The 72,089-nt window shown below is 33.3% G+C and overlaps 4 protein-coding genes across 5 annotated transcripts in view; 1 reads left to right on the forward strand and 3 right to left on the reverse strand.

Moving 5' to 3' along the window:
• LOC108908990 (synaptojanin-1) overlaps positions 1–4,885 on the reverse strand; it is a 6,990-nt gene extending 2,105 nt beyond the window's left edge. Inside the window, exons 1-11 of the mRNA XM_018713198.1 lie at positions 4,624–4,885; positions 4,345–4,571; positions 4,059–4,192; positions 3,842–4,006; positions 3,646–3,790; positions 1,257–1,430; positions 1,039–1,205; positions 842–923; positions 634–786; positions 370–526; positions 1–260 (exon numbers count right to left, since the gene is read on the reverse strand). The exon at positions 1–260 is cut by the window's left edge and continues 1,059 nt beyond it. Coding sequence (XP_018568714.1) covers positions 1–260; positions 370–526; positions 634–786; positions 842–923; positions 1,039–1,205; positions 1,257–1,430; positions 3,646–3,790; positions 3,842–4,006; positions 4,059–4,192; positions 4,345–4,571; positions 4,624–4,750 — 1,791 coding nt within the window. The 5' untranslated portion in view covers positions 4,751–4,885. The remainder of the gene's footprint in view (positions 261–369; positions 527–633; positions 787–841; positions 924–1,038; positions 1,206–1,256; positions 1,431–3,645; positions 3,791–3,841; positions 4,007–4,058; positions 4,193–4,344; positions 4,572–4,623) is intronic.
• Positions 4,886–7,474: 2,589 nt separating this feature from the next.
• LOC108908962 lies at positions 7,475–35,801 on the reverse strand. Of its 2 annotated transcripts, none has more exons than XM_018713176.1 (10): positions 35,506–35,801; positions 18,488–18,668; positions 14,884–15,068; positions 13,924–14,106; positions 13,755–13,864; positions 13,382–13,698; positions 13,144–13,295; positions 11,371–11,772; positions 11,215–11,316; positions 7,475–8,287 (listed from the first exon to the last, which is right to left on the reverse strand). In XM_018713176.1, exons 1-10 carry the CDS (start codon positions 35,564–35,566, stop codon positions 8,184–8,186), a joined length of 1,797 nt encoding a protein of 598 aa, XP_018568692.1. In that variant the 5' UTR covers positions 35,567–35,801; the 3' UTR covers positions 7,475–8,183. The 2 variants fall into 2 exon arrangements, with proteins under 2 accessions (XP_018568692.1, XP_018568685.1); XM_018713169.1 differs by having other exon boundaries at positions 13,755–13,879.
• A 4,628-nt stretch (positions 35,802–40,429) lies between these two features.
• Positions 40,430–50,966, reverse strand: LOC108909545 (delta(24)-sterol reductase). The gene is made up of 6 exons (XM_018713924.2): positions 50,625–50,966; positions 50,384–50,539; positions 46,381–46,869; positions 45,017–45,160; positions 44,436–44,812; positions 40,430–40,774 (listed from the first exon to the last, which is right to left on the reverse strand). Exons 1-6 carry the CDS (start codon positions 50,811–50,813, stop codon positions 40,621–40,623), a joined length of 1,509 nt encoding a protein of 502 aa, XP_018569440.1. The 5' UTR covers positions 50,814–50,966; the 3' UTR covers positions 40,430–40,620.
• A 10,071-nt stretch (positions 50,967–61,037) lies between these two features.
• The window catches only part of LOC108908907 (actin cytoskeleton-regulatory complex protein PAN1), a 31,759-nt gene continuing 20,707 nt past the window's right edge, over positions 61,038–72,089 (forward strand). Inside the window, exons 1-3 of the mRNA XM_018713091.1 lie at positions 61,038–61,237; positions 63,080–63,236; positions 63,338–63,459. Of these exons, the coding sequence (XP_018568607.1) occupies positions 61,181–61,237; positions 63,080–63,236; positions 63,338–63,459 (336 nt within the window). The 5' untranslated portion in view covers positions 61,038–61,180. The remainder of the gene's footprint in view (positions 61,238–63,079; positions 63,237–63,337; positions 63,460–72,089) is intronic.

The following is a 72,089-nucleotide window of genomic DNA, read 5'->3' on the forward strand; positions in this document are numbered from 1 at the left end:
TACGATTTCCTCAAACCCAATAGAATATATATCAACGGGTATTGCTTTGTGATCGTCTGTGTAACCAGTGTCTACTAAACTGCCCTGGTTTTTAATGTGTGGGTCTAATAACCAATCGGATAATTTTATATCTTTGAACACTACGCTGCGGAAATGTTTGCCACCATTGACATTGTATGTTCCCACGGCAATACGCATCGGCAAAGGCTCAGTGTATTCCGCGTATCGATTACACATTTCTCTAAGTACATGATTAGGCGCTAAAAAGATTATTTATAAGTAATTTATATTAAATTTCTTTTAGTTCTTTTAATTTAAAAGCAGTATTTTTCGTATAAAAAATTTAATCTAAAGTAGATCAATGCTTACCATGAAGGGTGTTGTAAGGGAGTAAAGTCCTAGCCCTATCTGCTAACTCAGTAGACAAAGTGGAGCCTACAAGCAATATATCAATAGCCTCTTGTTTGGAGTTGTCTAGAAGGTTGTTCTGAATAGTTCTAGCCGCTGATCTAGCTCCATCCATTAGCTAAAAAATAAGTGATCACTAAGAATCATTAAATTGAATTTATGCAACTTTATAACATATAAGTACTACGCTAATCTAGATTATGACAAATCGAAATTGGAACTTACTTTGGATCCTCCTTGAATAGCACCAGTTCCAGCATATATTTTACTAATTTCATTGCCATTGTTTATCCACATTTGTTTGAAGACCTCTTCAAATCTCGAGATAGTTTGCTTTTTGTCAACGAGTTGCATGGATTGCAATTGCTTGGCCAATATCTGGAAAGAAAGACACCGTTAGAATAAGAATACATTACTGGGTTTGTCAAATTACCTCTAGCCCGAAAAATGTTTGGACACAGTTAGTTCTGTCGAGACAGTCTAAGCAATTCGTTCGTATCGTACCAGTCTGTAAACTATAGAAACAAATCAATTTAAATCACAAGTCAATTTGATTATAAAAAATGCTATATAAGTAGGGCCCTAAAGCTGTGTCTCAGAAGATATTTCTGGAAAATTATAAAGACTTACCTATAAATGGTGTTATTCACGGCATGATAAAATGAAAAATCTTGTATTTGTTGTTCAATTTTGCCCTTCAATTTTTGTAAATTGATCTGATTTCCACCACGGCATTCTTGATGGTAGTCGAAAACGATGTGTGGCACATCAGTATGAGGAGACTCTTTATGATGTTTCTAAAATAAAAAATTGAAAACAAATTCTTTACACGAGTATAAATTTTGAACCTGAAATTCTTGGCTAAGCGTTGCTTCACCTTCTTTGCTGCCGATCAAACTTGTACCTAGCAGATTAACAATGACTTGCTTGCCATAGCGTTCTTTTATAGTACCCATGTGTCTGTTGAATGCTGCTTTTGATGCTTCGTAACCTCTGGAAATTCTCACTTTGTGCGATCCAACCTAAAAACCATATAAGAGTTATGAAGCTAAAATAACAATATTTTTTTCTTGCTAATGCTGAAATGTTAATACCGAATGAGCCCATGTACGATGTCTCTAAATTTAAAAATAAAAATTATTTAAAAATATATTTTTTATATATTACATATAGAATTTATTAGTTGCTTGTAACTTTTCTGTTACTAAAAATGACTATTATAAACAACGCTTAAACGATGTATTACAATAGTCCATTTGATGCATCAGTTCTTTTTCGAGATTTTCGTGCTCTTGGTAAAATCTTGTAGCATTCAGTTTTTATGCAAACAAATGTTTTCAATTTCAGACAATCATTATCACTACTACTTAAGTACAACAATCACTACTATCGTAGTAAGCGATGATATCATTTTACAATAAATGAATTGTTAAACTTTTGACGAGGCAGAAGTAGTATGGAATGATCCAGAAATGTTGAGGGCTCAATTCAATTTTCATCGAAGGATCCAGCTATGCATCCAAGAAAATGGTGGGTATATCGAACATGTCTTGTAATTCTATCATCTATCATATCTATGTAACTATCATCCAGCTTCAATAAAGAGAATTATATCTTTCATAAGTACGTCTTTACATTTTTTGCGTGTTAACAAAAAATAAATCTAATGAAATAAAATGATATTCAATCCGTCGCACCACGACAGGCTTAAAATTGTGTCAATTTTACTTTCAATGTTACTAGGTAAAAGAATTGACATAATTATTATTAGAGAAACAGCTTCTTGTAAAAGGGAAGATTTACTGCGATACGTCTAAAATTGTTAAGTCGCAACAAAACGGAAAAAAGGTTACAAGATTTTACTAAGAGCACGAGTCTTGAAAAATGATTGATGCATAAATAAAAAAAAATGAATTGATTCCAGCGACCAAATAAAAAGTTCTGGTAATTCTTGTACCAAGACACTTAAGAATTTACCACTTGCCCAAGGCACATGGATACGGTTGCTTCACCAAAACACAAGTCTTACTCAGGCACAAGTCCACAACAAGTTTGAATAAAATCCACAGTAACATTCTCCAGACATTACAAAAAAAACATAATTTTTTCCAAGAACTTTGACAATCAATAGCAGAGCCAAAGAATGTCGCAGTACCTTTTTGATCATGTGCTTATAGGACACCCTGTATAATGTAAATGTTAGTAAATTTTTAACTTGCATATTGGTAGGAATCATCAGCTGTATTTAAACCTAGGCAATCAATATTCTAAATCTGAAAGGGAAAATTAGTCCTCTTGAATTCAGTACAAATCTTTATTTATTCCCATAGTTTTGGCTTATTAGTATTACACAATCCGGGGGAAAAAATGACTTTACAATAGACAAGAGAGAATGGCTTCATTTAACCATTTTAGTAGTTACAATTTGTAAAATTAGTGAAAATATTAAAAAATGAAATCAAAAGTGTATATGTCAGGTAAAAAATGGTAATTCTAGATGAGTGCCACTTACATTAATATAGATGTCACCTTTTTCTCGAAGGTCATTAGAGGTGGACAGTAGTTTTTTAATAATCATAATAGTAATCAGTATGATAATACCTTAATATATGTACATCCTGTATATAATAATGATGCTCTTTATTTAAATCACTGACATTTTCTGGACCTTTATAAATTTATAAAGCATTAAAAGATATAGTTTTCAAAATGAACAATTTAGTAACTACAGATCTGATTAATTTTGGTATGACTCAGAGCGAATATACCAGATACAGAGGTAAGAAGATGTGAACCAGTTATTCAGTTTTCTCCGATTCGATTCACTTCCTTCAGAAATGAGATCCAGTTTTTCCAAATGGGTTGTTCACAGACAACATACCTCTATAGGTCATGTGTTGAATGTTTCATGATTATTTACCGATACCATTAAAAATTAACGGAAAGTAAAATACAAAATTAACAAAAAAAAAGTTTTCAGTGGTTATTGAAAAAATTTCAATAATTTAAAAATTTCACAGATAGCTTATTTAGGTCACGGAACATTAAAATTAGTTTATGAAATAGCATCTTCAAAAATTAATGGTTGTATAAGTAACAAAATTTATACTTTACATTCTATCATGCTACAAATAGACAAAAAAATTGTCATGTTTTTAGTTCCATGTAAATTGATACTTTCTGAATGTTCATACATGGGCCCATTTTTCGTTTATATTTTATACATTTAATACAAACCTGGATACCAGGTTGTTCCCAAAACAAAGGAACAGAGCCACGTGTTTGCAAATAAGAAGAAACCTCGTTATCAAGATATATCACTTGCTCCGTTTCTACAAAATTAGCAACGTGTCCCTCATCATTCGTGCCTCTAACGTTAAACCTAACAAAAATTTCATTTTGTATTCTGTTTTAATGAGTTATTAATACCTACCTTGTCCCAGCTCTCTCGCAGCTTAACCTAGAAATAACGGAAGCCAATGCTTTTCTGTGTCCTACATAAACTGTACGTATTTCTACAGAACCGCACATTGTACGTACTAGCCAGCTGCTACAGTCTACTCCAAATCTTACTAAATGGACATGTAACATTCGATTCCTATAATAAGGAAATTAATTATGTGATAATTATATCTAAAATACGAACAAACCAGAAAAATCTGTGGTCTGTAGCCGACGTTTTGTTTCTTCGTTGTGCGCACAATGTGAGGTCCAAAGCAGTACCTCCAGGGGGACCAGAGTACCATGAAAAGTAAAATGTACCAGAATTTAATAATTTCCTTACCTAAAATCATTTTGCTACATTACATTTAAAAAGCTTGGTTCATTAGTGCCATATAAATACAATTAAGTACTCTTATCACAGTCTATGAAAAACTTGAAAAACAAAATGTTTAAATACGTTTTTATATAGTAAAATGAACTATGACGACTTACTTCAACTACCCGATCTTCATTTTGGGGATAATGTAATGGTACAAACTGGGTTTGAGTTATTCGAAATATTTCCGAGTCTCCAATTTTACCAATAGAGAAACATCCTGTTATCATTACTAAATATAAAACTGTAGATTCTCCTGCATTTAACTGGAGTACTCCTAAACATCCATAAGCATCTATTATCTTCGTATATTGCTTCTTAACTGCTTCGGTTTCCTGGGCAGCTACAACATTTTTTATAAAACCAAATTTTATATAGGTAATTAAATAACTTACAGAGCATTGCCACGGCTTGAGATTCAAATAGTAAAGTGGTTTCTTTTCCCTTGTGCTCCAGTAAAATACTGTGAGGACTGGGTGGTTTGGACTTCTCAAGAACGCGAAAACCTTTGTACATAGCCATTTTCTCTATGTCGTATTCCTTTCCAAAGCAGAATAGGAATAGCTTAAGCTGCTTTTTGCACAATTCTTGGGAAGTATATTGACATTTATGTCATTTTAAACATTTTTTTCCACCCCCTTTATACAATCGCTCGAAATCAATTTGATTTTTATTTGACGTTTGACATTAAAAAATCAGAATCGGTATTTACACCCTCTCTGCGCAAGTCCGAATACCAATGAGATTTCACATGTGGATGGACAATAGCTTTTTTAAGTAGCTAACAAGAAGGCTACGCGACATCTAGCGAATAGAATTAATTAATACTGGATGTCACCTATAGGTGGCTTTAGTATACAAAATGTGTGTCTATCTATTGTGTATCCCGCAATGCCAATGAGTATATGATTTAATGTAATGATCTTCAGAAATAATGCATTTATTAATAAACTGTAGTGTAAACCCCTAAATAAGTGTACAGGCTATATGTGTAATCATCAGACATATGATCATGTATGGCTAGACGGTTTGGTGATCTAAATTTCGAGAATGTCTGGCGATAACTGGAGCAATCATCTCCATGCACGGCTTGCCCCCCGTCAGCTGCTCTGAAAATCTCCCTGGATTTGCTACCTCTTATATTTTTGGTATAGAAATCAATTGAGCAATATACAGATTATGTAAGCGGATATTTTTGAGACTGTGGCGCACAATAGATTATTAAAATATATGGAAGACCACAGACTTTAGATGCTATGACTACACGAAATAATTATAACCATAAACTGCCTTTCAATATCGTTCTCCTTAATGGAATCTGAACAGAACTGACCTTTTAAGGGCAGATAGTTGTTGGTACACGGACAACTACAAAACTGCAGATGGCGTTGAAGCTGGAATCTATGTCTGTGTTTCAGAGACAATCTATGACATTGAATTGTGTTTGGAAAAAATGTTTATTAATTATTTTTTTAGACATCGTTATACGGATATGACGTAGCACGTTTTGATGATGCATCAAAACAGATCAATGATCTGCAGCCTTGTATGTATGGCCTAAATGGCCGAGTTAGAATTGTGTAAAAGGTATAATAAAATTAATTTTTATATTTTTAATTGAAAAACAACATTCAATCCTGCGTAATAAATACCTATAATTATATTTTCTAGATACATACCTAGCATTCACGCTGTTATATTAATTGACGTCAATAATCTAAAAAAACGAATACGAACTCGGTGGGTTGTCTATGGTGCATTCATATAACTATATATAGACCAAGCAAATTAAATTTTTACTCGAAAAAAGTCCTATCCGCTAGATTATTGTAAAATTGTCTAAAGGAACATAATACAAGACATCTCTCGTCTCGTGAGTCAAAAACTTTTATTAGCTAACTTTTCTATTTAAACAAATAAGTGAGGAAAACAGTTTTTTCACTTTGCAGGGANATATCATTTTCTAAAAGTATATTGGAAATTTCAGAGCAAGAAATATCCTTCATATTGAAATTTACGGTAAGTGCTGCAGCTAGAGTATCAACATTCAATCTTGATTTCTCACTTGTCCAAAAATCATTACCAATTGAAAAAACTCTTTCAACTGCTGCATTAGTTTCAGAGCAGCACAATGTAAATTCAACAAGAATAACTAAATTTTCATATGGAATGTGTTCATTTTTGAAATGGTTAAATATTTCCACCCATCTTTTATCAATTTCAACATGTTGATTTTCCCATTGTTCTAATTTATCAGAATTTACATATACATTCAATCTTCTAATTTCTTCAAATATACAATTGTCATCGATTTTAATATCAGGCATTTCTTTCAATAAAAACTCAATACAATTTTCAATATCTGCCCAATTTACTTGCGATGAAGTCAAAAAACACCATTGAAAACTGTTATTCCCTGTGATATTTGTTTCTTCGACATATTGGAAACATGTTTGGTAAAAATTCTGCACTTCTTTGGTAAACTTTTCTGTTATGCCCAACAAAGTGAAGTGCGCATGCATTTCATAATCGCGTCTTTCCGAACTGTACCGTTACATGACGCGTAATAGTTCGGCGCGGCATCTCTGAATACAGAGATTAACAGATTAGTTTTAAAATATCGAAAAGGAGGACACTTTTCGAGGAAGGACACAATCTACAAAAGAAGGACTGTCCTCCCTAAAGGAGGACGATTGGTCACCTTAATATAACTACATATTATAATGCTATGTGTTTTCATGATAATTTGACATAATAAATCCTGACATTGATAATATTTAACTCAGTTTCTATTTTCAGATTAATACACCTACATTTATTACGTTTTATGTTGTTGCTATTGTTGTTTACACTGCGATCTTAATTCATACAAAGATTTCTGCTTCTGTTAGTAGGTACCTTGACCCTGAGTTCACATCAATTTATATTCAAATTAATTTTGAAATCTAAGAAGCTCGGAATATATTTATGTAGATGCAAGTAATTTAATTAGATGAAATAACTGGTACCTAGTAAATATATTTAACATTAACAAAATATACATTAAAGTAACAGNCCTGACCCTGAGTTCACATCAATTTATATTCAAATTAATTTTGAAATCTAAGAAGCTCGGAATATATTTATGTAGATGCAAGTAATTTAATTAGATGAAATAACTGGTACCTAGTAAATATATTTAACATTAACAAAATATACATTAAAGTAACAGTTGGTGAATTAGGAAATTTCAATGAATTAAAACAATAATAAATTAAGTACATATATTTTAAATATAAATAAATTTACAATCACAATAGAATTTACATCACTATTAAGGCAAATGCTCTTAGTAGACACCTTGAGCAAAAAATACATCACATTCACACACGTTTTTAGAGAAAAGGCTCCTTGATAAACTCACAAACATTTAGACACACGTAAAAATATACAATCTACTTATAATAACATTCTGTATACAATAAAAATTGAGACAGATAATATACAATTTTGGCATACAAAAAAAGTAAATTAATCAATTTCATATTTTAAGGGGTTGTATGTAAAGTGCTTTGTTTAAATTGTGACAAAAATGAGATAACATTAACATATAAAATTAATTCGTACTTATTTATGAGCTCCATATTAGCTTGTTAATAACAATATAAAATATAATTTCTGTCATCTACTGTAAATATCAAAGAAATATTTATAAAAGTAGAAAATTATTCTAATGAATCGAAGTTCCTAAGAAAGTGAAAATCAGTCGTTCGTCTTATTTCGATCTGAATCCTATAGCTTCTAAATACCTGATAAAGAAAATTTAACAACTTAAGGTTACTTGGGAAGCTATAGAATCCTACAAGAATATATTGCATGTAATGTGTTTAATAACAGATAACTGAAAGATAAAACAGTTCTTTCGAACCTGGCAAGACCAGCTTCATTTAAATAAATAAAATATAAGTCTTTGAAATTACAAATATCTAATAAATAAATACGATAATATATACACGGTGATAACTGGATAAGAAATTGCACTCAGCCCTGTACTTTTGTCGCCTGGTTTAGAATCTGTATCTGAAACAAAACGTATACCTATGCATGTGACTTGTATTGACTTATTTGAAATCAGAATTGGTATAGTACTATAATAGATGTCACTTGGACACGTTCAAAGCATATTGACGTAAGCAATATTTTTATCCGAATGTGATTTTGTAGATTTATGGGTTATGTCCAGGGTTGGCTTCAAATTTTTGTAATAAAATATTAAAGTAAATACCAGCGACGTATCATTTTTTAAAATTTGTAGTGTTCTTAACAGCTTAAACTTTCTTAATGTCTTGTCCCTTATTAATGAAACCTTTGGAAATACTCTTATTCTGATGAAATGATCCATTAAAAGAATCGGTTTAGTTTTGTTCAAACATTCAAAAACTAACATAACAATTTTACGTTTTTTAACATAGACTTTCACAAAAACATTTATATTTATAATGGTCAATTGATGTTTGAAATGTTCCTTATGTGTTAGGATTTTCGTTCCTAGAGTCAACCCTGGACTAAAAACTCAATGTCTTTAGAAAATCTTTAGCTACGTTGCGCATGCTTCGTTTTGCTTTAAACCGAATAGAAATCAGTCAATATGGTGGAAGATGGAATATAATAGGAATTCTAGTAATAACATTTCGAGCACAAAGAACAACCTTCTATAATGAAAACAAATAAATCTAGTTCAACATCGCCGTAAATAAATGAGTTACTGTAAACACTATCTTTTTCGTTTCATGTCGCAAATATACCGGGTGATTCGTAAATGAACCGACATAGGGTAGCTGCGAATAGGGGACCCTAAAATATGGCACTTTAAAACAATTTTTTTATACAGGGTGTCCGGAAATGAATGCAACAAAATTTGGTCATAGATTCTTAAGACAAATTTAGGGGACCCGTATTTTTTAGATGGCCTCTCTTTCGGTGTTACAGCCCCCTGAAATCTACCCCTAAGAATAGTCTTTTTTATATCTAAGAACCCTGTTGTACGAAAATCACTAAATTTGGTACACAGGGGTTTTATGACATGTGGAATCTCTGATAGGGCTACGCTTTTTGGCGAGGAACCCCCTTAAGACACTTTTTCGTGGTCCCCCTTGTCTTTGGAACCAAAAAAATTTGGTCGCATATTTGAATTTTTTAAAAATTATTAACTAGAAAGCCATTGAATTTAGAAACTTTTTTGTCTCTCGATATGTTTTTCGTAAAACGCAATGTTTTTGAAGAACATGGCGAATCACGATATGCATTCGATCACATTTTGACATTTTTTCTCCAAAACATTGCGTTTTACGAAAAAAGTATCAAGCGACAAAAAAGTTTCTAAATTTAAAGGCTTTCTAGCGGATTAATAATTTTTAAGAAATTTAAATATGCGACCAAATTTTTTTGGCTTCAAAGACAAGGGGGCCCACGAAAAATTGTCTTAAGGGGTTCCCGCCAAAAAGCGTAGATTCCACATATCACAAAATCCCTGTGTACCAAATTTAGTGATTCTCGTACAATAGGGTTCTGAGATATAAAAAAAAAAATTATTATTAGGGGCGGATTTCAGGGGGCTGTAACTCCGAAAGAGAGGGCCACTTGGCAAAAATAAAAATACGGGTCCCCTAAATTTGTAGTAAGAATCTGTGACCAAATTTTGTTGCATTCATTTCGGGACACCCTGTATATGTATATACTTATACATATAATTAAGTATGTACAATAAATTGAACAGGCGATTATTTGAGTGATTTCATGACAAATAATTCATATAAACATTGATCCGCAGATGCTTCGTTTTGAAGATGTGTTAAACTTTTGTAAAAAATTGGTATTTCGTAAATATCTTAAATACACTTTACCCAATTTTGTTGTAATTTGGCAGTGTTATTTGCAGTGTTAAGGGGCTAATTTAACCCTAACTTGATTAGATTTATTAAGTCCAGTGGTATCCCGACCTTAACGAATATTTTTGACAAAAAAAATATACGCCACTGACTTTTTTGTAATTTTTATATATTTTTTGAATTAAGCAACTAAGAATACAACTTCTTTGTCACTTGAATGTTTTTTTAATTTTTGTAGAAAAAAAATAAAATCCACTTAATTGCATATCCCTGAACCACACAAGAAACATGGGGAAAAGTTTCTTTTGGAAATTGTCATATTTTATCATTTTTTATTAATAACATATAACATCTAAATAACATAATGTACAAATAACAATGCCAAATTACAACAAAATTGGGTAAAGGTTATTTAAGATATTTAGAAATAGCATTTTTTTTACAAAAGTTTAACACCCTGTATCTTGAAAACGAGGCATCTGCGGACCAATGTTTATATGAACTTTTTGTCTTAAAATCACTCAAATAATCGTCTGCTGAATTTATTGTACATACTTAATTAACACCCTGTATATTTTGATACATAATAAAATGTGACATGACAATTTAAAAAATCCAGAGTATCCGTCAGTAATTCAGCAACGACTTATCTGTCCAATAACGGGTTTCGGGAGTTTATTATACCTGCCTTGAGAAGTATGTTTCGAAAGTTTCATGAGGTACGTCTAATTAATTTTTGAAAAAATTAAAACAATTTTAAGAAAAAATATAGATTTTTGCCGTTTTTTATTAAGTTTAATTAATAAAAATGAAATATTTTAATTAAAAGATTGTCAACGTCAAATCAACTTTTACACATTTTTCTACTTCTACAAAAATTCAGAATGACTGCCAAGTTGTAGAGGCTATTGAAAATGTTCTGTGTGCTGTTGATTACATTCATTTCCTGCGCAAAATGAAGTCACCGACGCAGAACCCACAACTAATGTGTATATTGCAACTCTGGTCTGTAATCATAAAAAACTCCACCTCCATTAAATACTTTTAAAACTTTTTTTAGCAGAACGGTTATTGAATAGAATGGTATGACTAACTACAGGCTGCAAAAAATTTACTTACCCATGTTTTGGCCTGACGTGGTACGTCTCGGAGTAAAAGTGGATGTATACTTTGGTATCGATCTTTCAGTGGATATTCTTGTGATGTGTTTAGGTGTGGTACCTAAAATAACCGAAAAAATAAATACAAGTTGGAGCTTTCAAAATTGGGACTTACTTCTTTCTATACAAGAATATAACGGTTGTTTCTTGATAAGCTTCATGCCATGCCGAAGCGGATCCACGTTTCTTTGGCAATGTTCTCCGGCTTCCTTTATGTAAATCTCTTCGTCGGTGAAGATGGATCCGACAAAACACTCGTAAGTACCTGCAGCTACATCTCTTCGTTGGGTGTAGGTATACAACAAATTAGCCTCGCGCCAGTGGCCCAAACATTGGTATTCTCTTTCTTCGTATACTTCTTGAGACTCGCAATGGGAGACTTGGTAGTACATCAGTTCAGGGGCCCTACAATCGGACCACAGCTTGGCACATAGGATCGTAGCATCCGGAATTTGCCCTGTGTATTCACCTGTTATGGGACACATGCCAGGGGAAGTACCTGGGGATATTTCGATCCCTGAAAGTATCACATGGTCAGATGATGATCATAAGCTATTTTTATAAGTAAATGGGAAATGGTTCAAAATTTATAGTCGGAAATTCATCCATCCGCATGTACGTTTTAAGAATCGTTTCGCATGAAACATAACCAATCATACATGCGCACCAACAAATTGCGGTTTGCCAAGTCATGTGTCAAGAAAATTTAGAAAAGGACCTCAATCTTTCAGCTTCAACTGAGTCGCAGCGAAGCATTGTCAAATCCTCACATCCACATGTACACAACTCAAACTACCACGTGAGAATAGTCCCATTCAGTGATATATAATTCTAAACTTTTTCTTTCATTTTCTGATAGTATTTAACCACCTAAATATATCTCCAAAAAAAATAGGTCAATAGGATTAATAATAAGTGTAAAATTTGTAAAACCCTCGTTTTTCTTTGGTTGCCCGTCTAGGGGGTTGTAAAATATTATTATTTAAATAAATTGCTTATAGGTCCCTCCCGCCACGTATTTCAAAATTTTTGTGGACGGTAACGTTTAGATGGGGTAGAATTTTTTTTTCTGCATAAATTTTAAAATTCTGCTCTAAATGTTCAAATAATAATATTTACAACCCCCTAGACGGTCAACCAAAGAAAAACGACTGGTTCTTAACTGCTTATAGGTCCCTCTCGCCGACGTATTTCGAATTTTTTGTGAAAATGAACATTTAGATGGGGTAGAATTTTTTTTCCGGCATAAAGTTGAAAATTGTGCTCCAAATGTTCAAATAATAATATTTTACAACCCCCTAGACGTGCAACCAAAGAAAAACGAAGGTGGTTTTGAATTGCATACCGTGGCTGGGGAAACCATGGATAACATCACACAAACTTTTCATTTTTCGGTAATGAAATAAATATTTTATTCGGAGTCGATCCTGAGGTACTTTTGCAGCCTGGAACTATACAATATTTGTACAATCCTCGGTTTCGACCCATTTAGACATAAAAACAATGATTAACGAAACTGTCAAGCGAACCACACACCGTATGTATTAACACATAATGGGATGAGAGCGAGCGCGAGCGCGAGCGGAGTGCTCTGCCAGTCGCCCGTACCGGTATTATGACGTCAGGCAATCGCTCAAAGTTTTTCCGCGTTCTGTTTTCATTAATTTATTTCACACATTTGTCGTTGAAACGAAAAAATGATTTTTGGCATACTAACTAACTAAAGGGTAAACTTTTGGAATATGCAAAAAAAAATTCTACTGAATGGGCCTATTGAACATTGACTTTATAAGGTAAATGTGAATAATTTAACACACATATGAGTTTATACACAGCAAATGTTCAGAAGAAATAAATTGCATGTTCTTGTAAAATGATATATACTTACGCCCTTGGGTAATCCATGAATCTTTCTTAAAGTTGCTGTCAGCGCATTGACTGAATACATCTTTAATATCGCTAGTGTTTGTTCCTAGTTGGAATTCTATTATATTTCTACTTCTGTTAGCTATCCTCATGCAGTTGTAAGATTCTTCGTTGCTAAAACAAAAATAAATTTTTTTGGTTTCGTTCGAATAATTCGGGAATTACTGTATCTGTAAATTTTACATAAAACTCTAACTTACCACTGACTCCTACTAAAGATGACGAATTTGTCGCTATCTTCCATATCTCCAACACATTTAATAGTGTACGTCTTGAAAGAAGAATGATCTTTGTAAATAATAGTATCGCCATCGACCCTCATGTGTTCCCAATCGCCGTGCAACCATTTAGGAAAATTACACGTGCCAAATGACACCTCGGCAGGCCAAGGTTCCTCTGCTTTCGGCACCAAAACAAAGGTCTCGAAACCGCTGGTCGAATTGTGCAAATCCGACGTACACGTGGAGTCGCTGCTTAGAGCTATTTCTATTTTTCCCACGTGGTCTTGTTTGTACAACTACAAAAGCATTGATTCAGCAATTTTCATATGCTTGGAATAAATAAACCACTCACCGCACATCTATATTTCGGTTTTTGCATGTTTACGTGTCTGCTATCCGTGAATAAAAGAAAAGTGTCCCCATTGGGTCCTTTCCAATGCCCTAAACAGTCGAACTTCACGTCTATAAAGTAATTATCTAATTTAAAGCTTAGTAAATTATGGCGTAGTGTTAAAATTTACCAGTCGTCTGGAACGTACAGCTACGCAATCTGAAATTCAAGGTAGACCCTGAAGGGCATAAGTCTAGAGTCGAATTGAAGCCTACGCATTCGTTTGGTTGGTCAGTGGTGGGACCCTTGTAGTTGAGGTAGTATTTGCCATCGATCGGGCAGTACTGTTTCAGGGTGTAGGAACCGCTTGTCTCTGCAATAGAAACAATAATTCTACCGGGTGTTTCATAAGAGTGGGTCACAGCTTAATAGGAGGTTCCTGAGGTCAAAATAAGCAACAGCCCATCAGGTACCTATTTCATATATTGGCAACCAATCTCGATTTAATTAAATCCTGGTTAAACTTTCTTTGATAAACCGGCTGTAAATCGAGTTTGGTTGTTAAAGTATAAAACATTTGATTGGCTGTTGTTAAGGAAATTCAGATTAAATTTCTTTTGATGAGCTCATAAGGTGGGTTTGTCAAAAGATATTAAACTTGATTTAACTAAATCGCTTAACAACAGCCAATCAGATGTCTCCTTAGTAACCAAACTCGTTAAAGTTACAAAAAATTAAAATAGGGGGAAAATTGGTTTTAGCTATATTGTCATCGGGGATCTCCCGACTAAGCACCCTGTGTGGCAAAAAAATAGTGTAAAAGTTTCTCTTTGTTATTTGTTCGTAAATGTTGAATGCTGGACGAATTTCAATTGTTAAATCAGGATCTCCTAAACCGGTAATGGAAACAGGAAGCCCGCCTTAATTAAAGAAACAAGTTGCACAACTGTTAATATTGCAAACATCGATTATAATTTTAAAAATAGATATCGTGTTTCATCTTACATAATTAAGCAAGAACAACGGTAATTGGTTATGAAAGGTCGTTATAATTATTCCCGGGTACTAAAAATGCCATAGGGGTCGTCCAATTAGCAGATTTACAATCTATTGTTATAAAACAGAAAACAGCTACATGATAATGACTTACTGAATAATAATATTTCCGCCGCTTCTCGCGCTAACAAGGATTCCTCGGAAGGACAGTTCGCTTCCGCTGATTCTTCGTTGGTGAAGCATTTGGATATCGTTTCTTGGCTCGACGCGAAAACCTGCAATACGTTGGGCGATCTCAGTTTCAGGTGCAAGCATCTGATGCAGCTAGTTTCACTGTAACTGGAAAAAAATACACGTAAGGTACCTACTGCTCAGTATCCAAAACATTATGTACATAGCCCAAGGTCAGTGGATATGACTTGTTTCTCACTTAATAAATACGTACTAACTCATGCTTACAAAATTATGGTATATCGTGTACAGGGTGGATAATTCGTTGGGTCATTTCAAGGAAAAAACTTAATATGAACTTATGAACTTAACCTTTGAAAAAATACCATCTATGCAAATATCTCTGAAGATGTTTGCCATATATTATTGGAACTTGGGTTGGCTCTACTGAGTATTTTGAAAATTCGGTCACAAAAACTAAAGTGCCTTCGTCAGTTTAAAGGGTGAAGCGATTAAAATATAGTTTTTATATTTAATTTTTGGTCGCACTATAAATTAATTTTTATATGAAATAAAATATAACAGCTGTCAAACTATCGAAGTAACGATTTGAACAGAATTACAAATATTCCATTGTTTTCGATAGAGGGATTAACACTACTACCTGAAACTAGGGATTAAAATAGTACTTTTAATTCACGAAGTGCAAAACACTAAAGTGCATGCTTTAATCCCGATGCAAAATTTGTTAATATTTCTTTAACATATTCCAGAAATATAGAAACTTGGATACATTACCAGAATATATTCTAACAGTTGTTAAATTACCTTGGTCAATATTGGAATCATACTAGTATTCTTTTATTTTTGTTTAAAAGTTAAAATAGCACTTTTAATTGACAAAATGCAAAATAAAACTATTCAAATCAAGACAGTTTAGTTCCGTTATTTATTTTAATTACTTAACATATATTAGTGATATCAAATTTGGATGTTCTGTACCTAATATTAAGTACGTAATTACTATGTTACTACAGGGTGTCCCGAAATTTATGCAACAAAATTTGGTCACAGATTCTTACGACAAATTTAGGAGACCCGTATTTTTTATTTTTGCCAAGTGACCCCCTCTTTCGGAGTTACAGTCCCCTGAAGTCCGCCCCTAAGAATAATCTTTTTTTTTTATATCTCAGAACCCTGTTGTACGAGAATCACTAAATTTGGTACACAGGGGTTTTGTGACATGTGGAATTTGATGGTGCTACGTTTTTTGGCGGGGAACCCCCTTAAGACAATTTTTCGTGGGCCCCCTTGTCTTTGGAGCCAAAAAAATTTGGTCGCATATTTAAATTTCTTAAAAATTAGAAAGCCATTAAACTTAGAAACTTTTTGTCTCTTTATACTTTTTCGTAAAACGCAATGTTTTCGAGAAAAATGTCAAAATGTGATCGAATGCATATCGTGATTCGCCATTTTCTTCAAAAACATTGCGTTTGACGAAACAAATATCAAGAGACAACAAATTTTCATTCAATGGCTTTCTAGCTAACTAATAATTTAAAAAAAATCAAATTTGCGACCAAATTTTTCTGGTTCCAAAGACAAGGGGGCCCACAAAAAAGTGTCTTAAGGGGGTTTCTCGCCAAACAGCGTAGCACTGTGAGATTCCACATGTCATAAAACCCCTGTGTACTAAATTTAGTGATTCTCGTACATGGTTCTGAGATATAGACAAGGCGAAAACCTTGCATCCGTGGGAGAAATTTTCCGACTCGATTTTTTTGCACATTCAGATTCGTGAGGTGTTCCTTACCATGAATCAAGATGATGCCGGCCGGAAATCTGGTGCCCATTTATTTAAACAAACTTTTTTTAAACATATTGTAAAATTTGTTTTTTTCACTCCGGAATTTTTTTTAGGTTTTTTGGCATATTATGAACAAAAAAGTTCCTATGCACTTTGCCTCTAAAATTGATAGTTTTAATGTTATAAACAATTTAAGTTGCTAAAAATGCGAAAATGACGATTTTCAGCGGCCGATTTCCGCGTTAAAAATTGTTATTTTTGATGTTGCCAGGTACCTAAACTAAAGCTTAAACATCCCCCTACAAGATGCTGAAAAGTTTTTGGGACTAGCATTATTCTAAAGCCTTGTTTTTTTATTGTTAATAAAGCGCTATTAGCCGCGCGCGCGCCTCATACGCGGATTCGCTATTTCGTCCAGCGGCTTCAGCTTATTTTTATATCTGAATTAAGCAACAAAGAGTTTGATGCATTGCAAAGATTATACCTAAAAATATTAAGTAAGCTACGCAACACAGTCGATGAAGCTAGAACATTAATTTTCTGTCTCCGCCGAGAATACCGAATGGGTATTAATTTAAGTAAAATACCATGCACTTCCGATGCATAGAAATTACACGTCTTAAGAGCTTCTTACAAACGTACATATGGAAAAGTTCCATTTTTCCTCAATATCAATATTTGGATTTCACAGCTTTTGGTTATCAAAATGAAATTACTACCTAAATTACCAAAGATCCGTTACCCAAAGACTTAGTTAAACAATGTAAATGTAGAAAAAACTGTAAGACTAAAGCTTGTTCTTGTAGGAAAAACTATGTCACTTGTGTACCTTTATGTAATTGTAAAACAGAACAGTGTGAGAATTCTTATGATGGAATAAATGTGTGATAATAATAATATGCAGTATTAAATAAATGTTCTTTAATAAAAATCAAATATATTTGATACTATTGCCTTTTTATTTTTTTCTGCACTCTATTCGTACAATTTTGAATTAATTAAATAAAATTATTATGAATTATGAAATTTAAATAATCAATTTTTACATTATTTTATGAGGCTTTACACAAACAAGGCTTTAGAATAATGCGAGTCCCAAAAACTCTTCAGCATCTTGTAGGGGGATGTTTAAACTTTAATTTAGGTACCCGGCAACATCAAAAATAACAATTTTTAACCCGGAAATCGGCCGTTGAAAATCGTCATTTTCGCATTTTTAGCAACTTAAATTGTTTATAACTTTAAAAGTATCAATTTTAGAGGCAGTGAAAAAACCTATTTTTACAATTTGTTTAAAAAAAGTTTATTTAAACAAATGGTCACCAGATTTCCGGCCGGCATCATGTCGATTCATGTTAAGGAACATTTCACGAATCTGAATATGCAAAAAAATCTAGTCGGAAAATTTCTCCCACGAATGCGAGGTTTTCGCCTTGTCTAATATAAAAAAAAGATTATTCTTAGGGGCGGACTTCAGAGGGCTGTAACTCCGAAAGAGGGGACCAGTTGGCAAAAAGAAAAAATATGGGTCCCCTAAAGTCTTAAGGTCTTAAGAATCTACGACCATGCTTTGTATGAATTTCGGGACACCCTGTATAGGTACATTTAAAGTGACACTCCCTGAAACATGCGATTTAAAGCACTTTTAATCTACGAAGGGCACAAATTAAATCGAATCCCTCGAGGTTTAAAACAACACTTTAATTCTTAAAAAAATAGGGTGCAAAAAATAAAATGTGTTAAATACTTCGGAGGGAAATATTGGAAGTGTTGTACTTACTTGAACATGAGAATGAAATTATTGCCGATCCTTCTGTGACAATTCCCCCAAATTGGTATTGAATTTTCAGTGATGTTGAGCGTGTTGTACTCTACGCCATTGGCAATGCTCGCAGAGCTCTGCATTTGAAATTCCCCTTGAAATTCCTGCGGGAAATAGCAGGACGCTTCCAATGTGGTCACTGAATGAAAACGTTTCGTATTAAGTTTTATCAGTTGCTCTCAATATAAATAATTCAGAGTAGGTTACACTTTTTTTACAAATTATCAACTACCCATTTTCACATAAATATTACACAAGATAACATCGACAATTTTTGTTGAATCTAAACATGAAATTCCAGCAATAATAATACAGTGATTGGAATTTCATGAAGATATATATTTTTTTTATTCGCCAAATGAAAATGGTGATTATTTTCATTAATTAATTAATTATTAATTCATTAAATGGTGATTATTTTCAATAATTATCCCTCAAATAAGAAAAATCAGAGATATTCAAATTTAATCGTCATAATATACAGAATGCGGGAGAAATATCAAAATGATGATCATTTATATCAACGTATGAAATTTTTTTAATGGGGCAAAGCGTTTTACAGTTATTTGGTCGGAATTTAAAATGTTAACTAACTTTGATGACCTCTAGTGACTAAACAAGGCAACTTGGGACAGAGATTGAGGTTAGTTTAGTTTGCTTTGTGGTAGTTTCATGTATACGTAATGCATTTAATTTTTATTATTTCTGCTTTTTAATCCGATGCTACCACTTATTCAGAATAAGGCCGCTGTGTAGTAAACAAATAGAAAGGTAAACAACACAAAGCACATATCTACAGCCCGGTCTATCAGTCATGCGTTTCAGTTGAAACTAATTTGAAATTTCAAGAATACTTATTTTACGATTTATACGCGGTAAATTATCTATAAATGTCGGCTGGAAAGCACCGTACCTACGTGCTCTTCGGAAATGTTATGTACATGGAATCAAGGCCAACATAATAAGAAACAGTTTTTTTTTTAATCATATCAATAACGAATTCCCGCAAATGAGATAATAGTAAAAAAAGACGGATTCTTGAGCGCCCCCTGAATAAATGAGTTGCATCGATGAGGAATCAAAGCGTGAAATTCTGACCTGGTGCTGACATTTGCGGTTTGTACGTGGTCGAAGCCGTTTTCAATTAATTACCAAATCAAATTCGAAGGTTCGACTCTGTGGGTCGGCATTCCAATTGAAAATATTCGAGTTAGAGTTTTTTTACATGTCGACACTATCTCCGAGTTAGACGCAAAGAGAAATACCCGTCATGATCGCAATATACACTACGCGACGAAGAAATGTAAAAAATAAATCGTCACGGTTTCGAATTAAAGTGTATTGAACGAAGTGTTTAGTCTTCTATATTTTTCCTTAACTGATAACTAGGATGTGATGACTCAATATTAACGAAGTTGCATAACCTCAATAAAATTTTGCCATAACTTTCTTTACAGTTAAGCAAATCGTACTTATGAAAAAAGTAATTTCTATCAATTCATTTTGATAAAATCGAGCTATTTTCGAGTCATTTTTAGCTGCTCGAGGTTCCCCATGTCTAAGAAATTCATAAAAATTTTTTGGACGAGACGGACGAAGCTGCATTAGTAATCCAACCAACGCTGATCAATGATATTCAAGCTATTGGAGCACTTTTGGGAGATACTGACATTGTTGCATTCCATTATCATCTCCTAGAAAACATTAAGTGTAATTTGCAACCAGGTCGACCTGAAATGTTTTGATTTTTGATAACGACGTTAAATTGGAGCAAATTCATCGAGGCTCATCCCCATGTAACTATCAACTCGGAGAAACATATGTGTTTACATTATTCGTTTCCAAACAACACAGATACATGTTTGACAAAATTTTATAGGAAGCGTAGATATAATTTTCGAAACTTCAGTTAAATCTTTTTATTCGTGTTATGTGTATGCAGGCCGATACTTCAACGGAGACCAAGGCACACCTGCTCAAAGATTTTGAGCAGTTGGATTTGAAGCAATTGATTCCGTTGGATTTGGTCTGTATTTAGTTTTCCAATATCAAATGAAATTATTTCCAATATAATAAGTAGAGATTGAAAGTATGTTGTTTTTTGTTGAATTGTGTATTCGTTGATTATTAGGTATTGTTATTTTGACATTGGAAGTGTAATCCTAAATAATTTAAAAAAATGATAAGTGAAATTATAGGTATATTTCATTTATAACAACATAGTGATTAAATTTTCATGAGTGTGCAACGAAAAGAAACAAAATTTCAGGTTTCATATTTGATGCTTCTGGTTCTAGATCAACATGCTCTTATAATTAGTTATTCTGAACATATTCAGAATCTTTATCAGCTTTTTTTGAGCGGACATGATCTGATGTTTTTTTGTTAAAATAATTTATATTATTTTTTATATAGCTTTTCAATTTATCTGGAAAAAAAAACGTTTTTTTCTGGCGCCCAATTTTTTCGGACATTTTGGACCTCTATATAATACTTAAACTAGTCGCTACTATTTTATGCTTCTGTATAACAAAAATACAAGAAAAGACGGGAAATAAACTAAGGAATACCCAAAAAATCAGAACAAGAAAGAAATGGTAAAATATTTTCCGAGAAGGGATGGTATACATTTTTTTGAGTAATGTGATGTTAAAGTATCATGGCTTTTCGGGTTGTTATGTCGTGGACTCTGTCGCCGCCAGACTTACATTGCACTTCATTAGTAATCTTTGACTTGCCCTTGTTGTTCTTGAGCTAGGCTGCGTGGGGGCGGACTTGCTATCAGAATCCCTGATGTGATATCGGTTTTTGTTGCTGGTCTTCAGTGATAACTCCTTTAAATTCATTGCTGATATTCAACAAATCACTTCCACTAGATATATTCCCATTTCTAAATTACGCCAGATTTGCTTTTCTTTTGTTATTTTTTTTTGTTAACGAAAGAACGCAGGTATTATAGACCCAGCACTTGCACCTAATTCTAATCCTAACCAACGCACACCAATTATGTCGGAATCCCATCAAACGCTGATTCTGTGGTTGGCCTGCTCTGGAACTCGATCTATATGCGGCCTTAGAAGACAAATATGCTCTTAAAAGCAGCTCCTTTGAGTGGAAAAATCCTCGAACTTCGGTGCGAAAGAGCGAAAACGTATAATTTCAGAACGCACGGATGCAAAATTGGAGGAGGGCCCTCTAGAAGTTCACGTTGAACGTCACAGTGAAGAGCAAGCAGCACTGTAAGCTGTAATAACTCCGCCAGGGTCCACCGGGTAGACCGGTCGCTGACTCCTGGTGCGTCCGACCGTAACAGCTCCATCATAGCCCATTCCTACAATTCTTAGGTGGAAAGGAGGTCTTCTTATTCGATCTGATGACAACCGATATCTTACATGACCATGTAACGCTAGTAGCATTTTTTTAATCGCATTCCCGTGATTATGTGGAATACAGTTAACGCTTTTTCTAAGATTGTACTGTAACAATCCGCTTTGTGTGTATTCGAATGGATTAAAATATGAAGTGGATCCAAGTCAGGCGATATCGCTGTCCGAAATGTGACATAAAATAGTCACCTTTTTCATGTCGATAATTTCTAATTTTATAAAACCGTTTCGATTATATTTAAAAAGGGATTACATAAAAGATGCACAAAAATTAAGAAGATTGGTCAAAGGTATGGACAATTAAATTTTTTAAGTACTTAATAAGGCGTTGTTATAGTTAACAATTCGCGAGACAATAGAAGTGGGACACAATAGCATAAAATTTTGTCTAATGTGCATTATCTTTACACTTTGAATAGAATGAACTTGGAATTAACCAAGCTTACAAAAATAAAAATAATTGTTTTCACACAATTCGTCCATTGTTATTAACTCAAACATAATTATATATTATAAATGAATCGGTGGGCTAGTTTTGGTAGGCAGGTACTACCTTTTTTGACGTTCGTATATAAAATGCTAAATTTCAACACGACATTAACATAGTAGGAAAAACTAGTTTGTGTTTTTTTCTCGCCAAGTATTATAAGCTCGCATAGTAGACACTAAACATATTCAAATGTCCAGTCCGATATAAAAAAGGCACTTTAAGTAAGTACAAGAATGTGGTAGGCGGGTATTGTTTGTCTAATAAGTATGCGAATTTAAATAAAATGTTTTACAGGCCATATATAGAATGGACACAGACCATGTACAGGGTGTCCCTAATTTTGACCACGAAAATTCGGGAACACATAGGGCAGTAGAAATAATGTTGTTATCGAAACTAAACCGTTTTTGAGATACAGGCCGTTAAAGTTAAAAAAATGAAATTTTTAATTACTCGGAATAAATGAAAAAGTTGAACCGAATTGTGTGCACAGTACAAATAATATAACATTCGATTTGAAAAAAAATTATCCCAACTTAGACCAGTGGCGTTTAAAACTACAAACTTTGTTTTGAACAAACTTTTCTGACTCTTTTTGCACAGCTGTTACGATTTTACTATTATTTTTTATTAATTATTTTGTCAAATATTTTCCAAGAAAACAATCAAATCAGCATATGCGTGTTATTTAAGCTATAAACATGACATCACATATATATATATATATATCTGCCTTTAACTTTTTCAAGTTATCATATATCGTTGAATTCAGAAAAAAAATAGATTAAATGATATGGTCCTATTTAAAAAATTATGATAAATAATAAATGTCAGTTTGTAGATTTGAGCTATCAATGCCAATCATCTATTTTTTTTATTGGACCAAAAATATCAAGGTAATGGCTTGCAGCCTCTTTTACGGGACATTCGGTACATATATACAGGGTGGTCCAAATAAGGTGCAAATAATTTAGGAGATGATCTCACCCATGAAAATAATAATACGAGTTTCTATTTTTCGAAAACTCATTTATTAAAGGATACATGTCAGTTATTTTTTTTAATAATTATAATGTCTTTTTTTCAAACTAGAAAAACTGCACATATGAAACAAAAATAAAAGTTAAATAAAGGTCATATATGCCTGTTGTTGATTGCAAAATTGATCATAACTTCTTTATTTGCAAGTGTTGGGGGTAACATCACCATATTAAAAATATAATTTATTTACCAACTTACGTAAATCCGGTCATATTCAAGTATAATAAATTTATTTTTGTTGTATCCCCTTACCGGATGTCGAGATACGCCACTGCGAGAGTGTCGCCGTCTGCAGTGAGAGGAAAAGTTTTTTTGCCGGGTCTCGACGAGTCTTTCTAATTATACATTAATAACCTGAATGAGTTACATTTCCTTTCAATATATTATTATACTATTATACCTTCGCAGTAGGAACACATCAAACCGCATAAAAAAGAGGAAACATAATTTATTTTTATCTCAGTTGAAAATATTTAATTAAGTAAATATCAGGCACATTAGAGATTTATCTGTCCTAAAACGATACAAAATATTACCAAGAAATTAAATTACTTTTAGAGCATATTAATTTTATTGCTGGTTCTTTTTTATCGAGACCCATCATTTAGTATACTACAGGGTGATTAAGTCATAATGGCATTAATTTTAATCACGTATTCAGAAGGCCTAATAAAGACAGAAAATCGAAAAAAACAATGAGTCGACCTTTTAAAAGATGAGCAAATTACTCCAGCTAATTCGGCGCTCTACTTTGCATCACGTTTTCCAGGACCAGGAACGCTCCAGCGGACCTCAGAGCGTTCGAATGTTGAAGCGAAACAGCTGATTTCCCCAGTTGTCTCGAATTTTGTAGTCGATTTCAAAATCAAAGTGCAGAGGATCCCAACTGTATTAACAAAGTGCTATGGCCGGTTGAGTCTTGTTTTAGCCGTACTAGCAAATGGGTAGGTACCATAGTACTCTTTGAAAAGCAATAATTCACTAGTATACGTATTACAAACTGAATAAATAATTGAACATAATACTAAAAACTTATATTCAAATAAAAAACATGGTTAAAAATACTAAATTATAATAACCTAACATTCGAAAACAATTATTATCCTTACACATTTGTTTTTATTAACAAATAAATAATACTTGTTAATATTTAAAATATAAAAAATATCTTATTCATTCATGTATCTAGATAAAAAGATTTGTTTAATCCTTGCCCTTCACTACGCATTAAAAACGCAGTAAAAACTAGGTACCGAATACTACTAGGTACTAGGGACCGAATAATGGGGAAGGTCAAGATTCACTCTCGATAAACCTTTGTAGGTCAGCGGTCAGGAGCAAAAGAGGTTTAAATGTGATTTTAAAATATTTAGTTTTAGCTTAAATACGCATTTAATTTTTTTTTTAATCGCGTATTCGTATTCTACTAATTTTTCGCTATCCTTCCTTAAAGTGAATGACACTATATCTGAATCACCCTGTATATCTCAAACTATAATCAGGATTATTTTAATTTCATAAATATTCAGCGCTGCTTTCCCCACTCGATTTAAATGTGGGCGGAATAAATTAATTTTGGGGACCTTAATGAATTAATAGAGTATACTAATTATTTCGCCTTTTTAGAAGGGATATACTAATTTATGTTCTTACAATAAATATTCCTGACATGATTAGATTAGGTAACAACCCTAATAATTAGTAAATTAACTAGGAATTTCCCCCTCGATAACCATCATTGTTTCACACTTGTTTATTCCGTACTTCTTATGCGTCATACACACTAAGACATGCCACCAAAGGGGATATCATTGAATTTTAAGTTTCTAAAATAATCCAATTAGTGAAATAGGTACATGATTACATTTGAAACTTAGTAGTTCAAAAGAAAAACCTCTTGCGTCTGCCTGCACGCTCTAATTAACCTAACTTTCTTTACAAATTGTTGCACAAAAAGCAAACCATTAAACATTATTACATATTGTTAATTTAATTGTATTTAATGGTGCTTTAGGTACTATTCTTAGGTCGGAGGAAAAATACTCACAAGAAGACCGACTCGTTAAGCCAAAAAGTCATTAGAGATAAGGCAGCCGTATAAGGAGTAGTACCTTCACCTGGCAGCCTCTGGGGCACCTCTCAGTCAAGGTACTGCTACAGTGTGGAACCGACCAGTCGCGTTAATATTTATAGACTAGTAGTAGCAGTAGTGAAACGTCGTAAATTTAATTCGATATAAATCATTGCGTCACATGTATGATTTCAAATAATTTTATAACTACTACTGTGATACTGTCACTTGTGATCTGTTTTCATTTCATATCCGGTGTACGATTCGAGTATCCGCCTTAAAAGTTGCCAATTTCCTCATGGCAATTTGTTCAGTGCATGTCTACGGGAAACCGGGGAAATGCCTACTACTTTTAAGTACTGTGCCATACTTATTAATTTCCCCACTGACACATGATAAATAAAAGAAAATATGGAACATTTCCCACACCTGAATTTCACGTTTAGTTAGTAATGAGTGACTTTTGTCTCTATCCTCAGGAAGAAAGTAGTCATTTAATCACAACGCAAAATTCTGCACATTGCATAAAATTATGCACACTGACACTGGCAACACTCGGATTGTCAACATCGGATCAATGCTGACGAAATAATAATAATAATTTTATCTGCTGGCATATAATAGATATATGATATAGTCTGTTTGGAAATGAAAGAGAGCAATAAAACTCCGAGATAAGAACCGGCCATGGGCGTGGTAATATTTCGTTTCAGGTAATTATCGGGTAACACTAACGCTAACAGGTAATGGGTGTACATTAGTATATTTTACTGGATACATCATAGGGCAGGAGCCAGTGTATTGTGACAGATCAATCCAGTCTTAGAGCTGAATATACGAAGACGTGCTAGTGCAGTAGAGTAAAATTCGACTTGTGTTTAGTGACTATTGTGCCAGTGGATATAATATTGTTTGGGTAAAATGTCGAGCTTATCAGATTACGTACCTGCTAAACGCGTGAAAAGATGTGCGCTGTCTCAGAATGAGAAGATTATTATATTAAATGTATTTAATGCATTGAAACACCAAAATCCTACCAACAGTGTTGACGACATCGTGGAAAAGTGTTCCAAAATGACAGGGATTGGAAAATCGACTATCTACAGACTTTTAAAGGAAACAAAAAATGAACAAGATACTGTAAATCCCCCAAAATCATCTACAGGGAGGTCAAAAGTCGTTATAGATGATTTCTTCAAAAATGTCATTCGCAGAAAAGTACACTCATTTTATTTTAAAAAAGAAATACCAACGCTAAACAAAATTTTAAGTGAACTTTCAGAGGACAACGATTTGCCAAAAATCAGTAGAAGCAAATTATGGGCCGTCTTACGAGAGTTGAATTTTTGCTGGGAAAAGCAGAACAGGAAGTCAGTTCTTATCGATAAAGATGAAATTATTTGTTGGCGAAGATCCTACTTAAGATCAATTAGAAAATTCCGTGACGAAGGGAGGAATATTTATTATCTAGACGAAACTTGGGTCAACGAGGGATATACTGTAACAAAAGTATGGCAAGATAAAAATGTAAAAAGTTTTCGACAAGCATTTTTGGATGGACTTTCAACAGGGTTCAAGGCACCTTCAGGTAAAGGGCGAAGATTAATAGTGACACATATAGGTAGTGCCAGTGGTTTTGTAGATGGCGGTTTACTTTTATTTGAATCTAAAAATACAGGTGACTATCACGAAGACATGAACGCAGATGTTTTCGAAGAGTATTTTACACAGATGTTGGATCTTATTCCTCCGGGGTCTGTAATTGTCATGGATAATGCCAGTTACCATTCACGGCAGACCGAGCGGACGCCTACGACTGCTTGGAGGAAAGCCGATATAATTCAATGGTTATCCGGAAAAAACATTTCTTTTGAAACAAATATGGTGAAAAAGGAACTTTTGACACTTGTCAATCTTAATAAAGATCAGAAAAAATATGTTATCGATGAAATGGCAACAAATCGCCAAATAACGGTACTACGGTTACCACCTTATCACTGTGAACTTAACCCAATCGAATTAGTCTGGGCGCAGGTAAAAGGAGATGTAGCGCGAAATAATACGACGTTTAAATTAAGTGACGTGAAAATTTTGTTAAAAAATTCCTTGGAACGAGTAACTGCAGATAACTGGCAAAGATGTATACATCATGTACAAAAAGAAGAGGAGAAAATGTGGGAACTCGATAATTTAATTGACGTTACTGTGGAACCTATCGTTATCAATCTAGGAGACGAAGATAATTCATCAGAATATTCAGAGGATGAATTTTAATATACCTACTTTTTTATTTTCTTTATTGTACATTTATACAACACTACATTTACTCACCATAATTTGAATTTTCAAAATACATATATTTTTGTGTGGAATAAAAGTCTATTCATTAAATTTAAATAAATATTTTGATAATAATATTGAATAATTTTATTTGAATTACTAAAAACCCTCTTAACCCGGTTATGATGCTTAAAGTAGCCTCATGTTTTGAAATGCTGTTTTTATATTGTTTACTTATAAGAGAAATGGACCGAGAAATTGAAGCGGCATAGACAAAGACGGATTGTCGGGGATTAAATTTTAGCTACCTGCTACAATTTAGTACAACCCGGTCACACAAAGTTTTTTTAAAAGTACACCTCATCTATACCGATTATACATAATATAAAAATATTGAATATAATCACCAGTATTACATTTATTTACCATTTGCATACATAATAAGCTTTTATTACTCTCTTTCATTTCTAAACAGACTATAGTGTATTTTAGTATCGTAAGACTGTCAGGCCTGGATCTAGGGAGGGCTACGGAAGCTATAGCCCCGGGCCTAAGGAGATCGGAGGCAAGATCTGGCAAAATGAAACGACAACGAGTTTAGGTAACGTGTATAACTATCGTGGAAAAAAAATTAAAAAGTTTTTAAAACAAAAATCAAATTTACAAATACAAAGATTGATAAATTACATTTATCACACAACAACACACAACATTTATCATACACAACTAAAAATGTATTTATTCCTTGATATGTAAAATATACATAAAATTCAACCAATAAATTTTGTTTATTTGGGAAAAATAATTTTTACTGTTTACAAAGTTTGTACTTTTGGTCACTTTAAATAATTGATGTTGTCTCTTTGACTTTGAATCTACTAATTTTTTATCCATGTATATATTTGTTTTTTTGTTTCTAAAAGTCGTTGCACCTTTTCGGTACTGGACATGTATGTTTCATAACCTCTCTTTCCACAAAAATAACTTCGAAAACGTTATAAATTTCCATCGAGTTGAGGAGTAAAGGGTTTAAGCGTTGTGGCAGAAATCACCTGCAGCATCTACGCTGCCTAACAATTTGCATATCGTAACCGGAGTAATGCAGATTGCAGATTCCAGTCTACAATGCAGAAACGACACCTGTTAAGAAGCCCCCCCGGATCCTGTTCGAGCGATTTCCGTCGATGTGGGGATTCCTTTAGGCGTGCAGCAATGCAGCATCCGGCCAGGCTGGTAATACTGGTTCAAAAGGGTTTCGGGTAATAGAGGAGTTGTATTAAGAGAGCCAATACGCTCTTTGCAATTATCGGTTAATTTACTATGATTTAGATCAGGTAGAGAGAAGCCTTTCAGGTAAAGTGGGTTCGTCTGGCCGGTCTGGTTCTCCAATGCAACTACGGCTACAGGGTGGGTACAATTAAGCCACAATGCTATAGATCAATAAAAAGTAAGGGTGTTTACTATTTCGGAATTTTCATAGATCTGGAAATGTCAGGAAAATATTAGCCAATTTCTTAAATTTTCAAATTCCAATAATTGTAATCAGTCTTTACTTACAAATTTCCTGGACAATAAAAATTATACTTCATATGAAAAAAATACCAAATGGTGATGAAATTTGATTCAAAATAATTTTATTTTCAAGAAAAAACGAATACTATAATAAACTTAAATCTATTTCAATTGCAACTGTTGCAGCAATTGACTTTTTTCATGAGTTTTACAAAAAAAATTCTTGCACTTTTCACAAAAAAAGCCTACACTTCTTATCAATTCTTCTTGGGCAATAATGGCAGCGTCCAAATGTGCTTCCTGGATTTGGCGGGATAGGTGCGTTCTTCTGAGGTAGCACTTGTCTCATAGCATCTACTACTCTTCACGGTATACCTTGTCATTCTTCTTGCTACATGTGGTTTCATAAGGTCAAGTCCGATGTCGAGCAAAAAGCACCTTCTTTTGTCCGTTTGGTTTTCTTTTCAGTTTGGAAATTTCATTTTCCATAGTGCTTGTCTGTCTGCCTCCACATCCAAATCAAACTTACGTTTCAGAATTTCTGAGGATCGCAAATCTAAAGAAATGCACACTTTATAGATTAGGAGAACAATAAATATGCACTTCAGTTGCGGAGCATAGTTCAAGGTTACAGACATGTGATGATTCCGTCGAGAATTGCGCATGAACATATAGCGAAAACACCAAACGCCAACCGGAGTACAAAATACAGGGTCGGAAATTCCCCATGGTTCATCGGCCCTTACGTGAGAGCGATTAAGAAAGTCATAGAAATCCGTGCGATAGAGAAAGATGGCTATAATGAAGGCGTATAATAGTCACCGCCCATTTCGCCCTTCCACAAATAAGAAGTGGATCTTATGGCCGATGAACCGTGGGGACTTTCCGACCCTGTATACCCCAGCAAACAAAATTGATTATAACTTGAAAAATATTACTTGTAAATGACCAATTACAATGCAATATGATCACTAAGGTATTTTTCGAGGTTTAGATAAAAGGACAAAATGTTTAAAAAATTATTCTTCGAAATACACGTGATTTTGTGCGTGTGGGGTACATAATGTACCCCCTTGGTAGCCCAAAGGTTAAACCCACGGTACGAGATAAACTCTTTGAAATTTTCTTAATTAACAATCCTGTCAATCGAAAACCACGCTTTCGATCGTTGCAAAATTTTTAGGGTAGAATTGACATATGTTTTACTATTTGTTCACAAAGTTTCATCAATATTTATAATTATTTATTTATTTTAAAAATTGCTCCAAAATACATATGATTTTCTACTATTTTTCGCCCATTGTTAATGCAAAATTCAAGATTCTTAGATACAGGTTGCTGGAATTGAGAAAATATCTGAAGATGTCTGACCTAGATTGATAAAACATAGACTCTTTTAGTGTGACGTCACATATTTAGGCAACTCGCAAAATATCGTCGCTACATCGAGATGATATACCGTTTGAATGTTGGGCTGATGTCGCGTAGCATCTTAAGGATACTACCTTTAACTAACAACTTTGTTATTATATTATTTTGCTAAATCGGCAGTGAAAATAACGACGAATGTAGTGATTAGTTGCTTGAAATGTGTTAAATATTTAACAAATGGGAAAAGACCCTAAACTAAATATTTAGGGAAGTTGCATTGCTTTTTTAAAATAGCCATATCTGTCTTGGGACCGTTTCTCTAAAGAACGGACGTTTATTACTGATTTTTTATATTTGACGAGTAAATGGCGCTTCATGTTGCAAAACCTTCGAACGTAACAATATCGCAAATTAATCTCTGACAGTAGTTATTAAATTTCGTCATATAACGAGTGTTCGTTTACAACATACTGTTTATTTTATTATGTAAAATTTCCTCGTTTCAAATGCACAACGAACAATAGGATTGAAATAATAACTGAATATTATTTTATGGGTTTTTTATGCGAATTGGAATAAGAGCTTACGGATGTATTTTGTTACACACTTAACAAAGATCCGTTGGCGTTGCTTACTTTATCTTAAACAGAGATAATTTGGGAATTTCTTACTGGCCCGTAATATCTGAATACAAATGGAAGCGAGGAATTCAAGCTTACATAAACAAATCTGAATAATAAGGAACAATGTTTCATTTTAATTGGTATTCCAACGGGCTACTGTTGGCTTGGAATGAGCATTGCTCGATAGTAACGTGTCGAAAAATGTGCCACAGTTCCGATCTGCATATTTAAATGGAAACTTCGTTTATTAAAATTTAAAAATGAATTAACGAAATAAATATTGTGTTAATTTTAGTTGTTTTTCCTTTTTACTGTTGATTTTTATTTCAACATTTCGGCCCTGAAGACCCATCATCGCCTGTTTTTGTATTATATGCCGAACGAAAAGGTCTTATTATTTATTATTATTAGGTATAATTTTGATAAATCTAGAAACATCGTCTAAAAAAAATAGATACTGAAATAATTTCACATTAACAAATGAAATAGTGTTCAATTTTGACAGCCTAGAAATATTACAGACTAAATACTGCCGATACACAACATTACATTGTTTAAGTATCTACGATTATTAAAGATTCAATATTTCAATTAACACTTTTTCTTAAAACTCTGCAAAACAAGCTACCAAGGATCTTCATTATTATTGATATATAGTCTAGGAGCCAGATAGGGTTCCGTGGTCAATCAGAGTGCCACGGCTGCAAACAACTTATTCTTAAGTATTTTGACCTCCTAAATCCAAAAAACTTGGTCGCAAAGCCTGAAAGTGGCCAGTTTAATTGTTATTAACAAATTAAATAACGAAGATATATTTTTTTGAAAATTAAAAGAAGAATAACTTTGGTTAAAGTTAACCAAAGTTATTGCAAATTTAGTGCAAATATCTTACATTTTCCGTCTCCGCGCGCACCAATTTTATAATATCTCTTGTTCTATTGGACGGATTGAGACGCACGACATTTCATTTTAAAGGTTATTTTACAATTTAATTTATTTATTTAACAATTAATGGCAGCTTAGAAAGTTGTGAAATCTCAACGAAATTGCTGGTTTTATTTGTTTATAAAGCTTCTTTATTAGAGAAAAAAGTTCAATCATCACACAAATATATTTAGTGAAAAAGCCCAATAATGGTTGGTAAAAAAACAATTCTCATTATTTTTATTCTTTCGAGTCATTAAAAATAAAATGTGTAAAAAAAAAAGATTTTTCTGTAGTAACTGTTTTTTTCTAATGTTTTTAGTTTTCAATAATTCTTAAAAATAAGAAAGTTTCAGTAGATTTTCGAAAATGCAACATTCGCTATGTTTCAAAATATCTCGGTTGCAATATTCTGTTTTCTGATAATTACTATTTTCTATCTGAAATCTATTAGATCATGCAAGAGACAGTTTTGTTTTCATGCTTGAACGAGTGGTAAAAACCGTATGTTGTTAACGTATTTAGTTTCGGAAGTGTTAATATTTTCGAGGATGCCACAAACATACTTTTTTTAGAAGACATCAAGGTACAACTTAGATTTGCTTAAAGTAAAATGTGGAGAAATTGATTTAATACGACTTTTATGTATATGTCAGGGCTACAAGAGTCCGCCTTAAACGGGACACCCTGTACAAACGATTTGTACAAACGTTGCGTCAACCACAACGTGTCATTAAGAGCTCTTAAAACCGATAGGATCTGGGTGAACGCGATGTCTGAAATACTGTAATTAAAAAAAGTTTTCACTTATTATTTATCCAAACCATTTTTATTAATATCTGACCTTAGGAGAGATTATAATAATAATAATAATAATTAATTTGATAGTGTAACTAACCACGCAGTATATGCTTTGGGTATTCAGCGATAATCAGAACTTTAAACCTCAAACAAGTCTCGACCTGTTTACACAGAACAATCCGTAATAATTGAAATGTATCTTCACTTTAGTTTGGTTAAATTTGGCCGGCCATTTTATATATTTCAGCCATAAAATGATTGTCCAATTATATTGCATCTTAAAATAAAAAAAATAGGAAGTATGTTAAAAAATATGAATTATACGTTTTACACTGTATATAACTTGTTATATCTGATGATGAATTACAGTCACTCTTTTTTGCTGGACTATACCAAAAATGGAAATACGTTTTAGAGGATATGACAATTATGATTTTAATTGGATAACTTAATTATGGATAACTTTTTTTAAGGTATTAACCGGGTTATTAAAAAAAAAAACAAAATAGAATTATTACATCCTGTGAAGTATACACAATATTGTTTATAACATTTAGACATCGGTCACGTATTGATTTGAATGAAGAAAAATTGCGTCTGTTCGTAATTGTTAGTGGCTTGCATAGTTGTGACGGAAAATGTAAATTACTTTGAATTTTTGCTAGGTTACTCATTTATTGAAAAATAATATACCTATGTATATGCAAATCGAAAACGTTTATTGCATACATAAATTGGTTAACTTTTTTTAAATAGAGGAATAGAAGTTATTTCATCGTTATTTTCCTATCGTAAATAAAATTTAATAACATTTAATTGGGCATATTTATTAAAAACAACACCAACTTGATGTTTATAGAAATAATCATGTTTGCACAGCAACTTGTTTTGATCGCGAAGGCATAGAACCATTTCATAACATGATATACATTGTTTATACAATATACACTTTAGTCCATTTTTTTAATTAGCATGTTGTCTCTTGATTTGATATAAGTATTTTTCTGTGTAACATTACCTAGCTCGCGCTTGTGTCAAATGCTCGGTGACGGTAAAATCCCATGTTATTTACATTCATTTATATTACTTTCACGTTTTCTAAAGAATTTTTTTAACACGCCTTCATCAGCAGTATTGTTCTACCTGTTACAAGGTGGAGAAACACGTGATGAAACAATGCATCAAATTTCAAACTTAAAATACGAGAAACCAGAATAATTAAAACATTGTGAATTTTACCTCTTTTTGTCGCATACATTTTAAAGGTGAAGAAACTTAATTTCGCCACACAAAAATGTCCGTTCTAGATTTTCACCAGAAAAATATTTTTTGGGATTTGTAACGATTCCACGGCTATATTTGGGTTTGCCAAAAATAGCTCCAGAGGTTAGTTACTTTTTTTTATTTGTAGGCGACATTAGAGGCTATATTACGCCCACTAGAACCATAAAAATAAAAAAAAAAAAAAACAATTAACATAATATAAAGTCGTTTGGTTACGAAACATCATACGGTTCTGTTTTGAGATGGACAACATTTAACTAGGCACATTTTTGGATATGAGTCATGCAGTGCTCGTGTGAAAAGGCACCTTTAAAGTAACGACGTTTTCAAGTAGATACAAAATATATAAGTAGGCGGGTATAATTTTTTTAATATACTTTATTCGCAGAATTGTATCCAGTATCATGGTTCTATGAAAAACAAAGGTGATAGGTAACAATTAGTTATAAAACTGATTTCCAAGTCTCAAATAGAATTCTTAAAACTGCGTTTAAATTATGAGAGAACAAACTTGAAGTGTAGTGAATATATATTACATTTTGTCAGCTACTTAAGGAGGTGTTCAAGGAACTTATATAGTTCTTGTTTTTTTTGGGCATTTTGCCAAATAAAATGTATGGCTTGACCACTTAAGAATGTAACGCTTTTAGCTCTTTTGTCCTCCGTATGTATGTCGATATGATTTAAATAAAGACTTATCTAGAAAAAAAAAACTCGTCAAATAAGCATCTTACATATTTATATTTTTGAAACAAAAAAAACTTCCAGACTTAAAAAATGTAAAAGATGTGCGGAATGTTGCATTTAAAAAACAACTTACATCTAGAGGCATATGCATATGGATGTTCAGTTGCTGCTTCTAAAGATTAATTGTTGAAGGAACTTTTATAGAAACTTTTTTTACTGGAGTCAAAAATGTAGTCTGGAAACCTTGTAAGTATTTAAAGTTAAGTGATTTTCTACAAAATCGTTTTTAGGCACGTTGTATTGACTTTTCCAGTGTTTGTTTACTTTTTGGCGGATGCCACACCAAGTCGGGAAATACGAGAAAGCATGTTTGTTTAACAGTCATCTCATCAGCATTTCCTAGTCCTTACTACAATCTCCTCTGACACACACGTGAGGAATGCGCCTCATAAGACCGTAACAGATTCGAACAATGCAGGTATTATATATATAAAAAAATCACTTACGCTGATTCATCAGAGCCACCAGAAAAATGGTAATGGTCACTAGCACTTCCTTGGAGATCATTTCGATGGTTTTCTTGGCGTACCGCAAGAGCACTGATGAAACTGCATGGATTGTCGAGGCCGAGAACACAAATATCTTAAATTTCCTAACTGAGGTGCAGCCAGTGTAGGCCGCAAAGACAGTGATTTGGGCCCTTGGAATGCAGGTAGATGCGGCTAGCGCGAGAAATACCACAGGTGCGAGTGGTACAAGAGTACTCGTGCTTTTGGGTTGCGATTAACTGAATGAACCGCGCTCCGGGCTCGCCAGTTATGAATGAACTTCTCTGGCTGGTGGTTTCAAGAATTATCCACTACCAGCCATAGGCGTGACTCAGTCTTGGGGGAAATTGCTACCTTACGGGTTATTATTTTTGCCCGATATTAAAAAGGTAGACGGGACGCACGGAGTTTTGCAAGGCAACGCGCGGTACCAACCAAGGCAGCAGAACGTTATGACAAAAAAAAAATAAAAATTATATTCCCGATTGTAAAAATCCTCTTCAAGGTTATTTAGATTGTATAACGTAAACTCTACATTTTTATACTGGTTTTGGACTTAAACGACATACAAAGACATTATTCTTGTCAGTAAATGAACGAAGAAGAAGAAACATAATATGGAAGGTTTTTTGATTCACGGTTAAAATGTCTGTCGTACTATTTTGTTGGGCTGAAGTTTCTATCCGTGTAAGTGCGTAAAAGAAATCGACGGTTACAGCTGCCGTACCGGGTATTTTTTTATGGCATACCTTTTATCTAATCTATGTAATGAAAAAGTTCCGATTATTTTGTGGTAAAAAAATGTAGATGAAACTAGAGATAGGAAGAATAATAATTTAAGGCATGTTTCTAATGTTGTACAAAGCAAAATATGTTGCACTTTTCACTAATAGTGTACATATTTGAAGCCACTTTAATGATACCGATATACGCTAGGTTCTATCTTGCACTCACAACAAAATGAAAAATTTTGATATTTTTAATATAGTTAAATTGTATTTAATTTTTTTAGTTACGCCACTGACTTCGCACGCAAATGTGGAGCTCTACTTATGACTACATTCAAGTGTGACGGATTGCAACGAACAAATAGACATATTAAATTTTCAAATCTACCTTTTTCTCTATAAACAGTTAATATTTTATTTACTTCAAAATGAAACAAACCTATATATGACCTTAGGTGGGGATTACATTTATTTTTCTTATTTCTGATTCCAAACGCGATAAATTAATGGTTAAAATTATATAAAAATCTTCAGCGGTATATTTTATTAATGTGCATGATAAAAAGTTTAAGAGTACTTATACTGTTATGTATATGTTGTAGGTCGGTAATTATAGTGGCAATACTGTCAAATTTCATAAAATATTGTTAGATATAATTGTAAAGCTTGCTGCTCTGATTAGTTGAATTAGTTATTAACTTTCTTTTAATATACGTGTAATCGAAATACAGTTAGGTAAGGAAAAGTCTTCTCAAAACTAGAAGTATGTTAAGGTACAAAAAATTTAACAGTTGTGTAAATCTGAATATCATTAATGAACAGTGTTATTAGATTATTAATGTTAATGTATTAATTAAACGTTATTAGTAACCATTATAAGCGATTGCAGTTAGATAACACCGTTCGCATCAATGTGAACCTGACATTAGGGATAAAGTGCATATTTTAATCCCCAAGGAGTTTGTTCACTTAAACTAAAAAAGGCGCTTCAGTCCTTTCATGTATACGTTATTTTTCAAACTCCGTATCCTGGAATGTCTAAATTAATTATTAGTTACAATTATTGTATAAACTGATTCGATATATGCTTGGAACAAAAATTTAAATATATAATGTTATAAAACATAAAATTACCATTTATTTGTTTTTGAAACTAAATATTAAAATAGCTCTTTAATCCTCAGTGCAAAATAATGTATATACCAAGGACTAAAGTGCATTTTTTAATTATTAAAATAATTAGAATTATTTGCTATTTAAAATAATTTTCTTGCACTTTGCGGATTAAAAGTACTGTTTTAGTCTATACTTTTAGGGGGTATTGTGTCACTTTTAATTATTGTATAAGAATTAAACTTATTTTTTATTTTCTAACGTGAACAAATATACATATGTATATTTACTAATGGAATTCAAATGGTTGCCTATGTAATATGGCAGATGTTAAATAAAACATAAAATAATTTGAATTAATAACTTCAGCAATTTCAGCCTATAAAGTGCAGAAATAGGTAAAAGTGCATCTTTTAATACCGATGGATTAAAATACGCACTTTAGTCCCTTGGTATATATTACACTTAGTTGAAAGTGGCACTTTGTTGAAACTAAATATTAAAATAGCACTTTAATCCTCAGTGCAAAATAATGTATATACCAAGGACTAAAGTGCAACTTTTAATTATTAAAATAAAAATTAATTGCTATTTAAAATTATTTTCTTGCACTTTGCCGATTAAAAGTACCGTTTTAGTCTCTACTTCTAGGGGGGTAATGTGTCACTTTTAATTGTATAAGAATTAACCTTATTTTTTATTTTCTAACGTGAACAAATGTATATTTACTAATGCAATTCAAATGGTTGTCAATGTAATATGGCAGATGTTAAATAAAATACAAAATATGTAATTTGAATTAATAACTTTAGCAATTTCAGGCTACAAAGTGCAGAAATAGGTAAAGGTGCATTTTTTAATCCCGATGGATTAAAATACGCACTTTAGTCCCTTGGTATATATTACACTTAGTTGAAAGTGACACTTTACTCGTTGAAACTAAATATTAAAATAGCACTTTAATCCTCAGTGCAAAATAATGTATATACGAAGAACTAAAGTGCATCTTTTAATTATTAAAATAATTAAAATTAATTGCTATTTAAAATGATTTTCTTGCACTTTGCGGATTAAAAGTACTGTTTTAGTCTCTACTTTTAGGGGGGTAATGTGTCACCTTTAATTGTATAAGAATTAAACTTATTTTTTCAATAATTCAAATGGTTGCCATTGTAATATGACAGATGTTAAATAAAGTATAAATAATTTGAATTAATAACTTCAGCAATTTCAGGCTACAAAATGCAAAAATAGGTAAAAATGCATCTTTTAATCCCAACGGATTAAAAAATGCACTTTAGTCCCTTGGTTATATTACACTTGGTTAAAAGTGACACTTTACTCGTTGAAATTGAATATTAAGGCTCAAAATCATCAAAAAGGAGTAAAGTGCATCTTTTAATTATTAAAGTAAAATTATTTTCTTACACTTTATGGATTAAAACTACTGTTTTAACCTCTAATGTATATTTACTAATGTAATATGGCAGATGTTAGATAAATATAATATAATTTTAATTTCAGGCTACGAAGTACATAAATAAGTAAAAGTGCATTTGTTTTTGAAACTAAATATTAAAATAGCACTTTAATAATGCATCTTTTAATCACGAGGTAGTAAAAGATGCACTTTACTCTATGCGGCTAAATATTTACTTTAACAGCACTTTTAAACCAGGAAGTGTGGAAGTTTTAAACGCATTAAATATCAATAATTCTCTTTCAAAATTTCACTTTTAACCAGTGGTATATGAATTGATATAGTTTTAGTGATCCAGTCTTCCCTGTATACGTGTCTGTTTTTAACCGTATTTATTTATGAAACAGTCTCAAGAGGTATACATATAGGCCAGTAATTAATTTAGCTTAAAATAATTTTTATTTAAATTCGTGCGGTTCGAGCACGCCTATGCCATTCGCTATAAAAGCAAATCATCTCCACTTCTCAGGTAAATACTAATGTAAAGCTCGCTTACCGTAGACGCATGCTCAAATCCACACGTTTGCCTATACATTTCTTAGGCCGCAACGTGAACCATTTAATTTCCCAGCTCCCCTTCACTGTTTACGACCAAGAGCTATTACTTTTAAAATACGCTAACAATACACCAAGGAATTCCAGTGTACAATAGGACCCCTTGCGTTGCCGTAGTACGTTTCACTTAGTAAATAGCTAGGTCAAACGTACATCTTTTGGTACAACTGATTCAGTTCCAGACCGGAAAATGATTCACTAAAAAAATCTACCTGAAGCAGAAGGAATTCCGTAAAAGCTTACTCAGAGCATACAAATATTTTGTTTGTGATTATTTAGTTCCTGTAATTTGATACTAAATCTTACATTCTAAAGAACGCTTCAAATGAATATTGCTGCTTTAATCTTTATTTTTGGAGAACATGGGCCCCTTTGAATAAATTTAGGAGTGCAAATAAACCAGTGCTACTTAATTTGGTTCTTATCTTGCCACCAGTTATAGACTTACACTCCATTTCCTTAATCTTGGGTAGAAATCTTTAACCTGCCCTTGTTGTTCTCGAGCTAGGTCCTGTGAGGGCGGATCCTTTGTCAGAACCCCTAAGGACGTTCCGTAGTGGTCTCTGGGACTGGTCATGTCCAATGCTTTCAAATTTTTGTTCAGTTTTATTTATTGGGATATCGTTTTCTTCCAATCCACGAGGTCAACAAATTTGAATCAATTAGTTTTAGAATTACTGACACCAGAGAGTTCTCCAAGACTTTTGTGTAGACTTTTGCCAGGGATGGGGATAAGGATGAAAGCATAGTTACTCCTTTTACTTGTTCATAAAACGGATCCATCCAAAGGGGTGAGCCTTTGATGAAGTTCTTCGGTTGGTCCCTTTGTGAACAATGTCAAATAGGATATCATCTAGATCTAGTTGGATTTCATTGAGCTTATTTATAAAATCTCCAGGGCTTTGGCCCAGAAATCGTTCAACCGTATGTGCATAGTTTATATTTTTGAATTAATGAAGAGCTAAATGAATTTAACTTTGGTAACAGGGCAAATAATACAATTTAAAAAAATGATTTGTTAATTGCATTTAAATATTATTTTAATGGATTATGTGCAACTCATTTTATTAAATAAAACACGTATTTGAAAATACATTACTTCCAGTACAAATTCATTTGAAAACATGTAACGAAAAGTTTGTAGATATGATTCGACACAAATGCGTAAACATTGTTCTAAGGGCATACAATTTGTTTTCAACACCTCGCTTGTCTTGATACTTTATCGTAAACTTCAGGAAACGCTTTAACACATTTCATCTCGTTCCTCAGCTTGTCATACAGGGAATGGTCGAACATTCTTCTAAATTCCTCTCTTGTCATGTACGTATCAGCGTAGAGCATTTGAAACCTGGGAACAATACCGTTCAATTGTTATTCAGCTTTCATACCACTTATATGGAATGGTAATGTTACCGAGCATTAATATTAAGTAGACACGTTTTATCATATATAAAAATGCCAGATGAGATAAAAATGGGGGTCATACACTTTAGAGATGAGATACACTTGAGGGCCAAGTAGACACGGTTATCAACGAATGTTACAATTTTAAGTGTTTCACAAGTATCACTAACGAAATGAATGAATCGAATTATCGTTTTTGGGACTGATAACCGTCTTTTAAAATGTGTTTATAAAAAGTTCCTTGCAGTGACGTACGAATATTTTTTCAGGTCAGCAAAGGTCTCAGATCTTAATATAACATTCATTGTCACTGATATTTCAGGATCGGAATAGACATTTTTAGTAGTGACGTGACATACGCCAAATAATAGGCAACCCCATATAGTGCACATTGTCATGAAGAATTTCCCAATATTTTTACTAGATCGATTTTCAACTTTATGTACAGGATGATTCACTATATTTTGACCACCTATTTAACTTTTTTGTTATAAAAGTTACAAAAAAATGTAAAATACAAAAGTTGCACGATTTTTTATGAATTTTTCGAAAATGATTTTTGAAAAACAAATGAGGTCCAAACAAAATGCTGAGGATGTTAACTTTGTTAATTTAAATGGAACGCCCTATATATTTTTACATAGAACGTTCTCTGTCGAGCATAGTCATATAGTACAGGGTCGGAAAGTCCCCATGGTTCATCGGCCGTTATGTGAGAGCGATAAAGTAAGTCATAGAAATCCGTGCGATAGAGAAAGATGGCTATAATGAAGGCGTCTAATAGTCACCGCCCATTTCGCCCTTCCACAAATAAGATCCACTTCTTATTTGTGGAAGGGCGAAATGGGCGGTGACTATTAGACGCCTTCATTATAGCCATCTTTCTCTATCGCACGGATTTCTATGACTTACTTTATCGCTCTCACGTAACAGCCGATGAACCATGGGGACTTTCCGACCCTGTATAGGGATTGTTGGGTCCATCTCTAACAATAAGCGAGATACTATTAAAAAAAGAAAAGATGGTTTTTTTATTAAGAAAAGAAGGTACCTATCTTGTAATTGTTAGACATCTTTCAGGCACTTCTGCCTTTTTCAAATTACGTAAGGATTTACAGATTTACAAGTAGTTGTAATATGTGTTGACATATCGGACATTGATATGGTCCAAAATGCGTATAGGTATTCTAACTAAATCTCACTGATTAGGCCGTGAGAGGCCTAATTACTCATGGACAATGTTATATGGTGGGCCGTGACAGTGACAGGTAATGTCATGGTAACGTATTGTTATTGAAATATTATTAGGAATTAAAATAGAGTATTGAGAAGATCTTTACTCTATTTTAATTCCTATAATATTTCAATTTTCTACATCTGTGTAACCCATTTTAATTAAATAATAATACAAGCCATTAAACAATAACAATATTATCATGACATATATGCATTTTGGACCATATCAATGTCCGATATGTCAAAATATATTACAACTAAATCTGTAAATCTTTACGTAATTGGAAAAAAGACAGAAATGCTTCAAAGAAGTCTAACAATTACAAGATATCTTATTTTCTTAATAAAAAACCTTCATTTCATTTTTTAATGGTATCTCACTTATTGTTAGAGATGAACCCTACAAACCCTATATGACTATGCTCGACAGAAAACGTTCTATCCAAATATTTAAAAATATACAGGGTGTTCCATTCAAATTAACAAAGCTAACATCCGCGGCCATTTTGTTTGGACTTCATTTGTTTTTCCATCATTTTCAAAAAATTTTCTTCTGTATTTCACATTTTTTTATAATTCTAAAAACAAAACAATTAATGGGAGGGGATCAAAATATAGTGAATCACATTGTATTTTGGACATGTGCCAAAAAAATGACTTCTCTGTCATGACGTTAAATATCGCGATATTCTGACAATATCGGAAATATTTAAAAAGTTCTAAATTCCAAATGACAAACTAATAGAATTATAGAATTTATACAGGGTGTTTCAGAAAACATGGTCAAACGCTCGGGGGCAGATTCCTAAACTAAAAACAAGATTATTTTTCATATCAACATGGGTCAGATTTCGCTTCGTTCATTAGGTACAGGATGTCGAAGTTTTAAAATAAAATATGTTTTTTCAAAAAATCTAGATTTCTACTCGAGGAAATTAAATGAAATTTGGACATTTCGAATTGCCCTTTTTGATTTTTTCTTTACAAAATTGTATTTATAAGAGTCCCCTGGACATCCAGATTTTTTTTTTTTGATAAGTTCTGAATCACCCTGTATATGAATTATATGTTTGAAAAGAGAAAATAGTGAAATTAGGAAACGGATTAACGAATTAACTAAGATATCAAAAACGACAATTTATCGCGTAAGTAAAGAAGGAGACGTTATTAATCACGGTACAAAGAAGAAACGAAAAATACACAATTAAAGAATATTGACGATTTTACCAGAGATGTAATACGGCGCACAATTTATATGTATAAAGAAAATAAAGTTCCTACTTTAGATACTTTACGACATGTTTTATTACAATGCGGTTTTAAACATAAAAAACTTGACAATCGTATGGTATTTATGGAATCACGACGTATAGTTGCACTTCGGGAAGATTATTTACAAAAAATTCGAGAATATCGTCAACTAAATAGGAATATAGCTCGGAATATAGTATATCTAAACGAGACAGGACAAAATTTTTCTGGACGCCTATGGATTCCGTAGAGTTTATGAGTTAAATGTTTTTATACGGTTCCAACTGATATTATAACGACTATAACGATGATGTAATTCCAAACACAAATACTTGCTGCAAATAAATATATTTATTCCTTAAAATTAGGAAACCATCAACGGAACATGCAGAGAAGAACGTCATCAGCCATTACTGTATGAGGTATTCATGCAAGTATTTTAATTAATTTTAACTGTTGTATTATCATTTTATTAACTTAAAAGAACATCTTAATCCACCAAATACTAACAAATGATTTAATTGGCTCTAATAAATTTTATTTCCCCCAATAATGGTGCGTTGCGCAATGAACGGATAGACATCCTTCTCGCTTATTTTGTTGGACGCTGCCCTACTGACTCGGTGAAAGGCTCGAAGTAGATACCACTCCCCTACAGTCCTACCAACGTCGTATCAGGGTCTCCCTACCATAGGGCAATGCCGCTCAGCTTCAGAGAAGTCTCGTTTATATTTGATCCACCCTCGTACAATACTCTGAGTAATTAACATCATTTTATGTTACATTTATCTTACTGTATTATGAATACAATGGCATACTCCACATTTATTAGTTATTAAAGGTTTTTATGAAGCAAATAATAATAAAATGTTGTATTGTATTGCCATATTTAGAGGAAAAGTAAAGAATTTAATACATTTTATTAGATGTAATTTAAAATAAATCAAAAGTTTTCAATGCCGCTACTAAAAAAAATCTTCAACTTGCCATATGGCATAAAATGGAATGTTAAATTAATTGTACAACTTACTTTTAACGAAATCTTGATTAACCAGAGTCGTATATGTGTGGATAACTTAATTTTGATTGCCTGTAAGGAAGCTTATAGTAAAATTTACCCGTTGACATCAGCGACGTATTTCTCCACTTTCCTGGTACTCCTCTCGGGATGGAAATTGTTGACTTTCGGTACTCCGTACATGCCGATGTCTAGGTACAGCTTTTCGCCGTTCCCTTTCGGATGTACCATACCAGCGTTCGCAGGAAGGACGAAAGGACAAAGCCATAAAGGAAAGACATTGAAATTCTCTCTGAATAATTTCACACTGTCTGCAAGTGTTTCTATGGGGACCAACATGTCCTGAATGACGTGATTGTTTTCGTACAGTTTCTTTATTGCCTCATTCTGGGTGAGCTTTAAGAGTGACACTTTAGGCGGAACCAGCCACCCCAGGAATATCCTGAACAAAATGTTGTTCCCGAAAGGTATAATATCCTAGAATAAATAGAAAGTTTAGAAGCTAGAATAACGTGTTTACTTAACAAGATTAGTCAAATGGCATGACTCCTACGTTATTTATGACCTTTATTAAGATAACGGTTACTGAGAATTTAAATTACCTACAAAGATATCCGCACAGCGAAGACCGGAAGTCTTTTATGGACAGGTAAATTAGAAGGGCAAGTTAAACGAGCTTACCTGAATCTCCCAAAATATTGATCTGGTGTGACGGTGGTAGTAGTCCCTTAAAGGTATGTATTCTGTAGTATTTTTGTTGCCCTTTAAAAAACTCTCAACGTGCCGGAAGAACCAGGGCTTGTACCAGCGACCTATAGAGTTGATCTGAAATGCAATGGTCTCATTCAGTAACATTTAATAATTTATAACCTGTTTTTACGTTTTCTGTATACACTTAAACCCTTAAATATGTGGTGAAAACTTTGATATTAACCGTAATAATTCATTTCAAATCTGAGAATATCCAGAATCTAAAATAGGAAAGGTTACAATTTTCCCTGATGTTGTTTACTGGAATTTCATCACTATGTCTGAAATTTTCGAATTTTGGCAATTTTTAACCAAATTTTGGACAGCATTCGAGAGTTGAAAGTAATAAAAGTATTCAGAATCGAAATGGGTTCAGGAATTTTCACCGTTTTTTCTGAGACTATGAATTTTGTCAAAATTTGCCGAAAATTTGAAAAATGGCCCAAACAACTCTGGGAAAATTCCAATGTGTTCTTTGACCAATTTTAAGACCTTTTACACCTCTTTGACTTTATGAGAAAATCCGTCTTTTTCGAGCAAACCCTTGTTAAAATCTGATGCTATTTTCCGAATGAGATTTTATGCACTTTCCCATTGGTTTTAGACACGTACTTTAGCGATAATTCCTTCAAAATATGGTATAAAAATTGAAAATATGAAAAAATTGCGGTGTTTTTCAACTTTTCTTGGTCTGAATGATTGTTTTTCAAATTTTATGGGCACCAACTGAAAAAGCATCCCGAAAAACATGAAACGTAGTAGGTTTCATTTGATTCCGCCTGAGTGTAATGGTGCCATAGTTCAAAGGTACCCCCATCAAAATCCGATTTTGAGCGTTAATGGGTCATGTTGGATCCTATACTCGCCATTATTCCATGGCTAGAAATTGGCCTCAATGATTTGGGATCGAGGGGGATTATCCCTCTTTATCCTGCCTCATCTCGTGCAAGCCTGGACAGCCTTCGTAGATGGGCCCCATCCGTCGTCTACCCCGACCGCAAATGCGGCCGGTGTAGGCGCTTTGTGGGACCTCCTTTTGTCCTGGCTGGGCCCCGCCGGCTAGGGCCCTTTCTTCTGGCGCTCTTCTTCCTTCGCCGGCTCGTCCGTGTAAACCCCGGGGGTAGTGTCATGTTTATGTGTGGTATGGTTGGGTAGGGTAGTGCGACTATGCAGCCTGGGATGCGCTTTGCTAAGGTGGCCCTTAGGCTAGCGCGGGAGGGGAGGGGTAAGGAGGGTATGGGGGGGTGGATCCTATACTAACACCCCTTACACAATGTAATTAAAGCTACAGTTACCTTATCTTCTTCACGTTGGTCCGTCTGTACCCCTGTCATAATCACAGCTTCATCTTCATTGAACGCTATGCCTTCCACAAATTCATTCCTGGTGTCCTTACTAACCTCCTCGAATCTCTTGGCGATGTTACCTAAACCTTTCACTGCCTCATACTTTAACTTGACATATTTCCTAGCTGGAATCATCTTAATCTCCACAGCTGTCAGTATTCCTAACGTCCCGTAAGACCAAGGAACCGAGTAAAACAGATCGGGATTGTCTTCCGGAGAGCACCTAACAACGCTTCCATCACACAGAACCAGTTCGTAGGATAAGCAGATGTGTTGGAATAGACCGTATATGTGGGAGGAGGATTCGATTCCTGTTCCCATGATCAGTCCTCCTAATGTAAGATCGTCCATTTCGGGCAGTACTGGAATCGTCCAGCCTAAGGGGTTAAGAGTTGCTGTGAGTTGTCCCATAGTTACCAGAGGTTCCGCCTTGACGAGCTGTGGAGGAAGAAGGATTATATTTAAAGTCAAAATATCTTCGTACGAGGTTTGATAAAACAGTAACGGGAATTGTTAGTTATATCAAAAAGTATTTATTTAATCTTCAATTTTTAGTCCCCCTGTTTATGCCAACGTAATTTTCAGTTTGAGAAACACTGGTGGAGCGCCTCTTTAGATGTTGTCTTGAACACGGTTTGCGATTTTGCTTTTACCTCATCTATTGTTAAAAAAACGTTGTCCTTTAAGTATCCTTTTGAGTTTGGGAAATAGGAAAAGTCACAGGGATCATGTCCGGAGAATAGGGTGGTTGCTGCATCACAATGGTGTCATGTTTTGCCAAGAACTATTGGATAATTAAAAATATGCACAATAAAAAGAGAATTTTAAAAGCGTACATTTATTTTAAACAGCGGTACAGTTAATTATGTAAATGTAAATAACAGTTTTTTTTTTCCAAAACATTAGAAATTTAAAATAAATATGCATGAGTTTTTAACAGAAAACTTGTTGAGAACCGCTGACATCTCTTTTTTTAGGTATTTTGCCGCATTAGAAAAAGAACTGCTTTAGCCACAAGAAAATTTGTTTTGCATCTTTAATGTGCTGTAATTAAATGCATATGTACTATGAAAACTAGTGAAATACTTACTTGTTGTGTGTATGTGAATGGGGAGATTATGACAACTTTAGCTTAAGATGCTGATTAAGCATGTTTTGTAGTAACTCATTTTTTAAATAATGATTTTTCAATAATTGAGTGTAATTCTAAAATTTATGATGATGAATATGATGATTAATTTTCTAAAAGTAATTTCTCATTCGTTTATGGTTTAGGGAATTCTGTATGTACTTGAAATTAAAAGTTGGGTTAAGGTTAGTGCAAGATTTAATTTTAATTACCAGTTGTTATTTTTTAAACTATGTAGAATCCGTCGTATTGCTTTGGTGTTAGAATTATTTATCCGCAGAATAAAAACTTCTAAATAATTTCCTTGACACATGACTTAGCAAACTCGGAAATGATTACCTTCCATGTGGAGAGCGGTTCCCAAAATGTACAAGGTGTCCCAAAGTTCGCGTCTCGAGCCCATAACTGGCAAACGAAAAACAACAGTAAAAATCTGTTTAGATGGCGTGAATCGGGACGCACTAAGGTCCGTTTTGTACTTGAAAAACATTTTTTTCAAGATTCGGAATAAACTTTTTTTTTCCGAACATATTTATTTTTTATGATAACTAAATTTATCTATTTTTTATGAACATTTTTTATGCAAAAATGTTTTCCCTATCTCTTCTCCTTAATAAGTTAACAGTAACAAACATTATACAAATAGGCCAGGAAAAAGAGCTGGGAAATGACCATTTCGCGACTTTTTGTTTCGGCAAGCTGAATTTATCACTATAGATGCTAAATATTATGTACAATAACATATTAGTTTCCACAGTCATAAACATGGGGGGAAGATTGTTTACAGGCTGGTTAATTGTATAATTTTTACGTAAATTCACGTTTTTCGCTTATAACTTTTTTCCGTTCATTTCCACGAGAAAACAGTAAAGTACTTTTTTTTCGTCTTCAAAAGACCTACAAAACTAGCCCTCGAGCGTCAAAAAATATTGATTAGATCAAAAGTTATAAACAGAAGAAGTTTATTTATGACTTTTGAACATTTATAAACTGCGTTATTATTACCAGAACGTTTTGGCATCGCATCTTCTCATTCCTTGTCACTGTCTAATAACTCACACGAAATCTGGAATCGGTAAATTGAATAGTTTACAAGTTATGGCCTTATAAACAAATTAACTAATTATTACTTCTTCCACAATCGCACTGGTTTTTTTTTCATGGTAGATTTTATAATAATACATTGAAATCTATCATTTTCTTTTAATTTCAAAGCAACCTGGAATTTTTTTTATTTTTTAGCCTTAGTTGCAAAAAGAAATATCCGACTCACGCGCGTGATATAGTTATATATTATTACATATTCGGAAAGCTTATGAAAAGAGCTTTAAGTTAAAAAAAAATCGTCAAGATTCGTTTTGAAAAATAAAGGAGTTACAGACTGTCAAACATATTATTTTCAAGCGAATTTCGCTATTTTAACGGTGGGACTATGAATATTATCGTCATTTTCTTCGGACTCGCTGTCGTTCGCTTCCCCCACCCTTCCACCGCGCCACGGCTCGCCGAAAATCAAGCGACCCACTGACGCACTGACTTTTGACCAGTGCCTGATTTATAGTGGAATAGCCTGTGGGCTGAAAATTGGTGAGGGCCTATTCAAGTTTTAAGAATAAAAAATTATATTTTTCAGAATAATTTTTATTTCTTGTTCATGATGGGGAGGTCTTAAAAAAATCTTAAAAAAAAATAGTTTTCATAAAAAAAAATTTGTTAACATGGTGGAGGCCTGTAGGCTGCAGCCTACACCAGCCTGTAGGTAAATCAGGCACTGCTTTTGACAGTATTTCTTATGCACTTAACATACTTCCACAAATAAAACATTTTTATCTGGGAAAGTGCTCGGGTTGCCAGTTATGACAGTATTTTTTTTTGCCGCTACCAACCTAATTTGTTTAACAATAGGCCGTCAACTTTGACGGTCCAACTCTATATTTCCTGGCCTAAACAGCTTGAAGCTCTAGATATCTCCCATGATAGTTAGCAGCTCTTCTGGCATTTTTTTGACATTTACCATAAATTAAAATCATGTCACCTTTTTCCTTGTTTATGAACATTTTTTAATTTTTATCAACCACTTAGGTACTAGTTTGTTTATCAAGCAAGAAATAGCGTTTGACAGAAACTAATATTATGTAAAAAGACTTGTGACGGTAGTTTTAGCCATTGTTTTCACAGCAATGTTGATTAAATCATGACTACTAATACAATAGGATACATTTTTGTGTAATGTTTGTTATTGTAACTTTTTAAGGAGAATAGATAGAGAAAAAATTTCTGCACAAAAAATGTTCATAAAAAATATATAATTTTAGTAATCGTAACAAATGGGTATGTTCCTGGAAAAAAAGTTGATGAAGTCATTTTTTTTATTTTACAAATTTTGAAAAAAACGCCATCCAAACAGATTTTTACTGTCGTTTTTCGTTTGTCTGCTATGTGCGGATGGATGTTAAAAAAAATAATGTCTCTATCGCGAATTATAGTCGTGTTGATTGGAGCTTTTTGTTTTAGGTAAGGATTCTTCCTACAAGCGATGGACATGTTTTTGAAACACCATGCACTACAAAAGTACCGTGAGTATAGTTTTACTTTAATATAGGTACAGTTTGCGATAGAAACGGCACGTCAATTTTTTTCTCCTTATATGCGGTGACAAATAATTAAATTAATTACATAACTTTTCATTTTATTTAAATCAGTAAAAAAAGATACCTACACAGCTATTTTGGGTGCATATATGACGTAGTTTTGAGACCGATATAGAAAATTCCGTCAATAATAATATAAATTAAAGGAAAACATGACGGTTTAATTTTATACCTTCTTTTTAGCGTTCACCTCCAAAATGTCGACCAGATTTACTTCGACTTTGTACATATTGTTTTTATAAATTGGTCTTCGAAAACTGATGGTTTGCCAGCCTGGTCGAGCAGTGCAAATTTGCTTTTTTTGACCATCTTTGTTCCACTCCTGTATCTGAAAGTACACAGAGATTGTTTACTTACGAAATAAAATAAAATCTATTTTGGAACACCATAATTATTATCGATAATGCGCCTACCTGTCTTTGCACAAACAACACTTTGCTGCCGTGTTTCTTTGGGGCACTGCTAAATTTGAACACCAGCCAATTCCTGACGTACATCCATATATCGAAGAAAAACGACGCCGGTAGTAAAAACAAACACACAAACACCCATCTGTAGTGTATCAGTACGTATTCCACGAGGCTCTCCGATTTGTAAGCCATCGCTGTATTTATGTTTTATTTATTATTCGACACGACAGTTTGACGATTTTCCGTATAACTGGTTACTTTATAAATCATTATCTAAATATACGAACCAGCGACGTACCTATTTAAGCTCAATTGTTCAATTAAATCAATTTTCTCGTGGTAGGTACTGTACAACGTAGAATTTGTTATATTTTGTTTGTTAGGTTACGTGCAACTGACGCAAGTCTAATATAGAACTGTTTACCTATTTTTACTGTAGAATGTAGCTCATAAAATAAAACAATACAGGAATATTTCTAATAAACTGTATTAATAAGATAGTCTTTGATGTTCGTGTTCTAGTTTTTTTCTTTATTTATCGCGTATTTTGCCATCTACGGGAAAAAATAAAAAAATTTAAATTTAATGAGGGTAATTGGGGATCTTTGACCGCTCTTGTTGTTCTCGGGCTAGGCTCTGGCTAGGCCGACAAGGGCAGGTCAAATTTTCCTAGTTAAAATATGCCACGGTAGAACAATTGCACTCTGAATATCAGTGTGAAAGACTTAAAACCACTATTAATACCGCTTTTAAATGTAAAATAATAAGCTACATGGTGTACAGGGAAACCAAACTTACAAACTGATGAACTTTTGACTTCAGTGAAAGCAACCAATTTATTGGAAATTATCAAACTTTATTTTGAAAAATGGTCGTAAAGCAATAAAAAAGCAAATTGAACTTTGCTTCTAGTTTCATGATTTGAAAAATCAAAATTTTGTGTCGTTAACCAATTTTAAGAAATAAGAAATCCATCGGAAAAAATTTCACAATTTTGCTTCCCTTTCGAAAGGGCCACGCGCTTCAACATTTTTTTTTTGGCAATCCCACTTGTCAGCTCTTTTGATCCCCTTTAATTTGAGCTGTTCAATTGCTTTGTGCGATGATTTGTCGCTTACTTATCGTTGTTCAAAGCAAAAATAACCTTTTTGGCTTGTTGTAGCTGCATGCTGCAAGTTTGGAAGAGTGTTTAGGTTTTGAAATTTGATATCGATAAGTCGCTGATTGCGTGACCTTGTTTTTAGAAACGAAAAAGTGTTTAGGATTTGAAATGCTTGATTTTTTTGGAGGCCTTCATAGAGCTTGCTGGGTCCTCTAAGCAGGGATTTGAGAGATTAAAATTATTCTCTATAAGACGTTTTTATTGTTTTTTTGTTAAAAAAAATTTTTTTCATAAAAAATTGCGTAAATAAGGTTTTTCACTAAACTTTAAAATAAATAACGTTACAAATAATGAATACACTATGGATATTTTCATTTTTTTTTAGCCTCAAAGTATTCCAAAGTAACCCTCAAGAGTACAAACCGCTTAATGAAATTTTCCATCTTTTATTCATATTTTTAATTTGAAAATGTTTTTTTTTTCCCAAATATTATTACTTATCAAAAAGTGAATGAAAGTTATTGAAGGTCGTGGTCCTTTTGAAAGGTAAGTAAATATTTAGAAATTTTTTCCGCTGGATTTCTTATATTTTCTTAAAGGGTCAAAGATAAAAAATTTTGACTTTCAAATCCTGAAAACTATAAACTTGCTCTAAAACCATTTTTCGTCAAGTTACAACCTTTTGAAAGGCACCCAAAAAAGTATTAACAATTTAAATAAGAAGTCCACCATTTGGTGGACATATGTAGATTATATTTTTGCAAAATAGCCTTTTACTATTGAGGAATTAAATATTTTTCAGGAAAATATTAATAATAAAGAACCAGCTATTAAATTTACTCTACAAATACAAAATATACGTATCTTTCTGGATATCTTAATTTAAGGAAATAACAATTCTTATAATAAAATAATAAATAAAAGGAATAGTAAATAGACTTATTAGAATCATATTAAAAATATTTACAACAATATTGTCAAAATGTATACCGTTTTGTTGAGTCGAATTATTTAAATTCTTTCAACACTTACTTGTTTTGATTTTGCACCGAATGGAATCTAATATCTGTTTATCAAAGTTGGACTTTAAAATCAAGAGAAATTTAAAAAAATGTAGTAATACATAATATTAAAATTAAGTTGGATAATGCCCATAATAAATGAGACGCACTGTATTAACTACTAGAAGATCCGTCCTAAGTATGACAATTGTATAACTCCATTTGATGAGAATTTAGAAACACTTTTATAACACATTTTAGCTAGTTTAACACCTGAAAAATAAAATTACAAGAGCTGATATTAAAAAAATATTAATAACAAAATGCACAGAAATACCCGTATCGACCATTTTTATAGGATACATTCCAGCATTTTAATACAAAATACTACAAAAACGACAAAAATATATTTGTTTTCCTCCCATAATTTCTGCCATCCATCAATCGCCTTCTTATCTAAAGGTGGCATCAAAAGAACTAAGGTGATTACATTTTTTTTCCAGCTAACCGTAATAAGAAATCCTAGATAGGTTTCCCTTCCTGGATTACGCCTCATCGAGCGTACAATGCCGCCGTATTTTCCTCCGAGGTCAAAGGTCAACGCTTCACCGTCGCCTGAAACTGAAATTCAGGACGCCACAGAATGTGTTATTGCTGAAATCAGATAACCTGGAGGCATTCCGATAACATCTCTCGAAGCTGACATTCATGGCAGTGAAATTTGGGAAATATTTATTATTTTTTTTTAATACCAAATAACATGACATAACATGAGGTATATAAATTTACTATCCGTCGTGCCTTTTTACAGTATCGATTTGAATTTTAGTTCTAGGATGTTTAATTAACGAACTCGTTTGATACCCCGTAGCGAAAAAAAAGGATACGGCACTGACAGTAAAACTGGGAGATAAAATTGCTCTGTTAAATTAGACAGTTAAATTTTATTCACCTAAAACAAGGGCAATGTTCGTTTATCTCCCATTGGAGACAGTGATTCCTGTACAGGGTGGTAAAATTTACCAAGAAAGCTCATCATGTGAAATCAAAATGAAAATAAGAGATATAGTTGGGCAGAATCACAGCGGAAAATTGATAAAAAAATTTAAAAATGCAACAATATTTATTTTATAAGTGTTAGATCATTATTCTTATAAGAGTTATTAATATGCGTATAGATATGAAATACTGGTGTTATCTTGAACTTGATCCTAAGAAATTTGATTTAATTGATAACTTGATAAGATACATATTATGTTATCGCATGTTTTATACAATCTAGAACCAATTTTTTCCGTCTATAAGTTGGCATTTTTTGTGCAAAGTAAAAAGGAATAATGAACACAACATTATTAATAAACTTGATTTAGGAGATTATAAAAATAACACAGGTCAACATTTAGTTTGAAAAAAAAAACACCAGACTCTACCTAGGTTCCCATTGGCTTTTGGGGTCACTGATTCCGATGCTAAGGTCGGTTAAGCTCTATCGCGTCAGGTTCAAGGTCATTTGAAAGTCAAACTAAGAAAAGGTGGTTGAAAAAATCTGAAAATATTCATACATAGGTTATTTGGGTCGCTGAGTCCGATGTGGGTTGACTTTTATCACCTCATGTTCAAGGTCGTTTGAAGGTTAAAGTAAGAATAGGTGAAAAAATTTGGAAAAAAATTTTACGAATGTAATGTCTGCTTCCTTGTCAGTTTGTCTTCTTACCTTTCTGCCTCCCATCCTCTCTCGGTCTTGCGTGGTTGTACTGGTTAAAAAAAGGCTTTTGAAAGCCTTCAACAGATCAATTCATTTCTCTCAGCATAAGTATCTTAATCCAAATTCGGGCAAGAATGCTTACGTTGTTCTTGGAATAATCTTCGATTCGCTTTTCTTTTATGCGATTTTTTGTATCTCTCTTTAGATTCCAGCAATAGTCTGCTAACATATTCTTCCCCCAAACACCTTGATATCTTTGTTCAAACTCATTCAGGTCCTGGTGCATTCTTTTTTCTTGTTCTTCACTAAAAGCTCCCAAATTTTCTGGGAACCAATCAAGATGAGAATGAAGAAAATGAAGTTTCAGGTTCATATAATAGAAACATATAATCTTTTTGTTAGACAGGAAGATAGACAAAATTGCCGACAGAAAGGCAGGTAGAAAGGCTGGATGTCAGATAGATGGACAGAGAGAAAATACAGCGGACGATAAATACAGACTAACAAGCAAACAAACAGATGTGCAGGTAAAAATGCAGACAGATAAACAGACAAATTTTTTTCCAATTTTCTTCACCTCCTGTTCTTAGTTTAACCTTCAAACGACCTTGAACATGCGGTGATAGAGGTCAACCGGATTCAGGTTCAGCGACCCAAAAATCCTATGTATGAATTTTTTCAGTTTTTTTCAACCACCTTTTCTTAGTTTGACCTTCAAATGACCTTGAACCTAATGTGATAGAGCTTAACCGACCTCGGCATCGGAATCACCGACGCCAAAAACCCCTGGGTACCCCTGTGTAATAAAGTAAACAGAACTAACGAGATGCCTCAGACGCAAACTTATTCGTGTAGGCTTGTACTTATATTTCAGCACTAAAGCCTTAAAGATACACGTAAATGTGAAATTTAAATATCACAAACCATTACAAAGCCCTAAAATTGTCATGGTGATAATTTAAATAACCTTAAATTAATTTCTTGTGCCTCATGGATTAAAAGTGACATTTAACACTTGAAACGAGGGATTAACGCTTTAAATCCAATGAATGTAAAATACTTTATTTTAGACCGATAACATGATTTACTGTTGTAAATAACAAAAAATTCCTGATACAACGGATCTAAGATTGCCGTTTCGATCGATAGCTTTGCAGCCACGTGAGTGTCATTGTTTACTTCGTTGGAATATGTAAAGTGAACGTAGTCAAAATACAAGTACATATACAATTTGATATGTTTGAAATAACAGGTAACAGTGTGAGTGGCTTTTTGTTTTTTGATTATTATTGTTGTTATTTTATTTTCAGATAAAATTACAGTTGTTCTTCCTGTATATTAATTCATATTCTAATGAACTTTTGGGAAGAATTTGTTAAGGAATAAAAAATATGTCTTTTTATTCATTTCATGGTAAGTAATTAAAAATGAAAATAAACAGCTTCTCTAGATGTCAGAAGAATAATAAGACAGTTGACGCATAAGTAAATATTAAAGGTTCTAGAACAGTTTTTCGATAAGAAATAGTTTCTTCAAAGCAAGATGTCATATGCATTATTTCGAAATCCTACATCTTCTTAAATAATTGGCGTATATTGCATTTGCAACAAAAAATATCTATAGTTTCTTTACAATTTTAAGTCACTTTCGATTTATTCGGCCGTGTGATAGGTTTATTTTAGATTAAATAAATAACATGAAAATGACACGTTTAGGATATTTTTCATGTCAAATATAATCGCTAATTAAATGGCCTGATCAATTCACCAAACTACTCAGTGGCGTCGAAATTGTGGGGTTCTTACTGACGGTCTCCCAGTGTCTCTGACTATCTGCCACTGGTTAATGTAACTCAACGAATTTTAGATACCTAGATAAAAAAATGGGCACACCTGATAAGCAATATTGCTTATTGTATAATTTACATAATGTTTATTAGAAGTAAGTCTTTGATTCAAAATAAAGATATTTGATCAAATTCACTGCAATAGCATGTGGTAATAAAAATGCTTTAAACCGAGTTTCGGTATTTACAAAGTAAATTTTAATGTACTACGTTATTCATTTAAAAACGATATGCAATAAAAATTATCATGCTTTGCACTTGAAATTGACTTAATTATCTTGATTGTGTGTATAAAAAATAGCATGTTACGTGGTCGCTAGAAGTATGTGATTAATTTAATTCGAAAATTAAACTCTTCTAAATTTATTTCATATTTTCTAAACTTCTGTTTATTTGCGTTGTTGCCAAGCAATTTAAATATGTTTTACTATCTAATATTGAATTACTATAAATTCGAAAATCTTACATTATTGAAATTTACAAAGTAGGTCGCGATATTCCGTGTGCAAATAAAAACGAAGTACTCTGCTATATTATTTAAGCAATTGCGAGGAACATGCAATATCACGAATTTACTATTGAAATACCGTAGTGGAATGTGGAAAAAACCTGCTGAATCAATATAAAGAGTGTTTTGAAAATAAATGCCATAAATGCCAAATGCCAAGAGCTTAGAATAATATGAAAATAATTTTTTCCGAAGGACCATGAGATATAGGGAAATATAATTTATTTTATATATTTTTATTCCAATCGTATGTCATTGTTATCGACTTGTGACGTGACTATAGAGTAAGTTATTATTGAAACCTTGTTTTTGTAATTTTAGTTGAGCTTCCTATTAACAGAGGACCCAATGAAGGTATAGTCTAGCACGTTTTAGCTGTCGGCCAAATTTATTTGACTTTAGTTTTTTTTTAATTGCCAATTAAATAACGATATCATGCAAAAATTAAAAAAAAATACAGGTCAAGTCCTTTGCCACATTGTTTTATTTTATTACACTATCGAACAAGTAACGATCACACCATTATTTAAAGCTTGTATCTGCTTGGTGCACAACACAAGTCCAACTAAAATCTTATACTATAGTTCTGTCTTTTATGTAGTAATACAGAGACAGAGAGGAGTTACACAAGAAGTTCTGTAATAACATATCTACATATAATCTAGCGCCTCACAAATCGATAACAACATTTTGAATAATGCTTGAACGGTTCGTATTAACTTTCATTGCATAATAGTTTTAAGGGACAAAACAACACATCTTTTTGCTGGAAATACCCCATTCTTGGAGGGTCTTCTTCCCCCTTCTTTTCTAGTTAGTCATTCTTTCTTTGCATGAGTTGGTTGCGTAGTTTCCTGTTTTCTGTTGACTGTGTTCTGGTTAATATACATATTAATATATTTTAAGTCTGTTTTGGACCATTTTATTACATCAAAGGAGTATGCTAGGACTGGAATGGCAAAGTTAATTAAACTAATAACTTTTAACAGGTGTTTCGAAGTAAGTCTTTCTTTTTATACTGTTGTTGTTTTGATTAAACCCTAGATATTTATATAATTCATGTCTTTCCATTTGGGGTACTGTTTCGTTGTTCATGTTTCCATTTTCCTATTTTCACAAATAATGTATTTTATATACATATTCCGGACTTTATGCATATATCTTTTGGTGTTTTGCTTTAACAGTTCATCAATTGTGTTCGTGTACATACTTATATTTTTATCCATATATATTAAGCGATTTATTTTATATAAGTCCTGTTGTTTCGTTCGATATCCATATTCAGTATTATTTAGATCATTTGACAAAAAAATAAGATACAGGGTGTCTCACGGTGACGGCCCATTAGAATTATTTCAGAGACTACTTTGATTTGAATTTTGAAAATTTGGGATACCGGGTTTTCGGACATGCCCTTCTCACCCTGTATGTTTTTCTATATTCTGATACACAACTTTATTCTCTTTCGAACGGTATCAGGGTTCCCTATACCTATCCTTTCTAGTTTTTAAGTTTACTATTTTTTGTGTAATCACCTAAAATCATGTAATTTCTTGCGAGGGTAGCTGTGGAATTTTTATCAAAACTTCAAAACAAACAACTAAACTGTCAATTTGTTGTTAGTCTCTTGCAGTGACAGTTTAATTTAGTGTTTATAGGAAATGGAAAACAATACATATTCAAATGCTGATATTTTAAATTTATTATTCATTCACGGACAATGAATGGGATTGCAATTGCAATTGCAATGGGATTATAAGCAGAACATGTACAGTTTTTATTGAGACATATCCAAATTTGCCACCAATGAGCAGAAAAATGTTAAGAAGAATTTTAGCAAATCAACTAGAGTATGGTCGAATTTGTGCAGAAAGAATTTTACCAAAACCAATAACTTCAAATGAAGATAATGTAATAAATGTGCTAGCCTATTTTAATGTTCATCCAGAATCCTCAACTCGTGCCGCAGAGTATGATTTAGGCATTTCACTAGCGTCCATTCACATGATGCTAAGAACTAATGATATGCATCCATACAAATTTAAGCTACTTTCTGCTCTTCATCCGGGTGACGCCGTGCAAGCGATACCAAGAAGATCCACATTTTTGCAACATATTATATGGACAGACGAGTCAAAATTTACGAGAAAAGTAATTTTAATAGACATAATACTCATTTGTGGTCATCTGAAAATCCTCATGTTATCCGGGAAAGAAACTTTCAAAATAAATTTAGCGTAAATGTTTTTTGTCTAATTAAAGATAACCAAATTTCTTACCATATCTACGAAGAAAATTTAAATGCCGACAGATATCGCAATATTTTGCAAACGGTTGTGGCAGATTTTCTAGATGATATACCTTTAGACAACAACAAAGTATTGGTATCAACTAGACGGGGCTCCACCTCACTGTCACAATCAAATCGATCAACAACTGATTGAAATGTTTGAAGACAGATGGATGAGATGCCTAATAGGACCGTGGAATTGGCCAGTGAGGTCTCCCGACCTCACTCCATTAGATTTTTATGTTTGGGGAGTAATAAAGCAAAAAGTTTATTCTACACCCGTTGCTACAAAAGAGGATTTGATTGCTCGAATACGAAGAGCGTTCCATGAATTGCCTGTAGCCGAAATAGCAAAAGCGGTGACTGATGGTGTTATGTCTAGAATCCACAAGTGCTTAGCTGTTAATGGGAGTCATATTGAACACTTATGACTTGTTTAAGTCATTTTTTTTATCTTAGTGCATTATTATTATCAACATACATAATTAAAATTGTGTATTACTATGTATGAAGTTGATTTTTTAGAATTCTTAATTTTATTCTGTTCATTGGTAGAAAATTGGGATATATCTCATTAAAAACTGTAAATGTTCTGCTTAGAATCCCACTGCAACGTCTGTGAATAAATAATAATAAATAACTGGTAACAGTTTAGTTGTTTCTAGCTATCCTCGCAAGAAATTACATGATTTTAGGTGATTACACAAAAAATAGTAAACTTAAAAACTAGAAGAGATAGGTATAGGGAACCCTGATACCGTTCGAAAGAGAATAAAACTGTGTATCAGAATATAGAAAAACATACAGGGTGTTCCATTTAAAAAAACCGACTTATGAAGGTTTGAAGTTAACTAAACTCGGCATTAAATTTTTAGTACACTGTATGCAATTAAGCCACTTTGAAACTATGGATGGGAAGCTTAGGGGTCTAGCTCTAGCTATCCCCCCTATAAATATTGTTGCTTTATCTTTCTTACTATAAAATACACATGGTTTGAAGCTAGTCACTGTTTCTCTCCAATTTTTTTGAAAAAAATTAAATATCTCGAAAACGATTAATTTTAGGAATAGGGACACTTCATAAAAATCCACCTAAAATAACACGTAGAATCCAGAATTGCAATAATATATACGGTATTCCATTTAAAATAAGCAAAATAATAATAAAATAATTCTAATGGGCCGTCACCGTGAGACACCCTGTATATACAATGCCATAGAGCACTTAGGGCGTCACCTTGAAATATTCCACGTCTAATACTAATAAAATCGGTTTCTCTGACTGTTGATCTTTAATTGTATTTTGGTTTTTCATCTTCTCATTATAATGGATAGAAAGTTTTGAATCGTTCTGAATTTTTTTGGCGATTATCAACAACTACGTGATTATATTGTTTACCGTTAGTTGTGTCTTACATCTTTGACTTCCTCCTTTACTTCGATTTTGTTCCTCAGTCAGTTTATTATTGCTAGTTGGTTGTTGTTCAATTTTATTTGCTGTTGACGCTGTTATTGTCTTATATAAGCTAGACAAACTTTAAATATTGTGAGATGACCTTTGGTTTCAGAATTACTTTATTTATTATTATTTTAATATTATTATTATCATAGAAAGTGATTGCGAAACGTTTCTATCTTTAATAGTAACCCAGGTACCTTAAGGTAACATTGAAGAGGCCTTTGCATAACTTGCCGGTTGAAAAAAAAATGATAGGATATCGAGATTGTATGTGAAAACTGATAACAGATTGCTGTGGTGTTATCCCTGAAGGACCGCAACGAATTGGGCAGATGGAGATAATTCGTGTGTGGGGCGCCAGAGTTACGTAACGCCCCGTATCCCGAAAAAGGAAGAGGAAGACAGCAGAAGTGGCGCATACACACATCGCAGGCGCTTTTCTATTGATTCCAGACCTACTCCACGCCGAGCAGCAGATCGCGACTGCTAAGGTGGGGCTCGACATGTCACACGGCCGTTCGACTTGAATTCAAATCACTCCAGTGGCCCCTAAAAGAGCGTCCGCAGCTGGGCCCCTTCGCGTCTTGCTCAGTGTATGGCTTCCAGGCCCCTATTCAACAAAGTCCCAGTGCCCAACCACTAGAACTCATGATTGGCTCCTTTTGGAACTTGTGCCGTGCTTGCCCTTCGATGCCTGTCGATAAGGTAAAATACTATAACTCTAGACAGTATAACCCCATTTCTGTGATCGAGGAAATATCATCCCCATTGCAGAAACTAGTAAATGTCACCCAGTATCGCAGTAGTTACGGTTCAACATTCCTTCATATTTCCTGTTAAGAAATTCTCTTAGTACCTACTAATATCTATAAGGTTTACATTTTTTTTATAAGAAATCAATACAATTACGAATGAATATAGAAGTGGACAATGGTCGATTAAGAGAAAAGATGCCCTTCTCAAAAGTGTAGTAATTTATCATAGTTTTAGTTGCAAGATTAATAACTACATTTTACATCTATCAAAAATTTTTCATTCATATTTACTACTGCGGCTACTATACTTCCGAGAAACAAGACTAGTTTATTCTTCACATTACAAAATCAGTAAGGCATGTAGTCATTGGCATTCATAGAAGTGCACGCCAAAAAGTAATTAGACATAATAGGATCTTGTGCTAATTTTTTTTCTTTATAATTCTGTCCTTCCTTTTTTACCATGCACTGCGGTAAAAGGTTTCTTTTCCTATTAGATTTGTTAGTTTATTCCGTCGAATCACATTTATATGTGAAATTCTGGTCTGAAATTAATTATTTTAAATTTTTCCGTTTATAGTAGTTTGTTCCTGTAAAGGATAAATGCCATCTATTAATAACGTCCAAACATTAACTACTAGACGTTTCTTTTTTACCGCTCATATTCCAAGGCATTAAGGGACATTGATTAAACGTCTGCAATTAATTTAATATTGCGGAACCATACAGGTAAGCGTGAAACCGATATAATTGACCTACAAAGAAAATTGATCAAATTAGGCGTTTTAAATATCAGAACTATGTCATTGGCATCTCTATGTAAATTATTCGCATTTTATCAGTCAATTACTACCCCTTTCACTCCAGAAACTCCTTTAATTACAGACTAAGGGACGCGGAAGTTTTAGTCCCTATTAGAACTTGCAAAGAATTTGCTCCGTCAGTCTTCCGTATGGTATTGAAATTGATTCCCCAAAGACCAGGCGTAACAATTCCTTTATAAATTGTAGAGGAGATATCTTAATGAACTCTTGAAACTTCTTTAACTCTCACTGACTTATATATGCTCTGTTTATTGATTTTGTTATTCTACAAAAGATCCCGGACCAATCATAGCTATTGCTATAGGCTCCAACGCATCAACTTCTTCATCCGTTGCGGTTTAATGTTACCTTGTCCTGTATACATTGCAGCATTAGAGCATTTGTAATGTGGTATATTTGATAATCTCCAGAGCTTTTGCCCAGACAGTTCACAAGGCTTTCTGAACTAGTCAAACAGAATATGTCTTGTATGCTTATCCAGATAAATTATGTACACCTTAATTTAAAACTCTAGAGACACATTCAAATGACTCGACCAAAATGTCCTCTTCCCTCGATTATTACTTCGTAACTGTTTCTCTTTCTGAACCGTTGCTCGATAGTACGGAACTGTTCAGTCTAAGAAATAATCTTCGGCTACCATCTCTTATTTCATCTTCTCGCATTGTCTTTCTGGATTAGCAAGGGGGTTATTATGATGCACAACATGCAATACATCTTTGGACGGCGTGATGGGGGACATATTAACTATCTTCCTACGCTTAAAAGAGTTGTTGTTCTTTGGCTTCAACGACTAAAGTCATCCAGTCTGGTATGCCTCTTTTTGAAAATGATAACTGTAACTTAGACAACCCACCGTACGCCGTTACTAAAACGAATGAATATTGTGATTGGTGGTAGCATCAAAAGTAGCGTTGATGCAGGGTGTCTTGGGGTTAAGTTAATTTTTCGCTATGATCAATTTTCAGCTACACTCCGAATATCGGAGCACATATCGATGGCACGAGTATACAGGCCCAAGGCAAGAGGTGGTCAGAAGACCCCCACAAGCCAACATTGCGGAAAAAGCCAACGATCCTCAGCCTGCAACCAAGAGTAACGATGAAGACTTCCAAACCGACTCATGTGAGTGAACATGTCTGAAAGTGTATCAAAAATATTGATTAATCTTCAAACTTTAGGACGTTGTTGTTAAAATTAAAGCGGACACTTCATTTCTATTTTAGTGCCCAAGTTGGAACCAGCTATGCCTAGAAGAAAAAAGTACCCCGACTTGGCTTACCGACATCACGAGTTCTTGGTAAGCGACGGCCCGACCAATGAATTTTGCAGTGCTGACAGGGCAAGGGTAAGTTTTGGGTGGCAAAGAGTGGTTTATTAGTGAAATATGCACGCACTGCTGTATAGTTGTTAGGAACGCGATTGCTTGTGTTAGCATAGATATAGATATTACATTCCCTCTAGCCACGTAAATCATGCCACTAACTGTATAGTCGATTGCCAAATATCTACTCAAATAGGGGAACGAGTCACTTTTAGTATCCAATATACAACTCGTATCGTGACAAAAAGGAAGGAAATAACTTCGCCAAAGTTTCGATCCTTATTATAAAATCGATGCCTCTGAAGCCCTATTAGTGGAGCTAACTCTTCATGTGAACCAAGAAGCTTGGAAGGGAGAGAGGACTGCATATTATTCTGTACCAGATAATTGGATATTTAAAACTTTAGTTCCCCATTTTGAGAAGATTTAATAAAAGCCTAGTCAAATTTAGTTGTCCCCACCGATTATTAAAACCGATAGGAAACAGGTTTTTTAATAAGAATCGGAATATATAATGCTGTACATTGCCTAATTTTACATTTAACGATCTTGATAAAATGTAGGCAAAATTTAAATAATCCGCTTTTTATTAAATGTGCTTGCCTAGTTTATATGCATATTTAAGCTTAAAAAATAATGTTTTTTAACTCATTTTACATCAGAGCTACCGTATAAACTAGGTTACGGATACGTTCATCTGAAGTTAATGAGAAATTTCACTTCTGATGAACCCTTTCCTCATCTAACATCGCGACCATCATGTAGAATATAATTCGCATACGTACGAAACATCTCAGGGACGAGAGTGCGTTCACTAATCATACTGAGACGTTTTGCACCCGCCCCCGTGAGCGTCGAACGCCAAGAGCTAACGCTAGAAAAAGTTAAGAACAGAACCAATTTATTTGAGAAGTATTGCTCTCCGCCTTGCCTGCATGTTTTCTACCGACAAACAGGAATAGTAAATTGGGATACGTTTGATACTTTTTTCAACACTATTTTTGACGACAAATTGACAAACTTGCCAAATTTTAACACGCGAAAATATTAGATCCTACGTAAGTTTTTGCAGATGTAAATAAAATATATTTATTTTCATAATTTTAGGCGGGACTTAATATTTTTACAGTTTTGGACCCATAAGCAGGCATTATTATTTACCAGTTGAAATCAACCATCTGTATCAATAATCAAATAATACAAACATAGTTAGTCATTTTGCAAGTGCATTTTTAAGACCAAAAGGTATACAAAGAAATTCATTCGAATCGTACGTCCCAACGGTTAAATCTAGCATTTTTTTATCGTACACCTCATGTATCGTAATACAATTTTTCTGTACGGAAATTACAATTATTAGATGCGTTTATGTGATTCAAAATGGCTGCTATAGTTTTAAAACATGTTCGGGAAAAATGGTGTTAAAGAAGTATCGATTATCCTGAAACTTTTTGCTCTCCCTGTAGGTAAAAAAAATTAGACGGCTAATCAATACCCACCGCTCGATAGCCCACAGCCCACAAACTACACTGCCATTAATATCAAGTTAGCTAATTTTGGGCCGAACACGATTTTGAGTGCTATAGAACGCAAATTGCAATACAGAGCTTACTGAGTTTTACAAATTTTTGCATACCAGTAACAGCTATTCTTACACAGTTTGTTTTTTATTCGATCGACTGATTATTGCATACAGTATAATGCTATTGAATTGTATTTTTTTAATGGGTTGGCATTTCAGAGTGCACAAAAGGCACAGACATTCGCAAATGTTTCCAATAGAGTAGGACCTCTAAAACACGTATTTATAAACTAAACATTTTGGAATTGACTTGGAAAACGAGAAATTGTTACTTGGAAAATGGGAATGAATTCATAATTAGTGTTTTTTTCTGAACAATATAATTATTAACTTTTAAATACCATTCGCGCAGGAAGTTTTATTAAAAAACTGTATGAAGCTATGAGGGTACCAGCACAATTAGCTGAATTGAATTCAATATAGCGTCCTTTATATGGGTTCTTAGTTGGCAGTGAAACGCTATACATGATATACATACAAGGTGGTATGCGATTTTAATAAGAGTTGCAAACAGAAATACAAAAAGTGTTAATAATTGTTGCACAAAAATTAGGCGGTTAAGCCTGTGTTGAATTAAAAGGATTAGCTAAAAACAATTGCCCTAATTAGAGAACTTAATGTTTGTCCTGCAGTATACAGTTTTTAATTATAAAAGTTATGTTTAATTAATGATTTCAAATAATTTCACTTAAAATTGAAAAATAAATAATAAAACGTACCATTAAATATGATTCCACAGCGGATATATTTAAAACATCCTTCCATAGTTGTACATACAGGATGTTCCGCGAGAAGTGTGGCTCGGAAATGAATTGTTTGATACTTTACAAAATCGTGCTAGTAATTTTGCATTTAACTTCTACGTTTGTCATTTTTTTTTCGAAATATGTTATTCTTAATTAAAAGATAAAGAATACACAGTTCAACCAATTTCATCAGGTTCGTGTAAAAGATTAGAGGATCGAGTGGTGGGAACTAAGTTACAGTTCGGAAGAGAAAGCGAAAATGGGTAAAACCTTTAATATATCACCTGTAAAGATGTATTTATTTATTCATTATTTTAGCATTATTACACATCTGCTTTGCGCATTTCAAATTTTGTTTGAAATTTTTGATGCGGGCTTTTTTACTTTTTGTGAGAAATGGGCTTCGCTGGTCGCTTATACACTTCGTCACTGCGCACTCGACCTTCACTGATCAGATGAAATAAGTTGAACTGTACATAAAAAATGGCTTAAATTACATAATAACGATTGTATTTTTTGACAGTAAAAACAAATAAACAAATAGAAATATGCAAACATAGTCTAATACTGTACTATACCTTTTTTCTAATTTAATTTACAATTTTAATAAACCTAACCTTGTTACAATATGTTTATATATATTTCTTATGGTTATTTACGTCTATTTGTTACTATTTTTGTATGTCGATTTTCTTCAACTTTAGTTACATTTTGAGTGGACCTATTAATTAAAATTAAACTAAAAAATACAAACAGTTTTATGCAATTTATACTATAAACGAAAATTGTCATATGCGTAAAGTTATACAAGGTGTTTTATAGGTACATTACAATCAGCGGATACTACATATTGAAATATTACGATTTAACCAAACTTACCTTAGTCCAAAAAATACTTAAAAAGATATGGGACGTCAAAGAGAAAAATACGTTTTCATTATTTTTAAACAACCTTTACAATTTTGGGCATCATTGTTATTTATTAGTGGGCGCCACTTACGGCAATTGTATGTCTTTAAAATGTCATAACAATTTGCTCCTCGGTATATCTGCCTCTTTGATACTTCCTTTCGTTTTCCTCTTTTCTACGTACAAGAAACATACTTTGCAAGTATCGCTGCGAGTGACCATTTTCGAGAAGCAAGAAAACGTTTTAAAGACGAGCAAAGTGGGCGCCACTCTAATAAGTAACAGCAAAATTATGACGGGCTGGTAATGTCAACTGAAAATGTTTTATTAAAATTTGTGCACTTCGTAGTGGAACATCCTTATATACATTAAAAGGGAAGATGGTCAAGAATTTGAATTTGCCTAGTCTTGTCTTGAAGGTGGAATGAAAATGGAATGATAAATACAATGAAAATGCTTAAGCATCTTTCTCTCTCTTGCTAAAACAATTGCTATAGGGTTTTATACACGTGATTAAAGCACTTTGTTTCTACCTGCTGTATTAAGCATTTTCGTGTTCGCTGCTGCTAATTTTAGACAAAGCTTAGTTAGGTGACAACAGACTAGAAAAAAAGATTGATATGTTCCGTCGAAAGTAACGTTAATTGGGGAACGCGAACGTGAGCGACAATGGTGATGGGAACCCCTAGGGAACTGTTGGAATTAATGGAATGTTCACAAGTAGGGTGTAATTACAGCCCGTTGATTAATAATTAGCGTCAGATTTAATGGCACATGACAAATCTAAGGCAGCTAAATTAGAAGCCACCAGATCAGTTCGGCAAACCGTAAGCCGGGAACGACGATTTATTGATTTAGTAACCTAAAATGTAACCGCAAACAATCAACACGCCACATGATGTAGGTATGCATAATTGAACCACAAAAAACTTTATGGCCACAAAAATAGAATGGAATTCACCTGATAATTTATGCCCATTATTGTGGTTTATGTCAGATAAGTTTTCCTATTAAAAATGTATTCTTGCATGCTAAAGAAATGTACGTGCTGGGCTATCCGATGAAGGTCGTTGAATTGAAATGTCGTACGTACACGGTTTATACAGGGTGTCCCAATATGTACCACATTTAAATCGGATAAAGGATTCTATATACAGGGTCGGAAAGTCCCCATGGTTCATCGGTCGTTACGTGAGAGCGATAAAGTAAGTCATAGAAATCCGTGCGATAGAGAAGGATGGTTATAATGAAGGCGTCTCATAGTCACCGCCCGTTTCGCCTTTCCACAAATAAGATCCACTTCCACTTGTAATTCAGCGACCGGTGGTCATCTTTGTTTTCGTCGTTTGGCTTTTCTTTAATAGATGTCACCACTTATACAGTTTCGACTTCGGTATTCCGATATGTTAATACCATCCGTTAATAGAGGGCAGCACAACGCGCAACAAAGAAAACTTTTTGCAGTAGCTACTAGATACCTCTGTTTGTAAATCTAGTGACCTTGTTTGCCCTACTGAGAAGTTATTCAAATGGAGTATAGTGCTCAGCTGCATTTAAAGTTCATTTAGTTGTTATTTAAGTATACTTTTTAAAATGACATAAAAATCCCAAGAAATAAAGCAAAATTTCCTATTTTCCCAATTCCAAAAAAATCTGTAGATCTGTTGCCCTCTGTTAATGGATTGTATTAACATATCGGAATACTAAGTCGGAATTGTATAAGTAGTGACATCTATTACAGGAAAGGCAAACGACGAAAACAAAGATGACCACCGGTCGCTGAATTACAAGTGAAAGTGGATCTTATTTGTGGAAGGGCGAAACGGGCGGTGTCTATGAGACCGCTTTCATTATAGCCATCCTTCTCTATCGCACGGATTTCTATGACTTACTTTATCTCTCTCACGTAACGGCCGATGAACCATGGGGACTTTCCGAACCTGTATGTATATTTGGAAGAAAAAACTAAAATTTTCCACATACTTTGTCGCCCTCTAGTTAAATTTGGTTAACTCGTCTTAATTTAATATTAACTGATGTGACAGTTCCATATACCCTGAATATTGGAGTACCCTGTACACAAATTGATATTTTACAAACAATTCAACCCAATAAAAATAAGCAAACATTGCATTTGCTATTTACATTTTTTTGTATTTAAAATATCAACTTCAATTTAAAAAATAGAAGGTCATGAAATCCACGAGCAAGAATAATGAAAAACTGGGGTAATATAATGTTTGGGCACCCGCAGTTTTTATCTGAACGACAATCAAATATGCTTGGGCGTATTTTTATTATCTCCGTTTGTGTCATTTTACACACTGACAGTATTAATTGCTTTTATTTGCATTGCTCGACCGAACTTCCGCGTTAGCGCCGACTTCGATGGACTTTTGTGATGTTTTAATGGTGGAAATCCGCCGTTCAATCGTTAAATTAATTGCCAAGTAGTTTATTGGAGGAAGTTGTCGTAGTCACATGTTTTGCGTAACACCTCTCACTGCGGTATTAAAATTTAAGTCGTAGGTAGGTCACTAGTAATTCGAAAAATATATATTTATTTATACTATACAGCAAGATTTCGACAAAGTTGTACGTATACGCGTGAATCTCTGATCAAAGATATAAAATAAAGTGCTCGGCCAAAAATTAAATCATAAAAAATAATCAAAAAATATAATTTTTATTTGTATTTTCGCATTTTTTATTTTATTATACAGGTATCTTCAAAGAACAGTTTGAAAAACGCCGAAAGAGTTTGTGAGATATGTCCAAGTGTTTTTAAAGTTAAATTTTGGCTATATCTTTTTCAAAAAACAATGTATTGCCTAAAAAACGTGTACAAGTCAGTTCTTGAAGATATTAAATACGTTAATGTTAGTTTTCTACTGACTTGTAAACGATATTTTGAAGTTACGAAAGCATGAATGAAATAGTACAAAATTTTGGATATGTTTGAAATTTTCGATGAAGCGTTATTTCTAAGATCACGTTTATTGAACCCTTTTGTGAGAAATAGCATTAAGGAAAACGAGAGAGAAAGAAAACTTATATACATAGACATTTTCCTTACAATATCTTAAAAAGAGAAGATACATATAAATAGAGGCAAAAGTTTCCACTTATAAAATGTACCTTCCAAGATGTAAAACCAAGTCACTAAGAAATCTATAATATACTTTTTAATTTATATATAAATCTACAACATAAATAAATAGGCCAGGAAATATAGAGTTGGACGCGACTTTTTGTTTCGGCAAGCTGAATTTATCACTATACAGGGTATCCCAAAAGTATGGAAACAGCACAATAACTTTCGAAAAATGCAATTTGAGGAAAAATGATTCAGACAAAAGATTTAGGATTCAATGGTGACCCTAGATTTGACCTTGACCTTGACCTTCAAGGTTATTTCAAGGTCAAGTTAATTTTTTCAAATGGGATACCCTACTTTTGACTACGGAAATGAAAAGAGCGGAAAATTTTACGTTCAGATATATCCTTGACCCTTTTCCGAATTTGACCCATGATGGTCATTAAAGGTCAAATCAAGGTCACGCATGGTTTGGCGCGCTGTCTTGAAAACAACGGGTTGCAAAAAAACGACCATAACTAACGTTGTAGGATTTTTCCCTGGCTATCTAACGGTGACCCTTGATTTGACCGTGACCTTCACCTTCAAAAACCGCACTATATCAAGTTTGGCAAAAATCGGTTGATTTTTGAAATCGCGTCCGCAATCTTGGACTAAAATTCCTCGAAAACAGATTTCAGATTCGTAGTCAGCGACCCCAAAAACCCCTCTGTACCAAATTTGGCGTAAATCGGTTAATTTTTTGGAACCGCGTTCGCCATCTTGGATCCGCCATCTTGGACTAAAATTCCTCAAAAACAGATTTCAGATTCGTAGTCAGCGACCCCAAAAACCCCCCTATACCAAATTTGGCGTAAATCGGTTAATTTGGTATCCAGTGCGATTGTGGAAGATGCTCGGGATCGTCCAGACTAATAATTAGTTAATTTGTTTATAGGGCCATAACTTGTAAACTATTCAACTTACCGATTCCAGATTTCGTGAGACGTATTAGACAGTCATAAGGAATGAGAGGATGCGATGCCAAAACGTGCTGGTAGTAAAAACGCAGTTTATAAATGTTTAATTCGAAAGTCATAAATAAACTTCTTCTGTTTATAACTTTTGATCTAATCAATATTTTTTACGCTAGTTTTGTAGGTCTTTTGAAGAGGAAAAAAAAGTACTTAACTGTTTTCTCGTGGAAATGAACGGAAAAAAATTATAAGCGAAATGAATGAATTTATGTAAAAATTATACTATTACCAGCCTCTTCCCCCCAATTTTATGACTGTGGAAACTAATATGTTATTGTACATAATATTTAGCATCTATAGTGATAAATTCAGCTTGCCGAAACAAAAAGTCGCGAAATGGTAATTTCCCAACTCTTTTTCCTGGCCTATAATAGGAAGTGTCAGAACTGATGAAGTTGTGGAATGTAACCAAAATTGTTTAATGTACTACTGAATAAAAATTCAAGGTTATTAAAAATTTATAAAATTAGTCAATAAATAGAACTTGGTATTGCCACTTTTTGGGATCAAATGAATCAAATTTCCTTTCCTTTAATAAGTTGTCAACCTAAACATGACATTTTCCCTGTTTTTCCGCTTCTCCATTGGAACAAATATTCGTAAACTAAACTGGGACAATCAGAAAGTTCAAATATAGGCCAACTATATTGCGTGCAAGGGCAATATATATTTAAAGGAGTTTCCATTTTTGTATGCATTTTCTCCAGATCTTATATAATTATCCCATTAAAACAAATTACTAACTGAGCTGCATAACATTTGGTGTTTCAAAGAGAAAAGCTAGGGATACCACAAGTCGGTAATTGTAACAGATGGTGTTACTATATTTGAATTTAAAAAACGCCAAAATATGCCATGCAAAAAATGTGTAAATCGAAAATAATAAAAAACGTAACAACTGTGGCAGAAAAATGCACGTAGGATACTTGAGTCAGTCAATGCGGGCATTTTAAATACTCTTATAATTGTGAAAATAGTACCTGTGCCTACAATCTATTGTAAAAAATAAACACACTGATAGAGTGCCTCAGAAAAGCAAGCTTTGACATAAATAACGCGTTGGGGAGGGCAAAATATTTTTTTTGTAGCGTATTTCACAAATTTGCAAGTCTGTACATATATATTCATAGCCTCAAATATCGAGCCAGAAATACCCTCAACGTGTTTCAATTTCGTTGTCAATAGGGCCGTTTCCCATTATTTTAAAATTCTTTTCAAAATATTTGTGTAACAATGATTTTAACACGTGTTTTGATTTTCTATTGTGTTGTGTAAAAAAATATAGGACATTAAATTTCGAATTA

The sequence above is a fragment of the Anoplophora glabripennis genome, unplaced genomic scaffold (assembly GCF_000390285.2).
Source record: "Anoplophora glabripennis isolate ALB-LARVAE unplaced genomic scaffold, Agla_2.0 scaffold9, whole genome shotgun sequence".
NCBI classification, from domain to species: domain Eukaryota; kingdom Metazoa; phylum Arthropoda; class Insecta; order Coleoptera; family Cerambycidae; genus Anoplophora; species Anoplophora glabripennis.

Excerpts from the sequence above, each read along its gene's own strand:
- LOC108909545 (XM_018713924.2), bottom strand. The coding sequence starts at position 50,813 with ATGGCTTACAAATCGGAGAGCCTCGTGGAATACGTACTGATACACTAC. Across the intron at positions 50,540-50,624 it reads TGTTGTTTGTGCAAAGACAG|ATACAGGAGTGGAACAAAGA; the intron begins GTAGGCGCATTA and ends GTGTACTTTCAG. Across the intron at positions 45,161-46,380 it reads ACCAACGTGAAGAAGATAAG|ATCAACTCTATAGGTCGCTG; the intron begins GTAACTGTAGCT and ends ATTGCATTTCAG.
- LOC108908962 (XM_018713169.1), bottom strand. The coding sequence starts at position 35,566 with ATGATCTCCAAGGAAGTGCTAGTGACCATTACCATTTTTCTGGTGGCT. Across the intron at positions 18,669-35,505 it reads GGTGGCTCTGATGAATCAGC|TGACCACATTGGAAGCGTCC; the intron begins GTAAGTGATTTT and ends GTTTTCATTCAG. Across the intron at positions 13,699-13,754 it reads AACCGAAATATAGATGTGCG|TTGTACAAACAAGACCACGT; the intron begins GTGAGTGGTTTA and ends ATGCTTTTGTAG.